At 32.5% G+C, this 72089-nt stretch overlaps 4 protein-coding genes and 1 long non-coding RNA gene across 13 annotated transcripts; 4 read left to right on the top strand and 1 right to left on the bottom strand.

Annotated features, from left to right (window-relative positions):
* Positions 1–24620: 24620 nt before the first annotated feature.
* LOC115714053 (uncharacterized) lies at positions 24621–26287 on the bottom strand. The gene is made up of 2 exons (XR_004011021.2): positions 26151–26287; positions 24621–25131 (listed from the first exon to the last, which is right to left on the bottom strand). It is a non-coding gene; the product is annotated as an uncharacterized LOC115714053 (long non-coding RNA).
* LOC115714045 (neutral ceramidase 2) lies at positions 24895–30556 on the top strand. The gene is made up of 9 exons (XM_030642570.2): positions 24895–25151; positions 25844–26052; positions 26153–26443; positions 27489–27744; positions 27849–28116; positions 28205–28330; positions 28444–28507; positions 28611–28780; positions 29774–30556. The coding sequence occupies exons 1-9, from the start codon at positions 24895–24897 to the stop codon at positions 30338–30340; spliced, it is 2208 nt and encodes a 735-aa protein (XP_030498430.2). The 3' UTR covers positions 30341–30556.
* An 8652-nt stretch (positions 30557–39208) lies between these two features.
* LOC115714059 (ubiquitin-like domain-containing protein CIP73) lies at positions 39209–46876 on the top strand. 6 transcript variants are annotated; one of them, XM_030642590.2, is made up of 19 exons: positions 39210–39507; positions 39712–39854; positions 39972–40089; positions 40584–40691; positions 40809–40927; positions 41028–41117; positions 41487–41675; positions 41752–41821; positions 41916–42070; positions 42584–42748; positions 42824–42895; positions 43371–43491; positions 43589–43738; positions 43829–43894; positions 44003–44148; positions 44263–44463; positions 44778–45359; positions 46001–46156; positions 46372–46876. In XM_030642590.2, exons 2-19 carry the CDS (start codon positions 39726–39728, stop codon positions 46438–46440), a joined length of 2706 nt encoding a protein of 901 aa, XP_030498450.2. In that variant the 5' UTR covers positions 39210–39507; positions 39712–39725; the 3' UTR covers positions 46441–46876. The 6 variants fall into 6 exon arrangements, with proteins under 6 accessions (XP_060962990.1, XP_030498450.2, XP_030498459.2 ...); XM_030642599.2 differs by having other exon boundaries at positions 43832–43894; XM_030642607.2 differs by having other exon boundaries at positions 40827–40927.
* Positions 46877–49988: 3112 nt separating this feature from the next.
* LOC115714080 (U11/U12 small nuclear ribonucleoprotein 25 kDa protein) lies at positions 49989–52683 on the top strand. 4 transcript variants are annotated; one of them, XM_030642616.2, is made up of 5 exons: positions 49989–50234; positions 51322–51620; positions 51784–51889; positions 52126–52225; positions 52332–52683. In XM_030642616.2, the coding sequence occupies exons 2-5, from the start codon at positions 51383–51385 to the stop codon at positions 52437–52439; spliced, it is 552 nt and encodes a 183-aa protein (XP_030498476.1). In that variant the 5' UTR covers positions 49989–50234; positions 51322–51382; the 3' UTR covers positions 52440–52683. The 4 variants fall into 4 exon arrangements, with proteins under 4 accessions (XP_030498476.1, XP_060962994.1, XP_030498484.1 ...); XM_061107011.1 differs by having other exon boundaries at positions 49997–50234; positions 51793–51889; XM_030642624.2 differs by having other exon boundaries at positions 49999–50234; positions 51238–51620.
* An 18382-nt stretch (positions 52684–71065) lies between these two features.
* Positions 71066–71659, top strand: LOC115724071 (uncharacterized). Its single transcript, XM_030653530.1, has one exon. The coding sequence runs from the start codon at positions 71066–71068 to the stop codon at positions 71657–71659; it is 594 nt and encodes a 197-aa protein (XP_030509390.1).
* The last annotated feature ends 430 nt before the right edge of the window (positions 71660–72089 follow it).

The raw sequence follows: 72089 nt of genomic DNA on the forward strand, positions 1-72089 counted from the left end.
AAGTTTATAAAGACAAAATTTTATAGATATATACTAAATGGTATTAATAAGATTGCCAAAAAAAACTGTAAATTATTATTAGTTTAGATACTATTTAGCATAATGTTGAATTATTAGAGAATGCAAGCTTAATTTGATTCTATATTGTTTAGTTAAATTGATAAGTACTTATTTGGATACTATTTAGTAGTAGTATATAATTTTTTATTCTTTTTTTATTTATTTTGATGTTATATTTTCTTTTTAGTATATATTAATCCTATTTTGTTTATAAGTTTTATTTGGTTAATTTATCAACAATATTATTGTATGTATTTTTTACTTTGTAGTATATAATTGAGTCTGTGTGACTGTGTTTGATACTTTGTAGTATATAATCTCATTTAAATTTTGGTAAAAAAAATGTACTATTAAGTACAAATACAAAAGTAAAGAAAAAGTTCATGTAAGATACTAATTAGTTTTTTTGAAAGATAATAATTAGTTGATCATATAGCAATAGTAAGATGTGATGTATGCTATATACTAATTAGTTTTTTGATAGATAATAATTGTTGAATTGGAAGTAAGATGTTTTTGTTACGAAAAAGAAAATAACATAAAAAGTCTTGCCTTTTGGCATGAAGTTTTTGTTGGGTTTTATGCCCTAAATAAAATACATTTCAATATAATCAGATTTACTTATTAATATAGATCAGAAATAACATTTAATGTTGCATGGTTCACATGATTTATTTCATGATTATATGTACATAATGTATGAATTCATCTGAGACCCTTTTCACAAACTTGATCCTGTTTATTGTGTTGTCAACACTTTGGAAAGTAAACATAACTATGTGAATAAAGTTTCCTAGATTTATCAGACACAGGGTTTTACTGATATGATAATCTTCAACAGAGTTTACTTGCATTTGGAGAAATGCTATGTTCTTTCCAGAGCATGGGTTAAAGTAAAGCTCAGGTTGGGTGCATGGAGTATGCATCGGAAGGGACCGATATTGAACTTTGACTTAGATTTATTAAACTTACTGTAATATCTATTTAAGTCAATATCACCTAGTTGATCCTAGATCAAATGATCTTAATCCTATTATGATTAGGCTCAATCTCAAGAGGTTATTCGTGTTCTTTGATTTTTTAGTTAAGCCTACTTTTGGGTCAGGGTGATACGTACATTTTGGGAACACGGTAGTGCAATTGAGTGGGAGCGCTAACATAAACATGGAATCTATAGCTTCTATCTGGCGAATAGTAAGTAAAGGATGATCTCCTTCGAGCTTGACCAAACGAAAATAAATGGTGGAGTACTCATTTCACATAAGCTGAAATATCATTTATACGGGGTTAAGTGTTTTAAGGATAAAATACATTGTAGGGTGTAACGGTAATCTAATCCCTTTACAACATTCATATAGAGGATCATTGATCAAATTAGGATTATAACAATGGATAACTAATGATGTGTCTATATGGTGGAACATATAGAGCATTCTATATACTGAGAGTGCAATTCTAAGTTCTATGTGTGGATTCAACGAAGAATTAATAAGTCAGTGAATTTAGGTTATAAATTCTTGATCTGCTTATTGGAAGCTCGGTTATATAGACCCATGATCCCCCCACTAGTTGAGATAATATTTCTTGTAAGACTCATATAATTGGTTTTGATTAATCAATTATAATTCTCAAATTAGACTATGTCTATTTGTGAATTTTTCACTAAGTAAGGGCGAAATTGTAAAGAAAGAGTTTTAGGGGCATATTTGTTAATTACGATACTTTGTATGGTTCAATTAATAGATATGATAAATAACAATATTATTTAATAATTATTTATAGTTATTAAATAGTTAGAATTGGCATTTAAATGGTTGAATTTGAAAATTGGCATTTTTTAGAAAATGAGATGCAGAAATGATAAAATTACAAAATTGCAAAAAGTGAGGCCCAAATCCATATTGCCTAGGCCGGCCACTTTTATAGGCTTTATCATCTGATATTTTCATTATTTTAATGCCAAATAATTCAAATCTAACCCTAGTGGAATGCTATAAATAGATAGTGAAGGCTTCAGGAAATTTACACTTAACTTTCTACTTTTTCCTTCAGAGAAAAACCTGAGCCTTCTCTCTCTATACCTAGCCGCCACTCCTTGCTCTTCTTCTTCCTTGAAATTTCGAACCACTTAGTGATTAGAGTAGTGCCCACACACAGCAAGTGATACCTCAATCATAGTGAGGAAGATCGTGAAGAAAGACATTCAACAAGAAGGAGTTTCAACACTAAAGAAGGAGAGAAAGAGATCCAGGTTCAGATCTTGATAATACTCTGTGGCAGAAAGGATACAAGGGTTAGAGATCTGAACGGAAGGAGACATTTAATTCCGCTGCACCCAATGTAAGGTTTCTCATACTTTATATGTGTTTATTTCATAATCGTTTTAGAAGTTCATATTTAGGGTGTTAATCAACATACTTGTAAGTAGATCTAAGATCCTGGTAAAATAATTTCCAACAGTTTTGAAATAGAGTTTTTGAGTTTATTTGTTGGTGTGGGAGAGTGTGCTCTTTGCAATGGTGTCAAGTAGTTGGAATATAAACGGGATGGAGGATGAAGTTCTTCATATTCAAGTGGAGGGAGAAGAAGAAGGAATCAAGATAGGGGGAGGAGTGGAAGATGATGGAATAGATGCAAGATGGTGTCTTGTAGGCAGATTTTTATCGGATCATGATATCGATTTTGAGATTATGCAAAATGTGTTGGCTTCGTTGTGGAAACCAGGTATGGGAATGTTTGTTAAAGAATTACCACCTAGTAGATATCTCTTTTAATTTTACCACAAAGTGGACATTCAAAGAGTGATCTCTCGCAGCCCATGGAAGTTTAATAGGATGCAACTAATATTGGCAAGATTGAATGAAGGGGAAGATTCTCAGAAGGTTGCTTTGGATAAGCTTTATATTTGGGTTTAGGTTTGTTGACTTCGCTTTTAGCCAAAGATAATGAGTCTTTTTGATAAGCGATAAACGATATGTCGTAATAAGAATATGTAATAAAGCAATAATAAGACACAGAAATTTTATAGAGGTCAGCCCCAAGCAGTTCGGTAATAGCCTAATCCTCGTTAGTTGTATTGACTTAAGAATAAGGAAGAAGTTTCCTTTTGTTATAGCTCTTACAATAATATTTCTGAATATATAATTCTTAGATAGCCTTAGCTTATAGTGTTCGACGTATAATTTCTCGGATACAGTTTTTCGATTCCTCCCTTGTCCAATGAACATTCCTCACTATTTATAGGGCTGGAAACTTGAGGATGAAGAGTTTCCTCTCTCGTTACAATGTGCATAAACAGAAAGATCGTGTGATCAATGCTGAATGCAAGGATCGTGGGATTGAGGCTGAATACACCGATAGTGGGATCGTGTGTATGCCAGATCCACGTAAGTTGATCACTGAGTTATAGGGATTGAGCTGGTGACTCACGATGCATTTAGTTGAATTCGCTAAGTGTTGCTCATTCTGCACGACTCGTTGAGTATTCCATTTTGGATATGCCAGCGAGGCATCCTACTCGGCATGTTGATCCGAACAGATGCTCTAAGTAGAGTGCCAAATTTGGGATAACAAGGTTTATGATCTGCAACCAGGTTGTATGTCTAAAAGTGTCCTTCAAAATGTTGCTAATGTGATGGGGTCATTTGTGGAGTCGGATCAAAAGAACTTTGTGTGGGTTTGGAGAGACTACTTCAGAGTTTAGGTAACTCTTGATATTAACAAACCGCTACGGAGAAGGCTGCGTTTGACGAAAACAGATGGGATAACATTTTGGGCAACCTTCAAATACGAAAGAGCACCAACTTTCTGCTTCATATGTGGTATTATTGGGCATTTTGAAAAGTTTTGTGCTAAGCTTTTTGAAAAACCGATTGACTAAATTGCTAAACCATATGAGGAGTTTATGCGAGCAAAGCTCCAAAACTGTAAGCAGAATATCGGAGCAAAATGGCTGAGGACAAGAGGCTGGGTTCCTGGAACGCATACCGGCGGTAGCAGCAGTGGTGGATCAGATTTGCAAGAAGAAGATACCAATATGGAAAGTGCCAATCAAGGAGTAGAGATGGGCATGACTCAAAGAGTAAATGGTGCCTACATTAAAGGAAATAGAGCAATTACAAATGATTCACTTGATATGCAAGCTGCCAAGTCTTCTCAAGAAGGAAACAATATCTCTCCTGGGATTAATAATATTAAAGAAGTGGGACATAGTCAGCTAATTTCAAAAGGTAGTATTTTAATATTGGATAATAAAAGAAAGAAGTCAACAGAGACCTTAGAGAAAAAATTTGTGGGACTGGAGGGGGAAGCTAATGGGCTTTCAAAAGACTCAGATTTGGCGGGCCTTGCTTATGGGGCTCGCCCAACATTATGAGTGTAATAGGATGGAACTGTCGTGGGCTTGGGAACCCGCGGGCTTTTCAGTTCATTCAAGAACTTGTAGTTCAAAAGCGGCCCAATGTTATTTTTCTAAGTGAAACTCTATGTGGTAAAGAAAAGTTGGAAAGGCTAGGTAATGCTATTGGTTTTGAGGGATGCTTTGTGGTTGAAGTTGATGGCAGAAGTGGGGGCATTGCTTTATTATGGAAGAATCAAGAGGAGGTTTGTATCAACAGTTACTCGAAGAATCATATTGATACTTCGGTTAATTGGGATGGTCAACATCAGTTTCGGCTAACTGGGATTTATGGAGAACCGAATAGAAGCTTGCGTGCAAATACTTGGAGAATGATAAGAACACTTAAAGATGAGAGTACTTTGTCGTGGTGTTTAATTGGTGACTTTAATAATGTGCTGGATCAAAGTGAAAAGAAGGGAGGGAATCGGTATCCGAATTGGCTTATCAATGGCTTTAGGGAAGTCGTGGGGGTTTGTCGGTTGCAAGACTTAGAATTGTATGGCCATCAATTTACATGGGAGAATGGTAGAAACACTAGTCAATGGATTGAAGCTCGGTTAGACAGAGTGATGGTTAATGGGGATTGGTTGCAACTTTTCAAATTTGCAAGATTATTTAATCATGATGTCTCTCCTTCTGACCACACTCCATTGGTGTTGGAAACTCATTTTTGGAATCATGGCACTGGTATTAGAAAGTTTAAATTTGAGAATTGGTGGATTAGTGACCCTGGCTGTGAGGCAGTCATTCAAAGCTGTTGGGCGACTAATGTGGGGGGCTCACTTCAATTCAAAATTAGTAAGTGTTGGGAAGCTCTGGCCGAGTGGGGTAAAGGTTTCAATGGCAATTTTTCTCAATAAATTAAGGGCTGTAATAGATCTCTTAAAAAGCTGAAAGGGAGACGTGATGAAGAAGGGATGAAGCAGTATAGTGAGACTAAAAAACAACTTTTCGAGATACTTCATCAAAAGGAGATTTATTGAAAGCAACGGTCCAAGCAACATTGGCTGCGAGATGGAGATCAAAATAGTAAGTTTTTTCATGCTCGAGCTAATGCCAGACGTAAAAATAATCAAATTGTTCATTTGAAAAATGATAGAGGTGTCTTGGTTGATTGGGATAATGGGTTGGATAAGGTGATTTTTGATTATTTCCATGACTTGTTTAAGGCAACTGTGGTGGATTGGAGGGAAATTTTATCATGTGTTCCTACAACGATAATAGAGGGACATAATATAAATTTACTTAAACCAATTCTTGAGGAGGAGGTTAAAGCGGCGGTTTTTCAAATGCATCCTGATAAGTCTCCAGGACTTGATGGAATGAATCCAGTATTTTACCAGAAGTATTGGCACATTGTTGGAGGGGATGTAACTCTTACTGTCTGAGAGTTCTTCACTTCGGAATCTATGCAATCTGTTATGAACAAAACAAATGTTGTATTGATCCCCAAGAAAAAGTGTCTTGATATGATGAGTGAACTTCGACCAATCTCACTTTGTAATGTGCTTGCGAAGATAATTACTAAGGTGTTGGCTAATCGTATGAAGGTACTTTTGGATGACATAATATCGGTTAACCAAAGCGCTTTTATCCCGGCTAGATTAATTACCGATAATATAATGGTATCATTTGAAGTGCTCCACTACTTGAAAAGAAAACAAAGAGGCAAGGATGGATACATGGCACTCAAATTAGACATGAGCAAGGCATATGACAGGGTCGAATGGTCATACATTTGTGATATGCTTTAAAAGATGGGGTTTGCTAAGAAATGGATTCGCATTATTTTTAATTGCCTATCATCAGTTGAGTATACGGTAGTAAGTGGTGATCATGCGATTGGTCCGATTGTTCCTTCTCGGGGACTTAGACAGGGGGATCCGATCTCTCCTTATCTTTTTCTGATATGCGCAGAAGGGTTCTCAGCTTTGATTCGTAAGTTTGAGGAAAGGAAATGGATTCATGGGTGTCGGGTGGCGAACAGAGGTCCGGTTGTGTCTCATATGCTCTTTGCGGATGATAGTTACATTTATTGTAAGGCTAATGAGGATGATGTTCACCGTATACAACAACTCTTGGAGTTATTTGAACTTGCATCGGGCCAAAAAGTTAATTTTACCAAGTCTTCAGCTTTTTTTAGTACCAATACATCAGCCCAATCTAGAAACCGTATTTGTCAGATGTTGGGTATTATGGAAGCAGCAGAAGACAGCAAGTATCTGGGCCTATCATCTACACTTTCAAGAAACAAAATAGTTGTGTTTGGATATTTGAAGGATAGAGTTCGAAAAAAGATTCAGAGTTGGGATGTGAAATTGTTATCTCGTGCTGGAAAAGAAATCCTTATTAAAGTTGTGGTATAAGCTTTGCCATCCTATGCTATGAATGTTTTTCAACTTTCTCAAGAGGTGTGTAAGGATATCGAACAAAACATGTGCAATTTTTGGTGGCACTCTAAGTCGGCTCAGAAAAATGGCATTCATTGGTTGAGTTGGAAAAACTTGAGTAAGCATAAAGGAGTTGGAGGAATGGGGTTTAGGGATCTTCGTGACTTTAATCTCGCTTTATTGGGTAAGCATGGATAGCGATTTCTCACTAATGAAGATAGTTTGGTGGGAAGAATTTTCAAAGCAAGGTATTTTCCTTTAGGAAATTTTCTTAATGCTGAATTGGGAGCGAATCCAAGCTTTATTTGGAGGAGTGTCTTTGCCTCTCAAGATTTGATTAGGAAGGGAATCCGAAGAAGAGTTGGGTCAGGTTTAAATGTAAATGTGCTTCAAGGCCCTTGGCTTATCCATGACAGCAACTCGTACATCTCTTCCATATACCCTGGTCTTACTAACATTACTGTCAACTCTCTTATGAGAGTTGGGATGAGAGAATGGGATAGGGAGATTCTGGAGGATGTATTAAATGAGAGAGATCAAGCGTTGGTTTGGAGCATACCCCTGAGTTCTGAGGTAAATCAAGATAGGTGGTACTGGTACAAAGAAAAATCGGGTTATTACACTATTAAGAGTGGTTACTACTGTTGGGTTTTATGCCCTAAATAAAACTCATTTCATATAATCAGATTTACTTATTAATAAAGATCAGAAATAACATTTTATGTTGCATGGTTCACATAATTTATTTCATGATTATATGTATATAATGTATGAATTCTTTTTAAGTCCAGAACATATGAGTTGGTTAAAGATTATAGTGTTGTCAGCACAGTGGAATATAATCCTTAATCATATGTTCAAAAGTTTATTCCCTGATTTGTCAGAACACTGGATTTAGACTGACATGGTATAATCAGCGATAGGTATTCTTACACCTTGGAAAAGTGTTATGTCCTTTCCAGGGCATTGGCAAAGTTTACCAGTATCGGATGTATGGAGTATACATCGGAAGGGACCGATATTGAACTTTGATTAGATACGTTGAAATTTACCGTAATATCTATTCAATTCAATATCACCTGTTGATCCTAGATCACATGATCGAAATCCTGATATGGTTAGGCTCAATTTCAAGAGTGTTATTCGTGTTCTTTGATTTGTTAGTTAAGCCAAGTTTTGTATCAGGGTGATACGTACATTTTGGGAACATGGTAATACAATTGAGTGGGGGAGCGCTAACATAAATATGGAATCTATAGCTTCTATTTGGCAAATAGAAGTAAAGGATGATTTCCTTCGAGCTTAACCAAACGAAGATAAATGGGGGAGATCTCATTTCACTTAGGTGAAATATCATTTATACAGGGTTAAGTGTTTTAAGGATAAAATACATTGTAGGGTGTTACGGTAATTTAATCCCTTTACAGTGTAAATCATCTATATAGAGGATCATTGATCACATTAGGGTTATAACAATGGCTAACTGATGACGTGTCTATATCGTGGAACATATAGAGCGTTTCTATATGATTGAGAGTGCAATTCCAAGTTCTACGTGTGGATTCAATGAGGAATTAATAAGTTAGGGAATTTACTTGGTAAATTCGGTTCGACTTATTGGAAGCTCGGTTATATAGACCCATGGTCCCCATACTAGTTGAGGCCATACTGCTTGTAAGACTCAGTTAATTGATTTTAATTAATCAATTATAATTCTAAAAGTTAGACTATGTCTACTTTATGAATTCTCACAGTTTAAGGATGAAATCGTAAATAAAAGGGTTTCTAGGTTTAATTATTAATTAAGAGACTTTGTATGTCTAATTAATAATTATTTTAAATGACAATATTATTTAATAATCTATTTTAGTTATTAAATAATTAGTTTTGGCATTTAAATGATTAGAATTGGAAAAGTGGCATTTTTGGAGAAATAGAAATAAAATTGAGGAAACTGCAAAATCTAAGTGAGGCCCATTTCCCTCTATGGCCGAGCACTCCCTTTGTGTTTCCCAATTATTATTTTTATTTTTTAATTGCCATGTAATTGCTAATCAAAGCCTAGCTATAATAGGAAAGTGGTGGATCACACTAAATAAGGCAGTTAATTGATTACAGAGTAATTAAGGAAACTGTTTTATTTGGAAAGTTGTGCTCTCCCTTCTCCCTATATAAAGCAACCTTTGTTCTCTTCTCTTGTATGCCTATCAGCCACGAAATTCAAGAGAGAAATAGAGAGAATTTTTGAAATCCTTGTGAGATGAGTAGTGCCCACACACATCAAGTGGTATCTCAATCATAGTATGGAAGACTATGGAATTTCTGCATCAAAGAAGGAGAAAAGAAGATCCAGGTTCAGATCTTGGTGATGCTCTGCTACAGAAAGGAATCAAGGGCTAGAGATCTGAACGGAAGGAGTCATAATATTCCGCTGCACCCACTGTAAGGTTTTCTAACTTTATATGTGTTTATTTTCATTGTTTTAGAATTCATATTAGGTTGTTAATCCAACATACTTGTTAGTAAATCTAGATCCTGGTAAAATTATTTCCAACAACTACTGCCTTCAAGAGTTAAAAGGCAGCTGGTCTTCTGATGATAACTCTAGTTTTTGGAGAGCTTTATGGCAACTCAAGCTACTGTTGGAAATTATTTTACCAGGATCTTAGATCTACTCACAAGTATGTTGTTTAAACACCCTAAATATGAACTTTCTAAAACGATAAATTAAACACATATAAAGTTAAGAAAACCTTACATTGATGCAGCGGACTTAATGTCTCCTTCCGCTCAGATCTCTAACCCTTGTATCCTTTCTGTAGCAGAGTATAATCAAGATCTGAGCCTGAATGTCCTTCTTCTTCAAGTTTGATCCTTCACAGTCTTCCAATCTATGATTGAGTTACTGCTTGCTGTGTGTGGGCACTTACTCTCTCACTAGGGTTCGAAATTGATGAAGGAGAAAAGAGAATAGGGATTTCAGCCAGGTATAGAAAGTGGGGAAGGCTCAGTTTTTCTGAAGAGAGAAATTTCTGTCAGAAAACTAATGAAAGCTTGTGTTGAAAACTTATAATTTGACTGAGCCATCACTTTCTATTTATAGGCAACTACTAGGTTTAGGTTAGGAATTATTTGGCATTAAAATAATGAAAATATTAATTTGAAAAACCTCAATTAGTGGCCGGCCATGGTGTTGTAGTGGGCCCCACTTGATTTTGCAGTTTTATCAAATTTTATTTCTATTTTCTCAAAAACGCCAATTTTCCAATTCTAACTTTTTAAATGCCAAAACTAATTATTTAATAACTAAAATAGATTATTAAATAATATTGTCATTTAATTTAATTATTAATTAGACATATAAAGTCCATTAATAAATAAATAAACCTAGAAACTCTTTTCTTTACAATTTCACCCCTGCTTAGTGAAAATTCATAAAATTAGACATAGTCTAACTTTAGAATTATAATTGATCAATCACGAATCAATTAATGAGTCTTACAAGCAAAATGTTCTCAACTAGAATGGGGACCCTGGATCTATATGCTGAGCTTCCAATAAGTGAACCAAATTTACCAAGTAAATTCCTACTTATTAATTCTTCGTTTAATCCACTCTTAGAACTTAGAATTGCACTCTCAGACTTATATAGAGCATATTATATGTTCCACGATATCAGTATGCTATCTCATTTAACAATTGTTATAATCTTATTGTGATTTAAAGATCCTCTACATAGATGATCTACATCAAGATGGGATTTCTTTACCGTTCTCACCCCTCAATGTATTTTGCTCTTAAAACACTTAGCTACCTGTAAATGGTGTTTAGTGATCTAATGATTAGTCAGTTAAACAAGAGCTCATCCATTTACTTCTATTTTCTAAGCTCGAAGGGAATCATCACTTGACTTCTATACACCAGTAGAAGCTATAGATTCCATATTTATGTTCAGCACTCCCACTCAATCATACTATCATGTTCCCAAAATATACGTATCACCCTGACCCAAAAGTAGGCTTAACTAATAAATCAAAGAACATGAATAACACTCCTGAGTTGAGCCTAAGCATATCAGGATTTAGATTCTTTTAATCTTAAGATTAACTACTGATATTGACTTGGAAAGATATATATAACGGTAAGTTTGTAATATCTTAACTTAGTTGCAATATCGGTCCAGTCCAATGTATACTCCATACATTCGAAACTAGTATACTTTACTAATGTCCTGGAAAGAACATAACACTTACTCCAAGTGTAAGTACACATCATCGCTGATTATCACATTAGTGTAAATCCAATAACACTGATGAAATAGGGATTAAGACTTTTGATTCATATGATCACAATCACATTCCACTGTGTTGACGATACTGTAATTGTGAATAAACAGATGATCTGGATTTAACTGATTCTGTGTGTAAACATAATAAACATATTAAACCATTAGCATGTTGAATTCATGCAAACATCAATGACTTCAAATTTCTTATATTGATAACTAATCAGATTGTAAAGAGTTTTATTTAGGGCATAAAACCCAACAGCTACCCCCTAAGGTTAAGAACTTTCTTTGGAGAACTTGCTCAAGGTGCCTGCCTACTCGATCTCAGTTGAGGTTAAGACATGTTCAACTGGAAACAAACTGCCCCTGGTGTCAAAATATTGCAGAAACTTCTCTACATTTGTTTGTTCCCTGTCCTATAGCTATGCCGTGCTGGAGTACAATTAATTTCGAGACAAAAGTTGAACAGTTCACTACCTTTGCTGCTTGGTTTCAGCATGGTTTGGTTACTTAGAACGCTGCAACAAAGTTGGAAGTTTCTATGATATCCTCGTCTATATGAAAGCACCGGAATGAGAAAATTTGGAATGCTAAGTCACCTACGGTTGATGAAATAGTTATGTCAGCAAAACTCACCTTCACAAACTGGAGTAATGCTAAGGAAAGATGTCTAACAACTCCCTCAGCTCAGACAGCAGGAGTTAGAACCGAGCATTGGACCCCCCTCTTTTTCCTAAGTTGAAGGTTAATGTTGATGGAGCTCTTTTTCAACAGGAAGGAAGATTTGGAGCTGGTATGGTGGCACGTACAGTTGCTGGTTTGGTGTTGGAGACTAGGCAGATTGCACACCAGGGTGTGGTTTCACCAATTGTTGCAGAAGCTTTAAGTATACAAGAGGCATTAAGTTGGATAAAAAATAAACAATGGTGTGATGTTATTTTGGAGACTGATTGCCTAAGTGTGGTTAATGATATTCATTCTAAAAAACCTATGGTTTCCACATATGGTTTGGTTATTCATGATTGTAAGGCATTGCTAATAGAATTACCCCTGGTTTCAATTTCTTTTGTAAAACGATCCGTGAATAGAGTTGCGCATGCTTTAGCACGTAATTCCATTCACATGGCTGATTGTACATTCAGTATGGCTTCTTTGCCTACTGAAATTTCATCCTTAGTTTTGGATGATTTAAGTTAATGAAGTTTTCTCTTCTTTTCAAAAAAAAAAAAAAAAGATGTGATGTATGCTTAACAAAATAAAATAAAAATTGTAGTTAGCAATTATGAGAATGTAATTTATGGCTACATATTTTAATTATTTTTAAGAAATTAAATATTCAAATACCTATTAAAGTTACTATAATAAAGGAGTAAATCATGCAATGTGATGTAATTTTAAATTAAATCATTTAGGTATAGATATAAATAGTATATATAAGTACGGTATAGTAAGTTTAATATGAGATTTTGATAATTATTTTATATAGTGTGTAGTTATGTTAAAGAGGAATTGTAATAAATGGCCTTAAATCTCACACTGATTAAAGTTACATGTTCATTTAAAAAAAATGGTAAATGGCTTTTTATAAATGTCAATACCTAAAATGCCCTTGATTATATAGATGAAGCTCAACTCTATTTTTTTCGATTTTGTTCTACTGTTTGCTTCAACGATTCCTCCATTATACAGCGATTCTCAAACAACAACAAAAATTATTATCTCATCCATTTTTTTCCAACTAGTTTCTTCAATCATTTCTCCCGGGCAATAAAACTCTCCTCTATTTTTTTGGATTCGATTTACATTGCCTTGCCAGATTTATTCACCGGAATCTTCAACCACATCCTCCCACAGTCAGCCATTCCTCCCCAAAAAAATTTCAACAACTGATTCTCCCAAATGAAAGCAGTAGTAATTTATGAACACTATACCTTAAACTAATATAGAAACAATATATCTCAAGGAAAGCGCGGTGAGAAAAATTAATATATCACCAGTATAGTAAAAAAAAATTAAAAAAAAAAACTTAATTTAATATTCCACAAGTTTTTTTCTTGTTCTTTCCTTTATGAAATACCAATGAACATAAAATCAATATACCTCAGTCAAATATAACTATACCTCATACTTAAACTAATATTTCATATGAGACAAAGACGCTAGCTAGAGTTGGTGAAGGATTATGATTGTGAGATCTTTTATCACCCTGGTAAAGCAACCGTGGTTGCTGATGCCTTGAGCAGAAAGGGACAGAGTCAGATAAATACGGTGAAACAAATCTCCCAGCAACTAGCAAATGAGATGACCCGAGCTATGATTGAGTTGGTTGTAGGGTAGTTAACTAATATTACTCTGCAATCTACTCTTTTAGAGCGAATTAAAGAAGTGCAAATGCAAGATCCAGAATTGGTAAAAACCCGAGATAGGGTTTCCGCTGGAAAGACTAGTGATTTATCATTGGATGAAACAGGAATGTTGCGATTCAGAAATCATGTTTGTGTGCATATGGATGATGGTATCAAAGGAGAGATAATGGATGAGTCTCGTACGACTGCTTATTCAGTTCATCCAGGGTCAACGAAAATGTATCAAGACCTAAAGGCCATGTTCTAGTGGCCAGGCATGAAGAATGACATTGCTGAGTATGTTGCAAGATGTCTTACCTGTCAGCAAGTTAAGGCTGAGCATCAGAAACCTGCAGGGTTACTGCAGCCATTGAACATACCAGAGTGGAAATGAGAAGATATTGCTATGGACTTCGTGGTAGGTTTGCCTAGAACCACGGGACAGTTTAACTCTGTGTGGGTTGTAGTGGACAGGCTTACAAAGTCAGCGCACTTTTTACCTGCTCGGACGAATTTCTCCATTGACCAGTATGCTGAGTTATATGTCAGAGAAATTGTTCGTCTTCATGGTGTCCCAAAGTCCATTGTTTCGGATAGAGATCTGAAGTTTACATCGAGATTCTTGGAGAGTCTCCATCTAGCTATGGTACTCAGTTAAAGTTCAACACAGCATTTCATCCTCAGACGGATGGGCAATCCGAGAGGACTATTCAGATTTTAGAAGACATGCTACGAGCATGTGTGCTTGACTTTGAAGGATCATGGGGAAAGTACTTTCCCCTGATCGAGTTCTCTTATAATAACAGCTATTAGGCAACAATCGGGATGGCCCCTTATGAGCTTTTATATGGATGAAAATTTAGATCACCTATTCACTGGGATGAAGTAGGTGAAAGAAAGTTCTTGGGTCCCGAGGTTGTTCAGAGAGCGAGTGAGGCAGTTGACAAGATTAGAGCGCGAATGCTCGCGGCTCAGAGTAGACAAAAGAGTTATGCTGATCCAAAGCGTCGGGATATTGATTTTCAAATCGGGGACAAGGTGTTTCTCCGAATATCACCGATGAAAGGTATTAAACGCTTTGGGAAGAAAGGAAAGCTTAGCCCAAGGTTCATTGGACCTTTTGAAATCCTTGAGAGGATAGGGCAAGTAGCGTACAGGTTGGCTATGCCCCAGCGCTGGCAGCTGTACATGATGTGTTCCATGTTTCAATGCTTCAGAAGTATGTCTCAGATTTGTCCAATATTCTAAGTTATGAAACATTGGAACTACAGCCAGATTTGACATATGAGGAACAACCAATGCATATGCTCGATAGAAGAGAGAAATTATTGAGAAGCAAGACAGTGACACTGGTGAAAGTATTGTGGAGGAACAGTAAAGTGGAAGAGGCAACCTGGGAACTCGAGACGGATATGCAGCAAAATATCCGGAGTTGTTCAGGTAAATTTCGGGACGAAATTTCTATAAGGAGGGGGTAATTGTAATATCCTAGAATTGAGAAGTGGATTAGCAAAACCCTAATAATTAGATAATTATGAATAATTAAGGAATTATATTATTATATAGTTCAATATATGTGAATTAATATGAATTATAACATGGTAAGACCCCGTTGGTGAGTCAGGGGCATTTTAGTAATTATGACCCGAGAAGGGTAAAATGATGAAATTAATTTAATTACGTGCTTAATAGAACTATATTATTATATAGTATGCTTGTGTTGTCTTTTCAGGTGTGTTTTAACAGGTTGGTGCGGTATAATCACAACCGGGTATTTGAGGCCAAACCGGGTTCGGGCCCGAAATGCAATTGGAATTGATTTAATTGGCATTTTTATTTATTGGTGATAATCTGAAATTTAATTGGAATTTATTATGCATGGATGCCATTTTTGCCCTTGTATGCTTATGTGAAGGTTTTTTGGCCCTAAGGGCATTTTAGTAATTTGGCCTTTATGTGTTATGAGTTGTAAAATGAGATTTTAACAAAATGAAAAAGGAAATTCTGGTCTTTATCTCTCTCAAACCTGAACCCTCTCCCTCTCTTCCTAACTTAATCTTTTTCACTTGAAATCATAAGAATTTGCTTGGAAACTAGCTTGATTATTGGGAAAATTTGTGGTGAAGCTTGGAGCTTGCTTTTGGTTCAAGTTGAGGTAGTTTCTCTACTGAATTTAATTGAAATCCTTGCTGAAAATGATTGTAGAAAAAGTATGAATTAATTGGAATGTTCTTATTTATGCATGTTTGGAAGAATTGTAGTGTTTTTGATAGATTAAAGTGTAAATTTCATGATCTTGTCGTGTTATATGTTGTGGAGCTTTGGATGGATTTTTAGGGTTGGTTTATGTTGTTCAAGTTCTGGTGTAAGGCTTTGAAGTTCTGGGTTTTGTCTTGAAGCTTTGAACTTTAAGCTTGAGTATATGTATGCTTGACTTTGTTTGTAGTTTTGATTTTCTTGAGCTTGGTGTGATGCTCAAATGAACACTAATGTTAGATTGGTTTGGTTTAAGTTAAAAGAATTGGATTTTGTACGGTTTTGGTTGAGTTTTGAGTATGGTTTGGTTGAGGTTCGAATATATGGTTAAGTAGGCATTTTTAGACCTTAAAAATGGAGTTTTTGGGTGTTCTAAACCCCGTCGTCGCGACGGGATTTTTGGCCGCCGCGACTGGGTTTGGCAGTGAGAAATTCTGTTTTTCCCAATTTTGTTTTGGCCATAACTTTTTACTCGGGACTCCGTTTGGGACGTTCTTCATATCGTTAGAAAGCTCGTTCCGAGCTCTATTTGATTATCTGTGTTTTGAATGCCATGTTTATATTTTGTGAAAGTGAAATTGGGGATTAATCCTATTTGTGAAATCCCAGATTGTGTGACTAGGATTACCGGCCCCTGATCAGGAGCACTCAGGGGTTTAGAATCTCTGTTATTGCGGGACAACAGGTAAGACAGTAGTTTGCACGTAGAGTATGCGTAGTGGCGCTTATGTTGAATATGATATATGTGAGTAATTACAACCGGGATTAGGGTTATTACCCTAATATGAGCGGTTTAATAGCCTAGGGTTATTACTCTAGTGATATATGTTGTGTAAATACTATGCCATTTCAGATATATGTATATATTGAGATTATGAATTATGCGCTTAAGGCATAATTAAACTAGACTCGGTAAGCTAGTACCTTGAGTTTAATTTTAATGCGGTCTAGGGTTATTACCCTAGAATATTACGAATCCAGTGAAAGCATGAGTTAGGGTTGACACTCTTAGTAAATGTTATCTGAGTATATAGAAATGTATCATATGAGTATTACATAGTATGCAAGTTAGGGTTATTACCCTAAGATTATATATGTTGTAGTAAATATTGAATACACGCATGTATGTTAAGAATTATGTGTATAAGACATAACTGGGTTAGACCTGGTATATATCACCACGATATACCACCGAAAGAACGTAATACATGGATTACATATATTCATGAATAGGGTTATGCGAGCAAGGCATAACCAGGTTAGGCTCAGTAACCAGAACCGAGGTAAACCCCACTAAGGCCTTATTGTATATAGACATGTGAGTGCAACACGTAGGTCTACGCCACGTAGACATAAATAGGCATGTGAGCGTAACATGCAGGTCTATATCAAATAGACAAATATTGCAGTGGCACCAATAATTATGTGTTACATATTGAGATTAAGGGTTATGCGTCAAGGCATAATCAAGTTGAACTCAATAACCAGAACCGAGATGAACTATTCTAAGGCCTTATTGTAATTAGACGTGTGAGAGCAACATGTAGGTCTACGCCACGTAGATATAAATAGATGTGTGAGCGCAACACATAGGCCTACACCACGTAGACATAAATAGGCATGTGAGTGTGACATGCAGGTCTGTGACATACAGACATATATGAATGGCATTACTGTTTAAATAGCATGATGAGCATATTATATTTGTTAAGATTTATACTGTCTTGCTGGGCTTGGCTCACGAGTGCTCTACTGTGCAGGAAAGGGTAAGGTTGTCGTTGATCAGCCATGAGTGCAGGAGCTGGACGAAGAATGTACATGTTCGGGCCACACTAGACCAAGCGGGTTGGGGTCTACCAGTGATGTATTTTGAGACTCTATTTTGTCGCTTAGGTCGGCCAAAGGAAAAGAACTTGTAATAGTGTTTTTTAAATACTTTTGGGATCCCAACTTTTGTAACTTCTAAATTATATGGTTTAAATTATTACAAGTTATTTTCCTTCTGTTTATTAATAAAGTTTAATTTTCGCGCCTATTTTTCTAGTAATCCCAATTAGGGGATTAGGGTTTCATAAGTTTATTGGGAAGCGTGCCTAATTATTTAGGGCATTACAAATATACTATTAAATGATTTTTTCCACGATATACAATATCATATAAAAACTATATTCTGCAATCATAAGCATATATACTATAGTGAAAAATTAATATACCACCCGTATTGTGGAAACAATTTATATATATATATATACTAAGAACTTAATTTAATATTCCACATTTTTTTTCTTTCCTTCATGATATACTAATGAACATAGACAATATTTCCTAGTGAAATATAACTATACCTCAAACTTAAATTAATATTCCACATTTTTTTAATTTCTATCTTTCGTTCATTATATATCATAGCACATTAAAATAATCACAATCTTAAACTAATATACTACCTCTCAGTGTTTTTTAGTATACTATTGCACATAAAAACGATATACTATTGTGCAAAACAACGATACCAAACACTTAATTATTCAAGGTTATAATTGTAATTTCATCATCAAATTTTTAAGTGAATGGACATTTTGTTAATTGTCTATAAAAAATTGTTTATAAAAAGGGACATTTATTAACTTAATTGTTAGATTTATGGCCATTTTGCATCTTCGCCCTATGTTAAATTTCCTTAAATTAAAAGAAAAAGCCCATTACCAAACCCTACCTTAATGAGATAAAAACAAAATTAAAAACCCTACCTAAAACTATTCAACCTCTCTCTCTCTCTCTCTCTCTCTCTCTCTCTCTCTCTCTCTCTCTCTCTCTCTCTCTCTCTCTCTCTCTCTCTCTCTCTCTCTCTCTCTCTCTCTCTCTCTCTCTCTCTCTCTCTCTCTCTCCCTTCCCCTTCTTCTCCATTCGTGTAGCACCCCGAGCTCAGGCCATCACCGGCATTAATAGTCTAAATGGACCCTAAAACCTCAAAACCACTTCGAGCCGCCTTAGCTCTCTCTCTCTCTCTCTCTCTCTCTCTCTCTCTCTCTCTCTCTCTCTCTCTCTCTCTCTCTCTCTCTCTCTCTCTCTCTCTCTCTCTCTAACTATCGATCCCTCTCCAATCTCTTTGGTTCTCAACGCAACCACGGTCAGACCACATTGTTGGCCTAAACGGACCGTTGGCGGAGCTTGTGAAAGCCAAAGCTTGCGACTGTGGTGGAGCTCGTGAAAGCCAAAGCTCGTCAAAGCCATTTTTTGTGACTCCGATTGATCCATCCCAGGGTCCCGACGAGCCAAACGAAGCTCATTTTTTTTTGTTTTCCCTCGTTGAAAAGTCCTAGATCAGTGGCTCCCATCTCCGAGTGTTATTGTGAAACTGAGACCGCCACCATACACAGTGGTGCTCCGGTGAGGGTCTCAGCCAGAAGCTATTAATATTCTGAAATTAAGTTTTTGTGTTTGGACTCTACCGATAATTTCTATGTGCTATGAGATTTTTTGTTGTTGTTGTTGAGTTTGATTATTTGAGTTTGTTGTTGAGATTTTTTCTATGTACAATTTAATTATTTGAGTTTGATATGTTGTGATTTTTTTTTTCATTTTCATATTGTTCTGATTAAATCATGAGCAAAATATTCTTGCTTATTATTCTTAGTATTATTATTGAAATTTTATATAAAAAAAAAATTATAGAGATATAATAAAAAAACTGAGCAACTAATATTAAACAAAAAAAATATTATAATTATAATTTTAATATAAATAATATACATGTAATATTATATATAAAAAATTAAATATACAGTATTTAAGTTTTTTAATTTCTTAATTACTAAACCTATTTTTAACAATTAATTTTGTTTTTCAAAAATACCTATTTTAGTGTCAGTTTAAAACAGACATTTATATCAATTAGTTTCGGTTTTAAACTGACACTAAAAGAAAAAATATATATGTATATTTTAAAATGTCAGTTTTAAAACGACACTAAAACTCATTCGTCTCTGTTTATAACCGACACTTAAACTCTGACTTTTTGTAACTGTGGAATAGGTGTCGGTTCTTTGAACTGACACTAAAGGTATAAATGTTAGTTTAAAACTGACACCAAAAATACAGTTTGTAGTAGTGGGTATGGTGGTAACTTAATTTTGGGGTGAATTAAGATTGATAAATGAGATAAAGAGAAGATGGATTGTGAGAATAATGATTTGTGTTGATGAGAATGAAATGGAAGTGGAGGGTGTTGAAAATATTTTACCAGGATCTAGATTTACTAACAAGTATGTTTCATTAACATCCTAACATGAATTTCTAAAACAATGAAATTAAACACATATAAAGTTTAGGAAACCTTACATTGGGTGCAGCGGAATAATATGTCTCCTTCCACTCAGATCTCTAACCCTTGTATCCTTTCTGTCGTAGAGTATCACCAAGATCTGAGTCTGAATGTCCTTCTCTTCAGTTTGGATTCTTCACAATCTTCCAGACTATAATTGAGATACCACTTGATGTGTATGGGCACTACTCTATCACTCAAGGTTTCGAAAATTGAAGAAGAAAAGAGGGAGAGAGAGGTTCTGCTATATTCTATAGGATAGGAGGCTCAATATTTCTGAAGGCAAAATTTCTGATTTTCAATCTCTTGTTAAGTGTGAGCCATCACTATCTATTTATAGGTAACCACTAGGTTTAGGTTAATAATTACTTGGCATTAAAATAATGAAAATAATAATTGGAAAAAGCCTCATCAAGTGGCCGACCATAGTGTTAATGGGCCCCACTTGATATTTTACAATTTTGACAATTTTTATTTCTATTTTCTCAAAAACGCTAATTTTCCAATTCTAACCATTTAAATGCCAAAACTAATTATTTAATAACTAAAATAAATAATTAAATAATATTGTCATTTAATATAATTATTAATTAGACATAATAAAGTCTTCCAATTAATAAATAAAACCTAGAATCTCTTTTCTTTACAATTTTGCCCTTGCTCAGTGAAAATTCATAAACTAGACATAGTCTAATTTTAGAATTCTAATTGATTAATTAAAATCAATTATCTGAGTCTTACAAGAAGTATGGTCTCAACTAGAATGAGGACCATGTGCCTATATTACTGAGTTTCCAATAAGCTGAACTAGAATTTACCAAGTAAATTCACTAACTTATTAATTCCTTGTTGCATCCACTCTTAGAACTTGGAATTGCACTCTCAGTCATATAGAACGCTCTATATGTTCCACCATATACATACGCTATCACATTTAACCATCGTTATAATCTCAATAATCAAAGATCCTCTATAGAGATGATTTACACCGAGTAGGGACAAATTTACCGTTTCACCCCTCAATGTATTTTGATCCTTAAAACACTAAACTACCTGTAAATGATATTTTAGTGAACTAAAATATAATCACTGAAACAAACTCTTCCATTTACATCTATTTAGCCAAGCTCGAAGGAAATCATCATTTAACTTCTAAATACCTATAGAAGCTATAGATTCCATATTTATGTTTAGTGTTCCCACTCAATCATACTATCATGTTTTCAAAATGTACGTATCACCCTGACCCAAAAGTAGGCTTAACTAACAAATCAAAGAACATGAATAACACTCTTGAGATTGAGCTTAAGCATATCAGGATTAAGATCTTTTTTTTATTATTATCTAAGATCAACTAGTGATATTGACTTGGAAAGATACAACGGTAAGTATTATAATATCTTAACCAAGATCAATATCGGTCCAGTCCAATGTATACTCCATACATTCGAAGCTAGTATACTTTGCCAATGTTCTGGAAAGAACATAACACTTATGCAAAGTGTAGGTACACTTCATCGCTGATTATCACATCAGTATAAATCCAATGCACTGATGAAACAGGGACTTTGTCTTTCGAATCATATAATCAAAATCACATTCCACTGTGTTGACATCACTGTAATTGTGAATGACTATATGTTCTAGACTTAACAGATTTTGTACATATATTAAACCATAAACATGAAAACTACATGTTAACATAAATCACTTCTAGTCTCTTATTGATAACAAATCAGATTATATTGTAATGGGTTTTACTTAAGGCATAAAATCCCAACAGAGGGGTTTGGTTGAAATCGGGAGAGATGTCAGTGTTTGGGTTTTTGATTTTTCTAGGCAGCTAGAAAAACACGAAGAAGAAGAGGAAAGAGAAAATGGAAAGGAAATAAAAAAGAAAAAGAAAAGATAAAAAAATTAATTTTTTTTATGATTTTTAAATAATATATTTTATTTTTTAAAATTATTTTAATTGAAATATAATTTGGACCAATAAAATTTCAACATGTGGTACTTTTAAATGATTAACGACTCAGTTAAAAAAATGACTAATGGACTTACGAAAAATGTTACCTTGATGATTCACTACTACAATTTGGGCTTTTAGTGACATTATTTAGTGACACACATAAATGTGCGCGTCACTAATGAGTTAGGAGTGATTTTTAGTGACATGCAGAAGTTGACTTTAAACATTCAGTGTTAGTCACCTGTAATGTGTGTCACTAAAAATATGAAGTGTCACTAAAAGATCAAATCTAAATTTTTATAATTTTTATTAATTTGAAAAATATTGGCATATAGTGACACACCAAGCGTGACTAGGTTAATGTGTCCCCACCCACTTGGTGCGTCACTATATCATGTCACTATATCATAATTTTTTTTTTTTAAAAAAAAATACAACAATAATTTTACTTTTAATAATAAAAAAATATATATTATACAGCTGGTTCGGTTATTGCATTTATTAAACAATATTGGAAAAAGAAAAAGATTAATTGTTATACTAAAAATCAGCTAGTATCCTCAATTAATTAAAAAAATCCTATTTCTTTTTTTTTTTTAACACCAAAACCCTATTTCTTTATCTCTTCAACTTCACATTTAGGGTTTCATATTTCTATCACTTAGCCTAAACAACCCAGCCAAACATGCCTCTTCTTCTTCTCCCTCTCTTTGCTTTTGAAATCTGATGACCTCCTGTGCGCGAACCACCTCCAAGATGACGAAGCAACGACCACCATCCCTACCCTCCCAAGGCCCATCGACGCCGGACGACACACGGACTGAAACCCCAAGTGATATTCTGCCTCACCGGACTTCATCACCCACTGACATCGCCCAAATAGTCCAACGACGGGCTTCTTTGCCATCTCCTCTGACATCCTTCGGAAGATCCATATTGGTAACAGGCGATAGCCCAAAAGACCTTTGATCTGCTACTTCCATTTTCTTTGCAGGTGTTTGAGGTTCTCTTTGTGCAATTGGACTTGCGATGTCGAGTTTGGAGTTTGCATCTTGCTTCGCTGGGTTAGATATGGGGTTCGGGCTTCGCTGCTGGCTGGCCGGCTTGGTGGGGATCGCAGATTCGATCGAACATAGGCTGGGCTGGGCTGGGCTTGGATTTGATTTGATTTTGTTCAGATTTATTAGGTTTTGGTTTAATCTTCATCTTTGTTTTTTGTTATCTATTCTCAGATTTGCTTTAGAATTTTTTATCTATGTACATTGTTTGGCATTAGTGTTCAAACCCATTTGATTGATTTTTAGAGAACATTATCACAATTCACCATTGAAGTTTTGGTTTTTAACTTTTTTTTTGTCATGAAATTAACCTGCAAAAAGAGAAGCAATTGAAGTTTTAGATTTTAAATTTTTTTATGCCTCTCGTAACTAATCTGCCAAAGGAAAAAAATAGAAATATTTTTTATTTCAATACAAGATATTCAGTTTATGTTTTATTCTAAATAATATTCCTATTTAAGATTTAGTATATAATTGTTGCATTAATAAGTTAATTAAAATTATTTATAATATATAAAATTTAAATTAAAAAAATTAAATATTATTTTTTTAGAATAACATTTCAGATAGTGGCCCTTGTTGTGGGTCCCTATATCTCCAAAAATAACAATAAGGTATATAAAAAAAAAATATAGTGACACTTTTTGTGTGTTGCTGTTACTTTTTTAGTCTGACAAAATCTGACTTTAAATGCTTATAGTGACACGCAGAGATTGACTATAAAAGGGTTCAGTGACACGCGTGAAGTGTCACTAAAAACAGTCTTTCCAGTCACCCTCGTTAGTGACGCGCGGTGAAGTGTCACTAAATAGATTTAGAGTTACTCAATGTGAGTCACTAAATCTCAATTTTCTAATAGTGATTATTGCCGCTATTTTTCGACGTTAAGAACTTATCTGTATCAAATTGAACTTTTTGAAGACCTTTGCCGTAAATTTTCCTAAAAAAAAGTTGCTACATAACATTTAAGTGGCATTTAGAAGTAATTGATAATTATTAAGTAGCAAAATTATTATAATAATTACACTATTTTAAAACATAAAATGCCTTTAAATTTCAAGTACTAATTACGTATGAATTTTTTTATTTTTTATATTTAATAAATAAGGTTGCAATTACATAGATAATAACATTATGACTTGTTTGGAAGTATGTAATTATAAAGTAGTGTAATACTACTTAGATTAAAAATACAAGGTATATTAGAATTTTAGATGTTACGTAGTATTCAATATGAATTTTGATTTTTATATTTGATAAATGAGTAAATAATTATATAAAAAATAACATTTTATCTAGTAATTACTCCCTATTACAATCAATTTTAATTATAGAGTGATTTTCCAAACACAGTCTTACTTACTTTAAACTTCAAAATTATACCAAACACTGAATTCTTAATAATGTTTTGTTTGGATGCTATTTGGCGGTTAAACGTACAAAATATTCAAAATAAAGGACAAGAAAAAAACCTCGTCAATCACTCACTTTCGGAGCAACCAAGTGAAGATGCTCTTGTGCCAAATCAAACTAAAGACAATCACAGCACCAAAGGTAGCTATAACCCATGGAATATTATGTTTGATTTGTGGAAAGAAGAATCCTAAAATTCCCAGAATTACACACACAGATAATATATATATATATATATATATATATATATATATATACTTCATTATGTAACAATATACGTACTCAATTTTGAAAACAAAGGCATCATGAGGGGACTGAAAATACATTACCATTACCACTACTCTTCTGTTTTATCACTAGTGATAATTTGGTGTGTGAATATTAATAATCTGATGATTAGGGTGAGTAATGGGGAATACTTGATTGGAGTTGGGAGCTACGACATGACTGGTCCTGCAGCTGGGGTCAACATGATGGGCTATGCTAACATTTACCAAACCACTGCTGGTGTCCATTTTCGACTACGTGCCAGGACTTTCATAGTGGCCGATGAGGATTCACAGGGTCCCAGGTTTGCTTTTGTTAATCTTGACTCTGGAATGGCTTCACAACTCGTCACCATTAAACTACTGGAAAGGATCAAATCAAGGTATAGAATATAGATGTTAGATAGAGAGATAACTTACTTTGGTTATGTGAATGTGATATAATATATATAGAGAGAGAAATTACAATTAGCACCCTCTTATATGTCAATATCGCTATTGGTCGAAGTAAGTATTAAGTCTCACATAGTTTAATATAATAACTTTTAAAGAATATAGCTATCCATTCGCAAAGCGACATATCTAAGCATTGCGCACTACCTGCGCTTAATAAGAATACTTATATATATATATATATATATATATATGAAAATTTAAGTTAGACACGGCAATATGACTTGAAATGTGTACAAAATAAAATGGATTTGGTTTAGGTCATTTTCGGTTGACATGACTGACCTATTTATTAATCGAATCATTTTCGGGTCGACTCGTCTAACTCGTACAACAATAACCTATATAAGAGTATAAACTCTTAAATTTATTATATTCATTACATGTGAACATGTTAAATTTGTTATAACATATTATATAAATAGGTTAATCAAGTCAGGTTAGATCAATTCACTTATAAAGGGGTTGGGTTTAGATTTTAATTTCTGATAAGATTAATGAATGTGTCAACTTTGAGTTTACTATTTACTTGTCATACTTTAAGCCTGACACGGCACGAACACGAACACAACCTATGAACATAAATTACCACCCTGACATATTTGATGAGGTTGTTGAACAGGTACGGAAATTTATACAGAGAAGAAAATGTGGCAATTAGTGGTATTCACACACACTCAGGACCCGGGGGTTATTTGCAGTATCTGGTTTACTCTGTTACATCTCTTGGTTTTGTACAACAATCATTTGATGCTATTGTAAATGCAATTGAGCAGAGCCTAATTCAGGCTCATGAAAACCTTAAACCAGGTTCAATTTTCATCAACCAAGGTGATAATTCTTTTTTTTTTTTTATAGAACATATATATATATATATATATATAACAGGACAGGGTGATTCTAACATTTAAATATTATTATACACTTACAGGGGATGTAGAAAAGGGAGGAATAAACAGGAGCCCAAGTGCTTATCTGCTAAACCCAGAGGAGGAAAGAGGTCGATACAAAAGCAACGTTGATAGCTTAATGACACTTTTGAAATTTGTGGACAGCGCAAGCGGTAAGAGCCTTGGAAGCTTCAACTGGTTTCCCACGCATGGAACCTCAATGACCAAAAACAACAGGCTTATCAGTGGTGACAATAAGGGCGCTGCAGCAAGGTTCTTTGAGGACTGGTTTGCTGATTCAACTACTAATAAATCATTATCAACAACCCCAAGTAATTCTTCCCCCCCTTTTTTTTTATAAAATATATCTTCCCTTCTTGTTTAACTTAACTTTCATAGGTTTTTTTTTTTTTTTAATTAAAAAACTCCTTCGAGGGATGTTTAAATTGAAAATGAAGTCATTTTTTAATTTAAAAATTCTTTTTGAAGAAATTAGAATTTGTTGCTTTTTTTCAAAAAGACTTTTCACATGTTATTTTTAAGATTAAAATAATTTACATAATTTTTAATTTATTTACAATTCATTTTTTAATAATATGGAAACACTTTCAAAAATATTTTTTATTAAATTTTTTTTTATATAATAGTTATTCAAAAAGTAAAAATAAGTCAAAGCTCATATTTATTTTATACTTCTAACTACAAGAGCATCTCCATTGGTAAAAAATTAAGAGATGCTTGCTTAGGTAGATAGATGAAGTGACAAAATATTGAGATGTTATACTATTAGAAGAAAAAAATACTATTATAAAAATATGTGTGAATGCTCTACAGTAGCATTGATGCTATCAATATTTTTTTAATAAAAAATTAAAACTAAAAAATTATTGTTGCTATAAAATTAAATAATAATGTGTGAGATGATAATTATAATATTTTTAAAAGTGATATACTATTAGAGTGATTTTAGAAGTAAGAGTGTCAAAAATAATAAAAAATAATATTTATAGTTGTCATAAGTAACACATCATTCTAAAATATTTTTTTTTTATTTTATTTTCTTTCTCATTTATATAAGATTTGATACATTTTTTTTTATAAAAAGTACTCCATAGTTGACAATTGCAAAATTTATCCCCATGATCTTTTATATCATATTTTAAATATTAAATTAATAAAGTTTCTGGTTAAAAATAACTTTTTTTCTTTGGAAAAAAAAAAAAGAAAATGTATGTTTTCAATAGACAACTTCTATTGGAGATGTGTTGAAGCTTAGACAAACTATATAATGACCTTTTTTTTTTTTCCTTGGGTGCCAAATTCTATAAATTGTTGTTTGTTTGATTAAGTTTTCTATGGCTCTGCTCTGCATATAAGATATTGGTAAGATAGTTGAGAAAGCGCATCGAATTAAAGCCACTGGAGGAAGGCTATGCGGTGAAACGACAAGCAAAGGGTTTAAGGTGAGAAAAAACGACGGGTCACTATTCGTGGGAGCTTTTTGCCAATCCAATGTAGGAGATGTCACACCAAATGTGTTGGGAGCATTTTGCACTGACACTGGAAAACCTTGTGATTTTAATCACTCCTCTTGTAATGGCGATAACCAAATTTGCTTGGGCCGTGGACCCGGGTACACATTTTTTAATGTCAACTCTAATTATAATGTACATAGTATAACAACATATCTATTTATAATGAGTGGGAATTTCTTCTTTGGTTTTCCATGGTTAACAGGTATCCAGATGAAATACTGAGCACCAAGATCATTGGCGAGAGACAGTTTCAAAAGGCTGTTGATCTATTTACTTCGGCTACAGAACAAGTGAGTGGGAAGATCGATTATCGTCATGTGTATCTTAATTTCACTAATATTGAAGTTGAGTTAGATAACAGCAACAACAACAACGTAGTCCATACCTGTCCTGCTGCTCTTGGACCAGGTTTTGCTGCTGGAACTACTGATGGACCTGGTTTCGCTGGCTTTCAGCAAGGTGATAAAGAGGTCAGTCATCATACATATTATATTTATATAATTATAATTATAATCTTAATCTCTTCATATTACTTTTTTTTTCTTCTGAAAATTACAGATAAGTGAGAAGTGGAGAAAAGAAAGGGACATATTGAAAAAACCAAGCCAATATCAAGTGGATTGTCAGCACCCTAAGCCAATTTTGCTCGACACTGGTGAAATGTTTGACCCTTATGCATGGGCGGTAAGACTCTACATATAGCAAAGATAATTAACATTAGAAAATTATAGAGTTGATATCAATAATTTAATATATTAATGGTATGGTTATATATATACATAAAAATATGCATGCAGCCTGCGATTATTCCAATTCAAATGCTAAGGTTGGGAAATCTGATCATACTTGCTGTTCCAGGAGGTTGGGTTTCTTAATTATAAAATAAGAGCATGATGAATTTCTTGCCGTTAATTAATCTTTTTTCTTTAATTATTTCTGAGTTACTGGAATTAATAAATTGCAGAGTTTACTACAATGGCCGGGCGACGGCTAAGAGAAGCAGTTAAGGAGACACTTATAAGCTATGGTAGAGGTGAATTTGAAGACGACACACGTGTTGTTATAGCTGGTTTATCGAACACTTATTCACAATACATTGCTACTTTTGAAGAATACACACAACAACGATATGAGGTAATAATTATAGTAAAACTTATCATATATATATACATATAAAATATTTGCGGCTCGTTTGGTGGGCGTCCTATTATACTAAATAACAAAATATAGTATTGTATTAATTATTTCTACTATAAATTTTAATACAATATGAATTTTATTATTTAAAGATCATAATTTGTATTAGCTTGTATTATAATATTTAAAAATGATCCAGGGTTTGGATCACAGGTCAAGTCCAGATTTGAGGTTTGTGTCAAGGTCTAAGTTCGAGTTCAAGTTTGGGTCTGGGTCCAAGTCTAGAGTCAACAGTTTGGGTCTAGATCCAAGGTCGGGATCTATGGGTCTTGGTTCAGGTCTAAGGTTGGAGCGAGGTCCTAATTCAGATTTGGGTTCGGGACTGTGGCCAAGATCCAACACCGGGGCCGAGGTCCGAGACTAGGTTTGGGTATAGAGTCTGGAGTTTGAGTTCAGGGTCCTAGTCCAGGGCCAGGGTGAGGTCCTCATCCGCGTTTGGATTCGGGACTAGGACCGAGATCCGAGACTGTGGTTGAGATTCGAGATCGGGTTCAGATCCGGAGTCTAGGCACCGACGGAGGGAGAACCTAAACATATTAGGGGGACAAATTGTAAGATAATTAATTTAAGAGGGGCTAATCAATGTATTTAATTTTCTTAACAAATTTTATACATGTAAATTTTTCTTTGGGAGGCTACAATTAACCTCTGTAACCTTCTAATTAAGTGGCTTGGTGCCTAAGTCTAGGTCTGGGGTATTGGTTCAGGTTCTGAGGTCAAGGTTAAGGTCTGGGTCTATATTTGGGGGTCGAGGTCAGAGTTGGGTTTATGATAAATATTATATAATTTTACACCACCTATTAATAAAGTCAATACCAAATATATATAGTATGGTATTAAATAATACAATACTTATAATACAATGTATTAAACGAGTATATGACTCATTGTTATATATACACAATCATCCTCAAATTAATTTACTTTCAGGCTTCTTCAACTCTCTATGGTCCTCATACATTGTCAGCATATCTCCAAGAGTTTAAGAAATTAGCGAAAGCAATGGCAACTGGAGAAACAATCAGCAAGGGTCCCTCTCCACCTGATCTTTCCACTATCCAACGTAGAGCCCAGATAGGACCATTTGGGGATTCACCACCCTCAGGAGTGAAGTTTGGTGATATGAAAGAGGACATAAAAGTACCAAAGAGAGGGTTCTTTAAGAGAGGGGATCATGAGAACAGACCCTATGCAACATTTTGGAGTGCCAACCCAAGCTATGATCTCTTGACAGAAGGAACTTTTGCTGTTGTAGAGACTCTTATTCAAGGACAGGGGTGGATTCCAGCTTATGATGATGATGATTTCAGCTTGTTCTTTAAATACAAATTGGATGAAAGTGGTTTGTACAGCTTAGCTAATATAGAATGGGATATTCCAGATGATGTTATGCTTGGTGTGTACAGACTAAGGCACTTTGGCTCGTCAAGGAAAGAAAAGGACTCCCCTATCGTATATTTTACCGGCGCATCTAGTGCATTTGCAGTACTATCATAAGTATGAAACCACAATAATATATTCTCTTTGATTTGCAAGATCTCATCTCACCCTCATTGGCCAGCTAATAACAATTACCAATGTGTTGTTGAGTTGATCCATAGTACTGCAAACCATAATATTTATGTTCTATATTGTGCAGAAGTATAACCTATATTTATTAATCAACAATGTATATATATATATATATATATCTATAATCATAACTCTATAAAAGAGAATATGTGTTTTGGCTTTCCAAAGTAAATTACAAAAAAATTACTGATTTTCTTTGTTAATTACTATTATATTCTTTTATTTAATGGTAAGAATAGTTATAATTTTTTCAAATATAATTTGATTATATAATTAGATAACAATAGACATAGATTAGAGAGTTCCATTTTATTTTTTTATCATTATTAGTAATTTTTTTAACAATATCATTTGTTATATATATATATATACACTAGGTGAATGTTACGTGCCGAGCCACGTAAATATTAGTTTTATTTAAGATTTAGGTTTCTTGGTTTTTTTTTTAGATTTTAGTAACTAAAGGTATGATTATATGAATGATTTGTTTTATTAAAGTAATCTTTGTGTTATTGTACTTGATTAGTAAAACATACTTGTGTATATAAAATTATGATATGTGCATTGGTATTAATAATAAAAAGTACGTTAATTGTAATATTTACATAGGGATTATTTCACAAAAACATTAAAACAACAAAAAAATTACAAAAAATATGGTTTCACGGATTTTTAAACATTTTACGATTTTTTTGATTTTATTTACAGAAAATACGGTCTTTTTATGTTGTAATCTTGTTAATTTGTTGTTGATTTTTTGTTATCAGTATGCTATTTTTTGTTGTTATTTTCATGTTACTTTTATATAATTTTCTTGTTGATTTTATGTTATTTTCGTATTATTTTTTGAAAACCCGTAAAAATGTAAAAAAAATATTCTTTGAACGTAAAAATATAACTATTTTACAAAAAATTGTGTCTTAAGTAATTATTCCTAAAAATCATAATGTAGCTATCCTTATGTGAAAAAATAATTTATGATAAGTCATAACAATATATGACTTTAACATTTATTATTCCAATTTTCATGTAAATATATTCAAACTTGTTCTCTGTATAAGTAATACTATTTTTGTAACTAAAGAATATATAAAAAAAAAGTGGATGATCATAAACTTACGTACTATTTTTACTTAATGTTAATTACATAGTGAATAGTGATTAGCTTATCCTCTTTGAATTAAAGATGATTGAGGTCTAGTTACTAAAAAATTTAAAAATAAGGAAAATTTTGTAGTTATCATACATTCATTAATATGAGTAGTTTGTTCAGTTATGTGTCAATGTTACAGTACAAGAAAGATACATTTTCTTCTGTGATGTTTTTACAATTTGTTCATATTTTAGACCACTTGTGTTCAAGTTTGACTCAAGCTACTTGGGATGGAGCAAAATAGTTGGTGGAGAACACATATGTAAAATGTTAGTAAGATCTTGATGTGCGTTTCTTATTTTCTTCGTGTTGTGAGACTCAAATTATAGATTGTGTCAATCATATTGTGCATGTTAATTTGGAGCCATCAGTATGTAAGATCTCTCCAAGGTAATGTTTGTAATTCGTAATTATTAATAAATTTTGGAAAGAAAGAATGAAAAAAGCAAGAAAAAATGGGAACAAGAGCTTTATTTATTTTATCAATATAAAGGAATGGTGACAATTCTTCTCCTCATATAAGAGTAATAATTTACAAAAACAACTCCACTTCATCACCAAATCTGAGTTCCATAACTTTTGAAATCTTTAACATTATCAACTTATAAATTCACCCAGTTTCTAATCGTGTACCTGGTACAAAACGCATATATTCTTTCTTATCATTATACTTTTGTTGCTTTCGAGCTCAAACAATTGCTAAAGATATTGAATTCTAAAGATGGTTTGTTTTATCCATTTCTATAGGGTTGTGAACTCTTATGAATTAGATTATAACATCACATATGAAACACACAATGAACCTTGAATTTGTCCAGCAATTTATACCTTAGTCTTCTTGTGAAGTGACTGTGCAACAAAGTCTTCTTGAATTAATTTGTTCTTTTCCTTAGTCTTCTGTCTATTTCCTTGTATCTACTTGTCCGATCTCAAATAGCTGAGCAATTTTGAATATATGAGACTTGGGTATCTAATAAAAAAAACTTACATGAGAAAAGCAAATACCTCATTAATAGCTAGGTGTTCTGTTCCATTTAGCTTTATGTGATATCAATAAGCCTGAAATAGCCCCCACTTTGATGGCAGATGCAAGATTGAACTTCTTGACCAATAAAAGCTATAGAGATTATATGTCACTTCAACAAGAAGTCTAGAGGTTCATAATTCCAATATGAGAAGGAAGAAAAAAGAGTAGCATAATATATAGTCATTGCTCAAAATAAGTCATACTAGATGCATTAATCCATATAGATACTAACCCAATAAAGTAAACCATTTACTTAATTTATTGATTATATTCCATCCCCAAATTGAGTATTCTTAGTAGAATTCCATCATCAGAATTAATCATACATTGTTGGGTTGTATAAAAGTTTCAATGGGAAAAAAAAAAAAAGAAAATTAGTTCAATTGAAAGAGAAGAACCTACTCTTACTTATGATTTCAAACATAGTTTGGAACAAAATTTCATCTCCAATTGAACCCTTTTCTTCTCTTTCTTTTGCATTTTTCCACCTAGAGAAGTAGGCTAAGCAACTTCTCAATTTCTCTATGTCATCGAGTAACAGTTGTATTTTATTGGACAAAAAAATCTATATGCCTAAAGTGTATGAAAGCATAATAGTAACCACAATATTAGAACATTAATTGCAGATACAACAAACAATGCATATACATCACTCACTATATAACATTGCAATTACTATAATAAGAGAGTGGAATCTGACATGGGCTTTGCAATGACTACATCATTTCGGGATACAATATAGTACAGTGGTTCATCACTTGCAGCCCACTACCCGCCAACATAGCTGTTACCCATAGTCACATGACTTTTTTTTAGAGCTATTCAGATGAATATTAATTTAAATCCAATGTGACATAACTTTTCTATGACAAACATTTTAACCTGAGAAAGGAGCATGAGTAAGAGAAACTTATGAATAGTAAAAATGTATTGATATAAGGAGTTTAGATGAAACAATAAGTATACATATAAACAATGGAAGACTTGTTATGAAGAAAAAAATTTACAAGTTATGTACTTATATTTCAACAAACTAATGAAAACTGAATATGGTGATTGAGCAAGGTAAAATAACTAAAGCACTAAATTCAGTAATAGTTTGGTCAAACTGGCCACCACGATCTGATCTGCACTGCAGTAGAATAAACTATTAGGAAAATATCTATTATTGATAATTATACGGCTAATGAAATAAAGATTGTTTCCACAAAATTTCTCCAACCAAATAATAGAGAGAAAGAAAAAGCTTCATCCAATAGCAGAACAACAATATATGAAACTACTGATAGGAAAGATTACGTCTAGAAATTACCCTAAATTCAAACAATACTAAAATAGTGGCAAAAACTTTCTTTGAGTCATTTCATCAAACATATAATATGCATAATTATAAATATGAAATTATCAGATCAATGTATGCTACTTAAATCCCTCAAATATCATTCAACCTCCTTACAGAAAAAAAATAATAATAATAAAAAATTATCATTCAATCAACTTTTGAATTAAAGAAGAAAAAAGATGAATGGTTAAGAATAATATGAGTACATGCCAAAGACTCGTGTAATTGTAAATAAAAAAAATCTTGTATAATAATTTGTGAAAAAAGAAAAAAATCAAATCCAAAACTGAACTAAGAAAACTTAACTGAACATATTAAAAAAGAAAACAAAGTGAAAAAGAAAATAAACTTAGAAAAATAATTTAACAGGAGGTATTTAAGAGTAATCAATAAAAATCCCCTTCAAATTGTCAAGGGATTATTGATACGAACCTGCACCAACCAGAATGATGAGCTTCCCCGGGCCTTCATCTCCAATCGAAGCATCTAGAACCTAATAGTATTAGGTATATTCCTCCCGTACTTCTTTTCTTTTAATTTGAATTGCGACCCAGCGACATATGTAATCAAAAGTTGTTGGTAAAATTAGAATTGTTGGAATATTATTTTATTTATTATTGAAACTTAATTAAGTTCTCTCACCTAAAAACAACTGAATGATCGCCTTTCTGGGTTTGGAGCAGTCGACAGTTTGGGTTTCTTATTCTACTTAGTCATCATCGACGATAATACTGAACGAATTTCCGAGTTTGTAGATAGTCGAAATAACGATGTATCAGTTCAAATATTGTTGGGGATTTGTTTTATTTTTATTTTATTATTTTATTACATATAAATAATATTTTATTATTTTATTAAATATAAATAAAAAGTCACCCATGAATTTCTCATAAACATTCAGTTATATAGGCACACTTTATATAGAATAGATATATATATACATATATAAATATACATTATTTCATCTATGATAATAAAAATTTAAGATTGAATTATTTAAATCTCTACTGTCTAATATAAAATAGAATAGGAAAAAATAATTTTTATAAAGTAGGTTACATAATATATACTTTTTTTTTTATTATTTATTTGAAATTTTAGTCCCATTTTTTTATATATATATTTAATAAGTGATGAATAGTATTAATATTTTAAAATTATTATTTTGTAATTGTGATTATTTCTATTTTCTAAAAATTAATAATTTTATGAACTAATTTATGCAATTTTTCCTACAACATTTTGTAATATAATTTAAACTTTTACATATAAAAGTTAAATTATTGCCTTTTTTTTGGAAATATTGGTAGAGTTAATGTATATTCAAAGTTCATTAATTATATATGTTTTTCTTCTTCTTCTTCTTTCTTTAAGAAAATCATTTATAAGTGATGAATGTACGTAATATTTTTAAATTAATATTTTATAATTTTGATTTTTTTAATTAATAATTAGATGAAATATTTATGTATTTTTCTTGCAATAATATACATATAGTTTAAACTTTAACATATAAAAATTAAATTAAGTTATCGTTATTTTTATTTTAATCTTAATTTTTTTATGAAGATTTATTTTAATTTTATGTACAATTTGAAGTATTTTGCCTAATTTAATATTCTTAGTTTTATTTAAGTATATTTGTTCAGTTCTATTATTTTAACAAATGTTAAGTATACTATTTTTATTTTTTTCTTAGACTATATAAAAGTATATATTGTTTTATAAGCAAGTACATTATCATCAGAGCTATTTTATGATCAAGTATCGAGATAACTTATTTTTTTCCATTTACAACTTAAAAAGAGCAAAACATCCAACACTTAATCAAATTTGTATAGCAGTATATTTAATCTTTTCGCTTAATAATTTGTTAACTCATTAGCTTAATAACTAAACCTATATAAAAATAATATAAACTCTTCTATATTGAAATGTGAATGTAGCTAACTGTAAATATGTATAATTATTTTTTAAAAAATATTTATTTAATTATTATAACAAGTAATATGTCTCATTTCAAAATAGTTATTTTTTAAAAAATAATTAAAAATACCTCACGTGCGTAGCACGAGTTCTCTCACTAATACTAATAATAAAGTTGATTATATATAGAAAATGTTTAGGCCAACCAGAAAATAAATGTTTCAACTTGATAAATAGTAATATTACCTTAAGATCAAAACACCATATAACAAAACAACATTAATACAAGCTGAAAAAAAAATTATTCACTAAAACTAGAGAATGACTATTAATTTAAAACGACATTGAAAATTTTACCGACGTTGTTTTGCGTTGAAATGTAACAAAATAAAATGGAGTAAGTTACATGAATTGAGCATGATTTAGAAAGCCAACACCAAAACTAAGCTCATTAGGCTTAACAAGCAAATAATGTGTTTTAGTTCTATATAGAGATAAGCAAAGCTGATGGTTCAATACATTTAAATGTACTTCTGTGTCGTTAAACAGAAAACGACTTGTAGTTTAGAAGGACAGTAAAGAAGATATATTTACTTAAGTTTCTATTTGTAGTATAACACTATGTTTGGTAAGAGGGAAGGAAATTAGGAAGGAGTGAGAATTTAAGAAAGATGGAGAGTATGGAGAAGATAACAAGTCTATTTTTGTTGTTTTATATATTAGAAGTAAAATTGAAATGATAAAAAAATACTTAATTATTAAAATTACTATATTATCCTCTTCAAATAAATTATTTATTCTTTATAAAAGGTATTTAAGACATTTAATATACTTTATTTTATAATTTTTTTTTTCACTTTTGGAAGGATTGAATTTTATACATTAGGAGGGAGAAGGTATCCTTCCATCTTTTTTGTCCTTCCCTCTTTTCTCTCTATTAAATACATGATTTACACTCTACATTTGATAGGGGAGAGAAAGAGGGAAGGAGAGAGATAACAGAAGTAATAAATTCTCTTCTTTGGCAAGAAGGAATAGGGAAGGGAGATGATTAATGGAGGGAGACCCTTTCCTTTCAAATACTCAATTTCTAATCCCTCAAAAAATGGGAAAATTGAAGAAACAGACAAAAAAAAAATCATACAAAATGACTTTCCTACTCTTCAAAATAAAATATATAATTATATTTAAAATAATAAAATAGTAATTTTAATATTTATTTTACTCTGTTCATAAAAATCGTCAAACCGTAATTTAAATTTGGACCGCGACAATCTGAACTGCTGTACACTATAATCGTCGAGATTGTTTTTTGTGATATGGTTAATCTAGACTGCTCATCACTTAATGGTTCGATAGTGATTCATAATAAATAACTAAGAAGACTAAAGATTGAACTTTTTGTGTGTCAAATTTTTTATTGCATGAATTTTGAATTTTTATATTATGTTTTGACTTTATATTTTTATTTATATAGACCTATTTTTTATCATGTTAAATATATACTTAAAAAAAGTAAATTTTTTATAAAAATAGTAGAAATACTTATAAAATGATTAATTATAAATTTCGTTTAAACTGTAATTACGAACCAAACCAATCTGTTCTTAATGATTTGGTTTAATAAATTCATTACTCTTGTTTAGTTTTCAATATTCAAAAATCTTTATACTGATCTAATTCAACAAAATATAAAAAGTAGGACCAAATCAATTAGTGAACACCCCTTCCATCCTTCTCAGTGAACACCCCTTCCATCCTTCCTAACTTTACCCTCCTTCCAACTTTACTTTTAGAGGGTGTTTGGAATAGGTTAATGTTAGCAAGGGAATAGTAATATTAAACATTACCTTGTTTGTTTGGAAGGTTTAATCTTAAAATGTCATTCCTTTGGTAATATAAATACCCTTGAGGAGGGTAATGTTAATACATTAAAAAAGGGTGGGATTAGTTATTCCCTTCTATTATATTAATTTGAGGGGGCGTTTGGTATGAGGTGTTCAAAATAATTTGATTATAGGGAATATTATGAAGGAGAATATGATTATAGGGAAATGTGCAAAATATTACGATAGGGTAATATGTAATTATATTACGTTAATTAAATTACACTTTTTTGGTTATACGAAATCTTATATATATTATTTTGAATAATATTAAAATACAAAATATTTTTTATGAGAATGGTGTACATAAATGACATAACGAATAAAAATAAATAACATAATGATATATAGAAATATATTTATTAATTAATAAACATTAAATTTTATTATATTTTTTATTAATTAAAATGAACATTTCTATATATTTTATCACTATGTTATTTTTTGTTTGTTCGATATGTTATTTATGTACACCATCCGCATAAAATCTTTGTATAATAAATATATATATGTTATTGCTAATAATATAAAATAACTCAGTTAAAAAAAACTAATCTCACAGACTAAATTTATATATCATAATATTTTATTTATAATAACTGATAATATTATTGGTATTTAAATTTATTTATTAATTCAAAAATATTATTCAAATTAATATGATGGAAGGTAATAATTCAATCCTACCTTTTTTTAAGGTATGAACATTACCCTCCTCAAGGGTAGTTATATTACTAGGGGAATAACATTCCAAGGCTAAACCCTCCAAACAAACAAGGTAATGTTTCATATTACCATTCCCTTACTAGGATTAACCTATTCCAAACAGCCCCTGAATAACATTTTTAAATTAATAAATAAATTTAAATACCATTAATATTATAATTTATTATAAATAAAATATTACGATATACATATATATTTAGTCTGTAAAATTAATTTTTTTATAACTGAATTATTTTTATGTTATTAGCAATAATATATATATGCATTATACATAAATTTTATGAGAATGGTGTACATAAATGACATAACGAATAAAAATAAATAACATAATGATATATAGAAATATTTATTTTAATTAATAAAAAATACAATAAAATTTATTATTTTCTAATTAATAATGGGGTGTATTTATAAGTTTAAGGGGTGCAAATATCAGTCCCCTTTATTTTTATGTATAATTAACATTCTATAAATACAATAAAAAAATATTTTAATTTTAATTTTTTAAAATAATATATAAGATTCCTATACTCAACCAAACAGTATAATTTAATTAACGGGAATATGATTACATATTAGCCTACACAACCAAACACAATTTACACATTTCTCTATAATCATATTCTCCTTTATAATATTCGCCCTTAACAAACAACACCAAGGAGAGTAATTTTTCTCTCCATTCCTTCTACTCTCCATCCTTCCTACCAAATATAGCCTTATTCTCTCCTTCCACCCAAAATTCCATCCTTCCAAACATAGTGTAAAACAGTACTGGTAGTAGGGCATCAGATTTGTAGATCAGACGATTGAAAAAAGAAAATATCGTATTCGACTTTCAAATCTTAGGAGTTAAGGCAAAACACCAGACAATCTAGATTCTTCTGGAACTATCTAGGCTTGTCATCGTGGTCCAACCCCCTTAAAACCATAAAAGAAAAGAAAAGAAAAAACTCCTTCTTCACTAAGCGCTTTTCTTCAATAATCCTGCTTTGCTTCTTATCGCTTCCTATATTGGCTACTTAACTTCAGGTGAGTTTAATTTTTATTTGTTTAACAATTGTGTGGATCATTTCAATCATTCATTTTGGTACTTGAGATCGATACTTGAATATTTAATTTATCATTTGGTATAAGGGTTGTTAAGTATGTTTTACGTGATGATTTCAAAATCAAAAGCTTTGATTTATTTGGGAAACCCTAGAAAACTTAGTGTGTTTTATTTATGTATATTAGGAAATCGTAAAGTAATGGCGGATCAGTACTCCGGTGAAGGCTCCAGTATTAGCAATACTGCTATGGATAGTTCAGATTCTATTGTGGAAATCAGTATCAAGACACTTGACTCGCAGATTTACAATTTTCGAGTGGATAAAAATGTAAGTTTTACTAGAAGAAGAAGATTATGATGATGTTGTTGATGATACTATACAGTTATGTATCTTGTTTTATTTTACTTTACCACCAACTAACTGCTTCAGGATTTGGAATTTCAGATGCTTGTTATGTCGTTTAAGGAGAAAATAGCTAATGAAACTGGCGTTCCAGTTGGTCAGCAGCGGCTGATTTTTAGGGGAAAGGTCTTAAAAGATGAGCATCTTCTTTCTGAGTACCGTATCCTAACATATAAGGTGTTTATGTGTAATATTTGTACTTGCGAGTTTTTATTCAAAGTAGTAGACCAGGATGTATCATTAGGGTCCAGGGGGATGCAAAATGGGTTCTGCACATTGTTTAAATACATTTTCTAGGTGAAGAGGCATGTTATATTGCGAAGTAGCTGGTAAAAACTTTGAAGAAATAGTAGTGTAAGCTGGTGTGCTGTTAAATTTACAATTTTCTAGGTCTGTAGAAAAACTTAATTAGCACGGAGATGAATTGTTACTTAGGCGTGCTTGGAATTTGAATATTATAAATTGGTGTATTTGAGAGAACTCCGGCACCTACTTACTTTCCATTCAGTTTTATCTTTTAGGTTGGTTTGGTGTATTGTGTTGTTGTTTCATGTAAACTATCCTTATTTGGTTTGATGTATCCTGTCTTGCTTTATATATATGTCTTCCGCATTTGCTTGTTTATTGAAAAATGTGATCCTTAACTAGTCATAGATGTGGAAAATGGTCATACACTTCATCTAGTTGAAAGGCAGCCAACACAGTCCCAAGATTCCTCCGGTACAAGTTCTGGTGAAACTAATGGAGATAATAATAATCAAGGTACTGAATCTGAGACTTGTTTCCATTGTAGCATATCAGGACTTTAGTCTATTGCAGGAAACAGTGCTTATTGTCTGGTTGTTAGTTACACTTTTTCGTGTTTTCATGATTTACCAGCAAATGATGCCAATACAGGTGTTTCTCGTAACCGTGTGGGACAAATTTCACACAGTGTAGTTCTTGGGACATTTAATGTTGGGGATCAAGGTGAAGGGATGGTTCCTGACCTTAGTCGGGTGGGTGTATTTATTGTTCAGCATCTAATATTTAATTTTTATTCAAAGGATTTTTCATTCGGTCCTAGGAGCTCAGTATTCAATGTTGCTGTTCCTTTAGGTAATTGGGGCAGTTCTGAATTCTATTGGTGTTGGAAACCAGAACCAGGCTATGGCCAATGTTGCTGGCACTGCACAGTCTAATAGTATGGTGAGCATAAATGTTCTTAATAAAATTCATGATTATGGGTGTCTGATGCTGTTAATTTGTGATGTGTTCTTTTTCAAAAAAAAAAAAAAAAAGAAAATCAGTGTATTGTTATGATATATTTATTTCTTTTCTTTCTCCCTATATCCAATTTGCAATTTATGTTTTTTACCTCTGTCCATATTAGTCTTATTATTATTATTATAAAATCTTTCAGCATTGTCATATCTTCTTCTTGAAGAAATGTTTGTAAATGTGGCAGTATAGACAAAGTAATTGAGTCCTTGAATGGATTTGATGAGTTTAACAAAATAGTGCAAATGTCTCACATATGCGGTACTTATGCTCCATTGTTTCTTTTGTTATCTACAGTCAAATAATCCTGGTACTGCTCAAGGAAATGGATCAGAAGGGATTCATGTCAATGTTGGTGGTCAGAACCAAGCAGGAAACCAACCGCCGCCTGGGCAGGCATTTTCGACTCATCCATTTCAATCTATGCCTCAAGTTCTGCAAATCCCTATTGCTACTGCATCAGTGCCCATTCCTTCACTAAACACGGTATTATTCTTGTTGATATTTAGCTGTGTAATGCATTTTAACTGTGACTACTACTCACATCTCCTTTTCTTCTCAGCCAATTCCAGGCTCCTTGACTACTCTTTCGGAGTTTATGAATCGCATGGAGCAGACTTTGTCGCAAACTGGTGATTAATCTAGAACAACTATTATTATATTCTTCTCATACTAAAAATAAAATAAAAAAATAATAGCACGAAATGACTTTTCATGTAAATGTAGGTTACCAGCCAAACTCATCTCCAATCAGTACTGGAGATCTACCAAGGGTCGACTTACCTTCCAATGCCCAGGGTTTACATACACCAGAAGCATTGGGCATTGTTCTACGTCAAGCAGAACGGCTGTTGAGCACTCATGCAGTTGCTGCATTATCTGTAATAAGCATTTTGCATTACATTTTTCAAATTTTGATTTAAATCCAACTTGATTTTAGTTCATTTTTAATTATTATGACTTGTATAAAAGTAAGGAAATACCCACGGGGGCTCAAATGGTTAGGCATGTGGTTTGCTCCCACAACTTTTGAGGTTATATCCTCTCCTTGTACCTACACATAACAATTGCTATAGTTTCCTAGTCTCCAAATATTGTAGGGTTAGGTGAGGATCCTAGTTTCAAAAAATTATATATAGTATGGGTGATTTCGTCATGCTTCTTTTTCATTAAGAACAGTGTCTAACGCCACTCATTTGCTAAAACGGAGATCATACCCATTTATGTTGTTTCTGATTTCTGTTATTGTAATTTGCTGCAACCTTGTAGCATATTAATATCTAATGCCACTTAATCTTTTGTCTCATTTGCTAAAATGTAGATTGCATTATATGCTACATACCCATTTAGTTTGTTTCTGATTTGTGTTGTTGTAATTTGCTGCAACCTTGTAGCATATTGCAGGGCGCTTGGAGCAGGAGAGAGAATCTACTGTTCCTACTGTGAGGGGTCAAATCCAGACAGAGTCTATGCGAGTGGGAGTTGTAATGCAACATTTAGGCACTCTTCTTCTTGAGCTTGGTCGTACTGTTTTGACTTTGCGGATGGGGCAGACTCCTGTATGGGCTTATAACTTCTTCCTGTTTTTTATATCTGAGTAATAGTTATTTAATTTGATGTTTTCTATCATGCAGGCAGAATCTATTGTAAATGCTGGACCTGCTGTTTATATTTCTCCATCAGGACCTAACCCTATAATGGTTCAGGTTTGTTAATGCTTGCCTGTAGTGAGAGTGGGTTACCATCTTCCTTTTGTCTTTTTAGGTCATGCTAAAGATTCAGAATTGTATTCTTTGTTTTTCCCTCGCTTACACCATCTCTTGATGACATAGTAAAAACAGATTTCTTTGGCGTATTGTAAAGTGAATAATTGATAATAGTGGTGTCGGATAGTGTCCAGATTAAGAAGCACTTGTGAGTTGGATGTTGTTCATAAAAGTCCTCTGGTTTTAGATATTTAGAATCAGTTGTGAAGTGGAGAATTAAGATATATGTTGGCATCTATGCTTTTCTATTGCTTGGGTTTGCCAGCTTGACATTGTTCTTATGATTTAGATTGTTTCCACACCCATAGTTTCAACAAATGGACAATTTTTTGTGTGAGAAACCAGTTCTGGTTGTTATTATTAGCTCTTCACCTTCTAAAAAATGAAACATGATTGTTCTATTTTTATACTGCAGCCTTTTCCCCTTCAAACAAGCTCTCTCTTCAGCGGGTTTGCCCCTCAATTGAATCCCATGACCTTAGGTTCTGCTGGCATTGGTAATGCCCCGAGAAATGTTAACATTCATATACATGCTGGTAAGACAAAATTTGATTGCCCATCATGTAGACCCAGTTCTGTAATCTTTTAGTGCTTGTGATGAGATTTTCTTGGTTCTGCCAATTGTTTCTGCAGTTGGTACACGGGGTGCAAATGGAGATGGGCTGCAGGGAGATCGCCGCAGTGGAACTGTTTCTGTTGATTCAGGTGCATCACGTGTGATACCTGTAAGAAATATAATTGCTGCTGCTGTCCCTCCACGCTCCTCTGGTGCTGCATTGCCTGGTGTTGTATTTCCTGCCACTGTTTTTTCTCCTTCAAGTGCATCTGCTTCACAGCAAGCTACTAACACTGATTCACTGTCCTCTCTTTTAGCAGAAGTAAATTCGCAAATTAGAAATTTGGTTGGTAACATGCAAGGAGATAACCTGGTTCAGTCAGGTAGCTGAACTTCATAGCTCATATTGCTAACTAGAATAAAATAATATTCACTTGGAGAAAAAGAAAAAGAAAAACGTATGGTCCCTGGCTGATTATTTTCGCCTTCAGGTCAAGAAGATCCAAATAATCAGAATTCACATATTCCCTCTGGTAGTCGTGATGCAGAGAATGAGCATTCTGATTCACCAGCAGTTAATGTAGATGGAGAATCCAATGTCTCGTTGCCTGGGTGTATACCAGAACAAGCCCGTGAGGTACACTTTGCATGCTGGATCGAAACCTTCATTTATTTGATTTCATTTGAGGCGTATTTTGGGTTTGGACTAGCCATAACCCTAACCTGAGAACAATCAAATTGGTATTTTCAGGATGCAGGTGTTGTTTCTGATTTAAAAGAGGATTTGACACACGTCGATACAGAACATCAGAGTTCTGCAAGTGGACGAAGAATGGAGAAGAATGTAGAAGTTCATAAAGAAAATTGTCCAAGGGACATTGAGAAGGCAGATGGGAATGATGCTTCTAAAGTTGTTCCTCTTGGATTAGGACTTGGAGGTTTGGAACGCAAGGTAAATAAATCCTTCTTTATTTGTAATTGTAATTGTAATTGGCCATATAATATAAGTGGAACTAAATCATTTATTTTCTTTTTCTTTTTTATATTGTGCTACACATAATTGCTGGTGTACTAAACTTATAGAGCTAGCTTTGTTAAAGTATGTGTTGTACTTGGCTGCTACAATAGTTTGCTTTGCTAATTTCATGGGTAAACTGTTTTAGATTATCCTATTTAGATCTTCATATTGAATATCTGCTGTCATTAAGCTACAATTAGATTGCTTAGTTTATTCTTTTTTTTTTGTTTTTTAAATGAATAAATCAGAGACGTGCCCGCACTCAGCCACTAAAATCACTGGCCCAAAGTGTAGACAGTGGCACAACTAGTACTTCTGCTAATCAAAGTCAACAAATGAGAACCGACCAACAGGTCTCAGGACATCCTTCCTCTGTGGTTCAGCTGGCCAGAGATGGTGAACCTTTGGGCGGCGTAGGTTCTGCTGGCCAAGATGATCTTGCTACTGTTATGTCTCAGGTTCTGCAAAGTCCTGCTCTGAATGGTATGCTGTCTGGCGTTTCTGAGCAAACTGGTGTGGGGTCTCCAGATGCCTTGAGGAATATGTTGCAGCAGTTCACACAAAGCCCACAAATGAGAAATGTAGTAAATCAAATTGCTCAGCAGGTTGACGGTCAGGATGTTGGGAACATGTTTACAGGACTGGGAGGCCAAGGTGGTGGACTTGATTTTTCAAGGATGTTTCAACAGATGATGCCCATTGTGTCTCGAGCCCTTGGAAGTACAGGGTCTACTGCTCCACAACCAGTCTCTGTTGCGGAGCCCCAAGCATTGCCACAGTACAATCAAAGGAATTTAAGCGGAAATGAAAACAATGACCAGTATTTGCAGGTTTGTATGCTACTTCAAGTCTTATTAGAAGTTTCTAGCGTGGGTATCTTATTCTGCTTTCTGAATGTTATACTTCATTAGTCTGATTCTGAAATTATCTTCTACAAGTACAAACTTGGAGTCTTCTTTTTTTGTCACTAGTGTTATCTAGGAATTTTGACAAGTATTTCTCTTTCGTTTTTAATTTTGAAATTTTGAGTTAAATATGAATGAACTGAAATTACGAATCAAAGAACAAAGAATTTGAAGTATGATTCCAAAGAAAATAAAAATGAAACAAATGGAAGAAGAAAAGTGGTATGGATTTACAAAATTACGTGGAAAATAGGATACAATTGGAGGATTGAACCCTAGACCATTCTCACACCCAAGTACAAAATGTGTAATATAGTTTTCGGTATTGATCATCAGTTTTTTGTACACTCAAATTAATGGCAGTGCACTTTCGATGTTACGTTCACAGAAGTAAAATATGTCAAGGCATCTGGATCTCGTTTAAGAGTTTCATATTGGCAATAATTTTTCTGCTTCAAAATTCTATTACAGGCTCTTTATTTGTGTCATTATCTGTATTTGTGAGTACTTTTTCTTTTATTAAGAGTAAACTGTTATTTTACCTTCATTTATCTACTTTGTTTTAGGATGACCTTCAATCAGTGACTGAAAAGATTGAAAACATGAGTGAACCGGAAGACATTTTTCATTCACTAGTTGAAAACTCACTTAGGTTATCTGGAGTTGAAAATGGCCCTGAAGGACTTGTTGATGAGCTGTGCAGCAACGAGAGCCTTGTTAAAGTAAGTAGCCTTTGATTTTGGTTGAATATTTTGAATAGTGATAAGTGTGTATAGTGACTATCCGAATGTTTCGGATCAGTAATGATTTTAACTATCCGAGTCGGATCAGATCAGAGTCGGATCAGATCCGACCCGCCCCATTGACATTCCTAGTATAGTCCATGTTTATTCTATGGTGATAATTGAACTTTTTGCTGTGATTTTAACTTGTGCAGGAATATCTAGAGTTATTACGAGACGAAATCGGTCAGCGGTTTCAGAGTGATTTGGAGGACAAGTGCTAGCGTTTGTTTGGCTTGAAGGATTTGAGTTAGATTTGCCCATTTGGATATTTGCTTTGTGGGATAACTCGAAATCTGTTTTACAAGTAGATACTCCCAGTTGAAGGATTTAAAAGAAACTCTTGATACTTTTTGTACAAAATAGGATTAGGGCTTGATGTGCTCTAAGTTATTTAAGCAGGCCATCCATGTTTTGGGTTGTATTGTGATTCATTTTCAGAAACTAGTAATCAATTATATTTGGTCATAATCTATATAAGGCTAAATACTTTCTGGAAGACAACAGGTTTGCCTCTCTTTTTTAACTGCATGTGGAACGATGTGCATATCTACTTAAATTGCAAGTTCAATTGTTTGGACTTATTGGAGTCTACAAAAAAACTTGATGTTTAATTTTACTGGAGAAGAAATTCTTTATCCATTTATTAATTTATTGTTTCGTTTTTGTCTTAATAACATTATCGATGACTTGATATAAGATAATAAAGGCATTTGGTTGGTTGGAAAATGGTGGAATGAGAATAGAATAACTTAGTTGGCGTTTGGTTGGGAGGAATGAAAACATAGGAATAAGAAAGGAATAGAATAAATTTTAAAATGCATTAAAAAAAATTGATAAAAAAGTTATTAAATTTTTTTTCATCATATATTCGAAAGATTTTTCTTTCTATTTCAAAATAGAATTGTCATTCTACTAAAATGGTAGAAAGACCATTTCAACCCTTTAATATGTAACCAAACAAAAGAATGGAATTGAGATTGTTTCTTTTCTATTCCATTCCATTTCATTACCTCCAACCAAACAACCTCCATTCTATAATAATTTATTGTTTGGTTCGAATATTAGAATAACAGAATATGAAACTAAAATATTTTTTTTTTCATGAGAAATTATAAAATTTTTGTTTTATAAATGGAAGAAATTATAAACAACATCCATACAATAAAAGCTAAAGCAAGTTCAGAACTTAAGCAATCAAATTTAATTTTAAGAGCATTTTCAATCGACACACTAAATTTGGTCTTACATTAAAACTAAATTTAGTGTTAAAAACTCTTTCCACTCTAACTATAACACTAAAAATTAAATTAAAAAAATATTCATTATTATTATATTAATTTTTTAATAAATATAAATAATATATACAAATAAAAAAAGTATGTTTAATCTTATGTAAGATAAAATAATAATATAAAGTAGTGTAAAATGTTTTTTGTAGTTCTCTACATGACATATATATGCCGTATACTTTGATGTATACATCAAATTTAATGTCAAAATAGTGCTATATTGGAGGAGAGATTGGACTGTATATATTTGGTGTTACTTTGCAGATGCTCTAATGCCTACAAAAGCTTAAGCAAGCTTAGAACTGGGAACACTACCAACTCTTTACAACACTAACAATTAGCTTATCTTTCAAGGATGAAAAATGGGAGAAAAAAAACTTTTGAAGAGAAAAATGGAGAGAATTAAAAATCAAGGTTGTTTGGTATTAGAGAAATGAAAGAAAAGTGGAGAGAAAAATATATTGGGACCCACCCAAAAAGTTTCCTCCCACACTTGGAGAGAAAACTAGAGAGACATTGTGTTAGAATTTTAAATTATTAAAACAACCTTGTAATTTTTAATTTTAGTTTCCCTATAATATTAAATATTATGCTTTTATATAAATATTATTTTTTTATTTTGAATTTTTCAATATTGTATTTTTACTTTCTTAAAAAAAATCCAAGTTATCACTTTTTATTTTTAATTTCACAATTTTAACCTCAAAAATTGTCATACATATTACATCCATTTATTTTCAAACTTATTTATGTTAAATTATGATAAAAAAAAAATATAAATAATTATGTAATTTTTTATAAAAAAAGAATGTGGAAAATATATAATTTTAAATATGAGTAATACATACTTTTTATGAAAAATAAAATAAATAGTATGAGTAATACATAAATATAAAAATAAAAATTGATTACATGTAAATATTAATATAAGGGTAAAAATGTTAAGAATATTTTCTTTCCTCTCAATTTTAACTCACATACCAAACAAAGGAAATAAAATAACTTTCTTTCCTCTCTTTTATTTCCTTTATTTTTCTTTCCCTCATATATTTCCTATCCTTCCTATTTTCTTTCCACCCTGCCAAACATAAGGTAAAAAAAAGATCACAAAATTTGTGGACAAAATATTAAATAAGAATCACATCAACAATAATATATCAAAACTTTGTAATTTAAATATAAGAAGAAAAAAAAATGACAAACTTAACATACTTAAAGCCAAAGTATGTATCAGTGACACTAAATGGAGCTTGAACATTAAGGTAGTGGTTGAGAAGAAGCTCAGCGTAACATCGAGGGGCTGGAGTGATGAGATCTGTGCAAGTCGTATTATTTAAATTACAAAACTTTATAGTAGCGTTTTGTTAGAGATAATGAAATAGAATAGAATAGAATAGAAAAGAAATAATTTTCATTTCATTCTTTTGTTTAGTTACATTTTAATATATTGGAATATTATTCTAACATAATACTCTTTCTACCATTTTGGTATAATGACTCTAAGAAAAGACCATTCTAATGTTAGATTAAAAAAATAATAATATTTTATTATTAATTTTTTATACGTTTTTAAATTTTATTTTATTATATTCTTATTTTAATTCGTATTTTTATTTTATTTTTATATTTTTATTTTTTCCAATTAAATATCACCTAAAAGGAGTAAAAAGGTTGATAAAATAATGTAAGGGTATGTTTAGAATGAGGGAAATATTTATGGAGAGAGAAGAAAGGAGAGACGTGGTGGGAGAGACAAATTCTATTTGTTTGGCATTAAGGATTGTGGGAGGGAGAGACAAATTCTATATGGCCCCACCAGTTTAAATCCCTCCACAAATAGAAGGATTTTCACTGAGCATTGGGTACTAGTAGTGTGTAGCACAATTTATAGGTGACGTTCTATGATTGATTATTGATTAACGATATTTTCTAAAAGTTATTGTCTTAAGTTTTATGAGACCTGATACTTAACTACACTAACAGTAGTATAATACTGAGGAGGATACTAAACATAAATAATCTCTTTTAGCATTTCTTTTTATCTCCTTTCTAATTCATTTCAAAATTACAAATACAACATAATAAAAAATCATTAGAAAATATTTAAATGAATAATAATGTAATTTTTATAAGTATATAGTAACGAGATAATTTAAAAAAAAAAAATACAAAAACAACAAAAAAGTATAAAAATACGATCTGTACGGAATTTTTAATATTTTTGTGATTTTTTAAATTTCATTTACATAAAATATGATCTTTAGGTATATTTTTGTGTTATATTCTTATTATTTTATTGTTTTTTTTTGGAAGAATATTATTTTATTGTTGATTTGTTGTTATTTGTATATTATATTGTCTCTTACTTTATTGTTATTTTGATATTATTTTTTTTTTGGTTACTTTTATATTATTTTTTTGTATTTTTATAAAATACCGTAAAAAATAAATAAAAAATTAATTACAAAAATTAATATTTTCTGGAAGTAGGAAAATCTATCCCTTCACCTCTCTACCTTTGTAAACAGTTTGGAGGGATTACATTCTGCAACTCTCCATCCTTCGTATTTTCCATCCATCCATAAAAATAGAGAAGAAAAAAAAACACACACACACGCACATTCTCTCCTCTGTTCTCTTCGCCCCGCTCGCGATTGAAGAAATTTTCTTCCACTATATTGGTATTGGCGGTCAATCACTTCCAATCAGCCACCGCACTCTACACCGTAAATGCCTCTTTCTCTCATGTATAGTTTATATACGGTATTATTGGGATTTACTGGAATTTATATGTTACATACAGTATAGGGTCATTGGGGTTTGATTTCTGAATATGTCTTTGATGTTTCTTAATATGGGAAATTACGTCTAAGGTTAATATTATGTTGTTGTAGTAGTTGACATATATGGTGTTTGATAAAATGACTGTGTGAATATTATTGGTTTATATGTTTTAATTAAATATATTGTTACTATACTTCTTTTATTCCTTCTCGCCTTTCATTTCTTAGTGATACATGCCTTTGGTTAATCATGTTATCATACAGAATGAACTTTGATTTATCTCTTTTTGTGACTAATTCCCAGTTTTGTTCAAGTTTCGGAGGGCTGTTATAATTCATTCGTTGGTAGATGCTAGATTTCTAAGCCATTCTTTTAGGATATTTTGCCTTCGATAATTTTTCTGTTGGATAAAATTGTGTTTAAATATATTTTAGGATTGCCTTACATTCACCTAATTATGTGTATTGCATGCCCAATACTTATTTAGTTTGGTTGTCATGTTAGTTGAATTGAAATTTTTATATTACTTACATGCTCCATCCATGCTCTCTTAGGTGATTTGGTACAGTTTTTACTCTAATTTACTACTAATTCCCTTAATCTCAACTCCTCTCAACTAAAACCCACCAAGTGAACCATAAGTTTAATCATTTCCCTAAGAGCCCCTTTTGCTTCTAAGGTTGCGTTTGGTTGGAGGTAATGAAATTGAATAGAACGGAAAGGAATTAATTTTCACTTCATTTCTTTGTTTGGTTGAATTTTAAAGCACTGGAATTTTATTCTAATGGAATGACTTTTCTATAGTGGAATTACTATTCCATTTTGAAATAGAAGGAAAAACCATTGAGAAAAATTACAATAGTTTTTTTATCAATTTTCATTTTATGTGTTTTAAATTTTATTTTATTCCTATTCTCATTCTCATTCCTATTCTTATTTTTTTAGTCCTCCCAACCTAACGCAATCTAATTTTCAACTGGACTTTGTTGACCCCTTTTTTCACAATTAACTCCCAAGTAAGAATTTCAGGCAAGTGAGAGTTGGAGATCCTACAATCCAAGTTGGGTTGCTTCTTTCACCACTGAATCTGATGGAGTTAGAATCGAGTGCAAAGGAAGAAGAAAATGTGATAATTGAAAGTTACAATAGTCAAAGTATGAAGACGGCAAGGTTGATGTCATCACTAACACTGGCTGCTCTTCTGGAAGATCCAATTCTGGCTGATGTCTCCAATAACCCGACTTTATTGGAAGTAGATACCCTCATAAGCCTCGAGTTGGGTAGTGCCATGCGGATCACCATCCTCAAGCTTGATGACACTTCTTTTGGTACTTTATTTCTGTCATATCCAGTTTTTCTTCAACTAGATATTTTCTAGGAAAACATGTAATGAAGAACATCTGTTCAAAGCTAATAATAATACTAGTAGGCTCGGCTCATTTAACTGATAATGGAATCATTTGTATGTATATATTTTTTATTTTTGGCAAGATGTGGCAGTGATGAATTCTGCTACTGTCAAGGATCTTAAGCTTGCAATCAAGCAAAATGTAAATGAGGTGGAGCAATCCAATATGGGACATCGTCATATTTCATGGTTAGTTTTGTAAATTTACTAGTTTTTCCTCTCTTGTTAGTTGATGCTAGTAAACAATTGTTTTTGAAGGGATAATTGCCATTTCTTTAATTGTACTTCTGTGGTTTTTCTTTTTTGCTGGAACAAAATTCACTTCTATCGTTTTTCTTTACTTTGTTGTTTTTGTACTGTTGTCGTTATTTATCGTGTTTTGTTTAAAATGGTTAGGATTAATCGTCATTAATTTGAACATGTAGGAAGCATGTATGGGGGAATTCTTGCCTATCATACCAGAACGAGAAGCTACTAGATGACAAGGCCAAACTTCAAGATTTTGGCATACGGAACAACTCAAAGGTTTCTTATCTATGTATCCTTTATTTTTTATATGGCCTTCCGTTTTCTAGAAGAATTTGCTTTGTTTCGAAAGGGAAAAGATTGAAACATTTTTTAATATCTGCAGGTACAGTTTGTCCCTTACGTAGTGTCAAAGAATACGCGACGACATTCAAAGAGAAAGAAACACCGTTTCTTTCATGGCCTTAACAAGCGTGCTATCGGTAAATCCTAGTGTTGAATGTTCAGTATATTTCTATTATGGAAAACTTGTGATACCCCTGCAATGGTAGTTTGATTTTTTTGTATATGTATGTGTTATTGTTTGATGAGACTGCTATTGCTTATAAATCTTGTCCAAATGTTTGTCATGTGTAGTTAGTTTAGTGATACTTTGAATAGTTGAGAATTGAGGTGCCAGGTGATTGAAGAATGTTGTCATTGTCTATACTATAAAATACCCAACTAGCTTTAGAAGATTTATTGGTCTTTTATTGTGAAGCACTATTCTGAAGAGTAAGCTGGACTTGAGTATTGTGGTTAGGCGGGTTTCTGTTGACCGAACCTCACTCATCTCGGGTCGTCTTTAAGCATTCCTCTATGAATTTTAGAAGAAATTTAATCAAATCCATAAGAAATTTTAAGATAATAAACATGCTCTTAGTTTTTGGTTGCCAATGTTTCGTTTGTTTGTGCTTCTTTTGAAAACTATAGAGCAGCAATCAACCAACATAAATATAATGAGCATTTTTGCCTTTCTGTAGCTGTTTCCATGGTTTCATTTCACTAGAAATTGGTGAGTTGTAAATGTAAACCGCGTTACTTTCCTTCTTTCTCTTTGATTTGTGGCTGTGGGGCCAACCTAAAGGTCCTAAACTAGTATGCAAGTAGCCGCATCTTTAACATGCCATGTGGCTTCTTAATCAAACCATTATTTGTTTTATTTTTTATGTATATAGATAGTGATCTAAAGAGAATCACTAAAAGTTCTCACTGGTCTTTAGTATTTTCTTCGGTGTTATATTGTTATTGGTGTAATTAAATATCGGGTCTCATATAAATTAAAGAATAGCTTTTAGAGAATATCGTTAACCAATCATGCGGTGCCACTGGTGCCCAAAATGGTCTAATTTAAAACAGCCCTACTTTCTAGATATAAATTTATATATATATATATATATATATATATATATATATATGAGCATTGCTATTAGGCACCAGTAGTGCCTAGCACCTTCTCGACATGTCGCGTTGCGATTGGCTGGCGATACTCTTTAAAAGTTATTATATTAAACTATATGGGACTCGATACTTAGTTGGACTAATAGCGATATTGACACATAAGAGCGTGTTAGGCACTACTGGTGCCCTTTAGCATTTTTCATATATATATATATAAATATATCATATATGTGTATTTCAATGATTAGCAATTTAGCACATGCATGAAACTTGTAGTTTACTGTTTACTCCAACTACGTGGAGGAACAGGAACATGGGTACTGGTTATTTTATCAGGATTATACTATTGTAGGCATATGTGTTTTGATTCGATACCAGATCATTAGGTCAACAAAACAGTAAAAAAGAACACCTTCTCAATTGTGTATTGATTATTGAAAATATTGATAAATTCGAATCTACATTTAAAATTGGTATTAAGTCAAAACATAGCTACTAGTATATTATTTTATTTGCTATTTTGCATGATTATTCCAAGTTTAAAATTTCACTTACCTTAATCCAAACTATTCATATCCTTTTCTACAGCTGGACCATTTGATCCAAACTGAGAAAAGTAGTTGCAATTGCAAATTAGTCAAAAGTTTAGAACTCCTGTCTGTATGTGTAAAACTTCCACTATTTTGTAAGTAGATTCTGATGGTTCCCCTTTTAAAATCGTTAAAGCTTAATTAGTTTTGGTACCTCTTTATGTTTCTCATATTCCATTTTAAAGCAAATACTAATGGGGTAGTTACTTTCTCATATGATAGAAATAGAATTCCCCTACATTCTTAAAAGTTAGGCTTTTGTTGTAAATTCTTTTTTTTTTATTCTTCTAAAAAAATGATGGGCCAAAGCATCTGGCCCCCTAAAAGTTCAAAGAATAAATTTTATTTAAATCAGTGAACTCAAAAGATAGAAGGCCAAACAACTTGCATCTCGAGTAGGGGTGGGCATCATCCAATCCAATCCAATTGAACCGAACCGATCCAATCCAATCCAATTACAAAAAGTTGGATATCCAATTATAATTGGATTGGATTGGATGCTAAAAGTTGGATTCTAATTGGATTGGATCGGTTATTGGATGTCAATCTCAAAATCCAATTAAAAACCGATCCAATCTAATTACATTTATATATATTAAAAATTATTTATATAATAAGAAATATTGAAAAATATAATAAATATTTATTATATTTTTATTAGATTTTTTTTTTTGTTTGTTAAATTTGTAACACTTGATTGTTTAGTGTATTTATTTTTATGATGTTTTGTTCTATTTTATTACTTAGAAATATTATTATTTTATTTATTTAAATCTTTTAGCTACAATACACTTGTAAGAATAGTATATTTATGAAGTATTAAACTTAAATAAAAAGTGATACTTAGTTTTTTACGTATTTTTCTTTATATTTTTAAGTTAATATTGAAATTTAGGTGTGTAATTGGATATCCAATTATAAAACCGATCCAATCCAATTAGTAATTGGATTGGATTGGATTGGATTTTGAGGTCTAATTGGATTGGATCGGATGATAATTTTCCAAATCCAATTACTAATTGGATTGGATCGGATGAGAAAAAAAAGGTTGGATTGGATCGGATGCCCACCCCTAATCTCGAGGCACATGCGGACTTATGTTGAGACCAGGGAGGGCTAAAGCCTACCCTGAAATTTCAAAATATGCTATATAAAATTGTTGCTAATGTACGCTTACAATAGTTAGGTAGCACAGTTAGTTAAGAACCATAAGGTACTATTATTTGTAAAAAAAATTATATTTTTACGCTTATAGATTTTTTTTTTTACATTTTTATGGTTTTTTTATAGAAACAACACGAAAACAACAAGAAAACTACTTAAAAATAACATGAAAATAATATCAAAATAACAACAAAAAATAACATACAGATAACAAAAAATCAACAATAAATTAACAAGAGTACAACATAAAAAGAGCGTATTTTCTGTAAATAAAATCAAAAAAATTGTAAGAATGTTTAAAATTTCGTAAAATTGTATTTTTGTAATCTTTTTGTTATTTTTGTGTATTTGTGAAATAATCCCTTAATTTTATATGACAGATTATGGTTTGAATCCACTCGTTCTTTTTTCTAAAATAAAAAAAAAAAACCTACAAAGTATAAGTTCTTAAAATTGGACTTGTGACCACTAGCAAGAGAAGAAATTGCTATACCAATACAACTTGGCCACAACTTGTCATAAATTGTTATGGGTTTTATTTAGCCCACCCTTACATCACATCCTGGGTCTACCACTGTCTCAAGGAATAGCAGAAACGGTATTAAAAGAATTTTCTTAAGCTTGGTTCAACTGTGCTAGAGAAGAGGAAACCAAGGCGTTAACACCAGCCACCGTCGATGTGAGGCCTTTATGATAGGCTTTGTTCCTAGCTGTCCAAAGTTCAAGACAAACACAACTAGCAAAAATATTGAAAAACACAAGGATTGGGGAAGAAGAAACCTGTAAGAAGTTTAGATTCAGAGTCCAAGTTAACAAGGGGTGAGCAACGGTCGGTTTTTTACACAAAAAAAAAATCCAAAATTCAGTTTTCGGTTTTTATGGTTCTAATCCGAAAACCGACTGACCATTATAAAAATGTAAAAAAATTGACCGTTTTAATCCACAGTTTAAATCGACCAAACCGAATTTAATTTTTTTTTTTAAAAAAATAAGTTTTTAAATTTTTTATAATTATTTGAAAACTAAAAAATTAGAATATTGTATCAAATATTATATAATTTAAAAATAAAACTTTCTTAGTTAAATAAATAATGTAAAATAAATTTTTTTAAAATTTGTTCAAATTATTTGTGCTATTACTAATATAGTAATGAGTTATATTAAAAAACTCGTATTATTTTATGAATGTGTGTATATAATAGGTAAATGCATCAAATTATAATAAAATAAAGCAATGAATAATTGAGACTTTAAATAAAAAAGATATAAGTAAAATTAGTTTAATAAAATTGTATATTAAATATGTACAAAACTAATATATATTATATATAATATACATGTTCGGTCGGTTCTCGGTTTAATCGGTCGGTTTGCCATTGACACTAAAACCGACCATGTTAAGGCGGTTTTAACCGAAGGCAGTTTTTTCGGTTTTTGGTTTCTTCGATGTCGATTTTTTCAGTGTTCAGACGGTCAGTGTACTCGGTTTGGTCGGTTTCTTGGATTTTTTGCTCACCCCTATTAACAAGTCCAACAGACGGTCAAAATCCAAGTCTTCACTATGTAAACCCCACTGACTGGAGAACCAAACACCTCTGGCCAAGAAACACTGAGACAAAGATACTGAAACGAATCAACACCTGCATTGAGCAATCTTGGCAATTATCTACTTAAACGACTTCCAAACAGCAAAATATCTCTATCCAACTTTCACAAAAAGAACTCATGAAATTCTTGAACTTGTAATCTCCAAAGTTTCTGCCAAATAGGATCACAAGTTCCTAGCATCTTTCCAAAAAATTTCATCTCGATGAAAGGACGAGAGTCTTTGAACAAAGTAAATTGACTCGACAAAACTTGGAATGAACCAAGCCTGAAGCTTATTCGAGTCCCAATCACCCAATACTGAGGTAAGATAAGGAGTAACATAAGAAGAAAAGTTGAAAGGTAATGGATTCAAGGCAACTATGTAGTATTCGAAATCCAACCATGGAATCCAAGGAGACTTAAGTATGTCAATGGAACAGCCACTACCCCATTACCCACCAAGTAGCAAGACTCGTTCCTCAAATGATCTCGAGTATAAAAAATTCCTCTTGCCCCAAAAGAAGCAGCACCAAGAGAAGTGAGAGACAAGAAAGTATTTGAGCCATGAAGGTATTTTGCCAAAAAGGTTTGACACGAAATTGCATCATCTCCCGATGCAGGCCTCCTACCGAGTTTATAGATCAATGATAGTATCACCTCTCCCAACTAGCTAACGAGTGCCATCATTCCACGAATCACGTCCCCATAAGATGCTTTTCCCAAGAAAACAAGCTCACTTTGTTTCTTCCATTTCTAACACAGAACTATTATGATAGTAGAATGTTTTCATAACCTTAGAAACCAAAAAATCCTAATAGTTTTATAGGTGAGTTGCTTGTTTGGCCATGAGAGATTGATTGATTAAAAACATGTCCTGAAATCTCATACTACCATCAGATTTCTGCCAACAAAGTTCGGACCAAGTGCATTAGTGCATCTTACGATGCTTATGTTGGATTATAGTTTTACTAGGATCTAAATCTACTACCATGTATGTTGTTTAACATCCTAAATATGAATTTATAAAACAATGGAATTTAAACACATATAAAGTTTAAGAAACCTTACATTGGTTGCAGCGAAATTAAATGACTCCTTGCGCTCAAATCTCTAACCCTTGTATCCTTTCTGTAGCAGAGTATCACCAAGATTTGAGCCCGATTCTCCTTCAGTTGATTTGGATTCTTCATAGTCTTACACACTATGATTGAGTACCAACTTGTTATGTGTGGGCATGTACTCTATCACTATAGCTCGAATTTTAATGGTGAAGAAAGACTAAGAATTTCGAATTAGAGAAGAGAAAAGAAGAAGAAGAAATCTCAAACTCTCTAGTTGTGAAAACTAGGTCAAGAGTCATTAGTTTGATTATCAGACCTTACTCTTCTTTTTATACTAATTTTACTAGGGTTAAGGTTGATTTATTTGAAATAAAAAATGATAAAAATAGAGAAAAAAAAAAGCACTAGTGGCCGACCATGAAGTCGGCCCAACACTAGTTGGATTTTCGCCATTTTTTTCAACTATTTATCTATTTTTCACAAATACCACTTTTTGCACTTTCAACCCTATAAATGCCAAAACTATTTATTTAATAATTAAAATTAATTATCAATTAAAATTGTCATTTAAGATATTTATTAATTAGACTTAATAAAGTCTCTTAATTAACAAATAAACCCTAAAATTCTATTTCTTCACAATCAAGTCATAACTTAGTGAAAATTCATAAATAAGACATAGTCTAATTTTAGAATTATAATTGATTAATTAAAATCAATTAACTGAGTCTTACAAGTAGTATTGTCTCAACAAGTGTGGGGATCATAGGCCTATATAACCGAGCTTCCAATAAGCAGATCTAGAATTTACCAAGTAAATTTCCTAACTTATTAATCCCTCATTAAACCACTATAGAACTTAGAATTGCACTCTCAGTTATATAGAACGATCTATATGTTCCATGATATAGATACGCTATAAGCATTTAACCATCGTTCTAATCCCAATAATCAAAGATCCTCTACAGATGATTTACACCGAGTGGGGACAAATTTACCGTTTCACCCGTCAATGTATTTTATCCTTAAAACACTTAGCGTCCTATAAATGATATTTCAGTAAACTAATATAATTACTGAAACAAGAGCTCTTCCATTTATCTCTATTAAGCCAAGCTCGAAGGAAATCATCATTTCACTTCTATGTCCAGATAAAAGCTATAGATTCCATATCTATGTCTAGCGCTCCCACTCAATTGTACTATCATGTTCCCAAAAAGTACGTATCACCCGGACCAAAAGGTAGGCTTAACTAACAAATCAAAGAACACAAATAACACTCTTGAGATCGAACCTAACCATGTCAGGATTAAGATCTTTTGATCTAAGATCAACCAGTGATATTGACTTAGAAAGATACAACGGTAAGATTATAATATCTTTACCAAGATCAATATCGGTCCCAGTCCAATGTATACTCTATACATCCAAAACTAGCATATTTTGCCAATATTTTGGAAAGAACATAACACTTATCCAAGGTGTAAGTATACTTTATCGTAGACTATCACATTAGTGTAAATCCAGTGCACTGATGAATCAAGGGACATTATCTTTTGAAGCTTATAATCACAATTACCTTCCACTGTGTTGACAACACTGTAATTGTGAATAACTATATATTCTGGATTTAACAGATTTTGTACACATTAAACCATAAACATGAAAACTACATGTAAACATAAATGACTTCTAATCTTTAATTGATAACAAATCAGATTGTATTGAAGTAGGTTTTATTTAGGGTATAAAATCCAAACAAACTCCCACTTGCACTAACATAAAACAAGTAGTGCATTTCAATCAATCTATTGTCTTGATATCCAAATCAAGTGTAGTGTATTTGACTAAACCCAAATTACTAGAGCTGTAAGTCTGTGGTAAGCTACTGCTCTCTCCACCATTACTTCCTTTGTGTTCATAAAACATTATGCAACATCATATTCTATATGCATTACTCCTCTAGGGATACTGAATTCTTTACTTTTTATTAAGTGCATCTGAATAAACAGAAGACATATCTCTAATTCTATCCAAAATTGGAATAGAGTTAAGAACTTTCTTCAGTTTGAATAACTTTCCAGTGCTTTTCGAAAACAACAAAGTTATGTAGCTTCAGTGATGGAACTTAATTTATTATAGATGGGTTTTTACATCCTTCTAAAATAATTCCTCCACCCTTAGAGTAACCACCATCTCGAATAGGTTATGAGTTGGTGTAGATATAAGGATTCTAATATACACCCCTATCATCTTACATATAGGTTACTTTCAGAGATTTTTCTTGACTGTCTCCTAATGTTCCTTGTTTGATTACATCTTAGATGGCTCTCACTCAATAGTAGGAGTCTGGTTAAATTCATACATAGAAGTACATTTAACCTCTTACTATTGTTTCTCAGGGATATCTTGTTGTGACATATTATCTTAGTCTGAAACTATAAGTTTCTTCTAGACTAAGTCATCAACATAGCAATTTAGTATTAACATTAATGTACAATACTTGCTTGAGATTAAGTAATTATTAGAGATACCAAAAAATATTTCATGAGGATTAGGGATTTTGCCGAAGTCATTCGAATAAACTTTGCAAAAGTTCCTATCTTATCCTCATAATTCTGATAAGTTATTTCTATCCATATGAATGGTTAGATTTACTTTCTCAGTTAAATTCTAAAGTTTATATCATGATCATAACATAGTAATCTATCACTATTTTCATCCAAATAAAGATGGGCTTAGAATTTTAATATTCTCCCACTCAAATAAGGTACTGTGATACTATGTCCAAGAACTTTTTTAGTATCATTTTCTATCACAACAGTAACATATTAATTGGAACAAAAAAATAAGATCAAGAATAAGTTTTAATAATTTGCTAATTTATTCATTATATTACATCCATGTCTTAATCAAAATATGTGTGTCATAGAGATTCTGTGGTGTATTGAGTATAGTCTAGAGTTCAAATGAACTACATATATCAATAGCTTCATCCACCCCTAAGTGTTATAGAGATCATGTGGAGTTATGAATATAGTCTAGAGTTCAATAGATATAAAAGATCGTTGAACTGCATATATTACTTCTTAACTTCTTCCACCCCTATCAGATCAAAAGATCTTTTAATTAAATAAAATCTTAGTAATTGCTTAAGAAGTAACAATTATTCATAAACATTGAATTTTAAATTCTAAGTATTTATGTGGTATTATCTCTTTGCAGAGAACAATATACCATAGATTTTGTATCAATAATAAAACGCAAACACATACAAAACATGATAAATATATAAATATAATTGGTATTGGCATACACAAGTTAAAGAAAAATGAAGCTTAATTTCATAAAAGCAATTCATAACAAAATATCTTAAAGAGAAAATTTTATTAATAATCTCAAAATTGTCATAATGAATTGTGTGCAAAATTATGAAATGGAGAATAAAATCCCAAACCAATAATTGAAACTAAATTGTTCATAAACTGAAATAATTAAATCAAAAATTATAAGTATATTTCGAGCTTCATCTTCACTTGGACAATCTCCACCCTTCTGTCCAACCATCTGACTTAACTCGCTAGGATAGCAATCCAAGTTTAACTAGCTGGAGCTGAAATAAGAAGAAAATAAACTTGGTTATTAGATCCAGAATTAATAACCCAAGGGGATAATAATTCTCTAAAACACATGAGTTTATAGCATAAATAGAAATACCTTATTTCTTTGCCAAAAACTTAGGACATTGGGGTTTCCAGTGGCCCTTTTTGTTGCAATAGAAGTACTTTCCTTTTTGCTTTGCATTTTGATTAGCAGCCTTTTTCTTATTAGCCATTTTAACAACTTTAAGAGGCTTCTTGCTATTCTTCCAATTTTTCTTTTTGCTGGGTTCCGAAGCAGAGGCAATGTTTGCCTCAGCCTTGGTCGTACCATTAGCAGTGCAAGAACTAGGAGCTTTAGTTCCTCCTTTTTGTGGTCCTCTAATCAAATTTTCAAATGTCTGAAGGTTGTTGATCAACTCGTGGAAGGAAAACTCCAACTTGTTCATGACATAATTTGATGTAAAAGGCAGAAAAGCTGGAGTCAAACTATTCAAAATCAAACTCACTTGAGTTGTCTGATCTATAATAGCTCCATGATTCTCATCCTCTTGGAAGTAACTAGTCATTTGGAGCAGGTGATCACGCACATTCTGATGAGGTTTCATCTGTGCATTGATAAAATTCATGGTTGCCTCAAAGCGAGCTTGAATTGACGCCATCCCAAACAGTTCAGTCAACTGTTTCATGATATCTGCAGTCGTGAGAGTGTTAGCAAATCTTGTTTTCAAGGTGTCGACCATGCTAGACAGCATAAAGTATCGGACTTTGTTGTTAGCATTCTGCGAACGCTCGAACTTTTCCTTGGCTGCCTTGGTCGCATTCTCACCTGGCTGCTTAGGAGCCTCTTCAGTCAATACAAACAGGGCATTTTCACCGATGAGAGCAATATTAATGTTCCCTTTCCATTTGACAAAGTTAGCTCCATAGAGCTTGTTGTCAGTCAACAGTGACACCATGGGGTTGTTCATAGTCATATTGGGTACTACAAGCATCAATAAATAGAAATCAAGTAAGGTTTAACACAAAATCATACACATTCAGAAATTCTTAGCAATTAGCAAGTAGGAATGACTAGTGAAAATACTAAAACATACAATCCTAAATAATTTCTAAGGTTTCCAACAAACTGATACCAGTGTCCCGTTTAGGCGAGAGTCAAAGATATCATCCATTGAATAGAGTAGTCAGCTCATCTAAAATGACAAATATTCTAGCAACCTTTTATTTGATCAAGATGAGAATCTAGCGTTGTCCCGTTTAGGCAGGAGTCAAGGTCATACTATCTTATGAGCTTCCACCATTGTTTCATACTTTTGTAAGTCTTACTCCTAGCAGCCACCATTAGGGTGATCGTTACTAAGAATAAAATACTTACAAATAATACATATCTTTCAAGATTCTACGGCGTTAAATTGCTAATGAACACTCAGATCTCTAACCCTTGTATCCTTTCTGTAGCAGAGTATCACCAAGATCTGAGCCCGATTCTCCTTTTGTTGATTTGGATTCTTCACAGTCTTACACACTATGATTGAGTACCAACTTGTTATGTGTGGGCATGTACTCTATCACTATAGCCCAAATTTTAATGGTGAAGAAAGACTAAGAGTTTCGAATTAGAGAAGAGAAAAGAAGAAGAAGAAGTCTCAAACTCTCTAGTTGTGAAAACTAGGTAAAGAGTCATTAGTTGGCTTAAGAGACCTTACTCTTCTTTTTATACTAATTCTACTAGGGTTAGTGTTGATTTATTTGGAATAAAAAATGATAAAAATAGAGCAAAAATAGGCACTAGTGGCCGACCATGAAGTGGGCCCAACACTAGTTAGATTTTTGCCATTTTTTTCAACTATTTATCTATTTTTCACAAATACCACTTTTTGCACTTTCAACCCTATAAATGCCAAAACTATTTATTTAATAATTAAAATTAATTATCAAATAAAATTGTCATTTAACATATTTATTAATTAGACTTAATAAAGTCTCTTAATTAACAAATAAACCCTAAAATTCTATTTCTTCACAATCAAGTCATAACTTAGTGAAAATTCATAAATAAGACATAGTCTAATTTTAGAATTATAATTGATTAATTAAAATCAATTAACTGAGTCTTACAAGTAGTATTGTCTCAACAAGTGTGGGGATCATAGGCCTATATAACCGAGCTTCCAATAAGCAGATCTAGAATTTACCAAGTAAATTTCCTAACTTATTAATCCCTCATTAAACCACTATAGAACTTAGAATTGCACTCTCAGTTATATAGAACGATCTATATGTTCCATGATATAGATACGCTATAAGCATTTAACCATCGTTCTAATCCCAATAATCAAAGATCCTCTACAGATGATTTACACCGAGTGGGGACAAATTTACCGTTTCACCCGTCAATGTATTTTATCCTTAAAACACTTAGCGTCCTATAAATGATATTTCAGTAAACTAATATAATTACTGAAACAAGAGCTCTTCCATTTATCTCTATTAAGCCAAGCTCGAAGGAAATCATCATTTCACTTCTATGTCCAGATAAAAGCTATAGATTCCATATCTATGTCTAGCGCTCCCACTCAATTGTACTATCATGTTCCCAAAAAGTACGTATCACCCGGACCAAAAGGTAGGCTTAACTAACAAATCAAAGAACACAAATAACACTCTTGAGATCGAACCTAACCATGTCAGGATTAAGATCTTTTGATCTAAGATCAACCAGTGATATTGACTTAGAAAGATACAACGGTAAGATTATAATATCTTTACCAAGATCAATATCGGTCCCAGTCCAATGTATACTCTATACATCCAAAACTAGCATATTTTGCCAATATTTTGGAAAGAACATAACACTTATCCAAGGTGTAAGTATACTTTATTGCTAACTATCACATCAGTGTAAATCCAATGCACTGATGAATCAAGGGACATTATCTTTTGAAGCTTATAATCACAATTACCTTCCACTGTGTTGACAACACTGTAATTGTGAATAACTATATATTTTGGATTTAACAGATTTTGTACACATTAAACCATAAACATGAAAACTACATGTAAACATAAATAACTTCTAATCTTTTATTGATAACAAACCAGATTGTATTGAACTGGGTTTTATTTAGGGCATAAAATCCCAACAACTTATTATCCCCACTCTACCAAAATCGGGCACACATACTAAGAATTTTATTCATAATACTAATGGATAACTGAAATAGATTTATAGCATAAGTCAGGATAACTTGTATCTCATACTTCAAAAGCACTTCATGACCACCTGACAAAAAGAGATTAGACTTACAACCAAAAAATTTATCCCAAATTTTATCTTTAATTGATTGAAATAGCCCACTCTTACTCTTACTCGCAAAGCAATGTAAACCCAAATATTTATCATGGCAATGAACTAAGGGGACTCCCAAAGTACAGGCGAAGAGTATCAAAAAGTGACCCAAACATATGAGGTGAAAAAAAGCACAAGTTGGCCCGAGGAGTTTTGTAAAGTAAAAGAAATTCCTTGAAATTAGATTTCCAAAGTAGTTTCCAATAAAAAGAAATTATCATTAGCGAAGAGGAGAATGAAAATCATAGGACAATGCCGACCGTATACCACACTGGAGATGCTATTCAATCAGATTTATTGCTTTATAATTGAAGTAAACCCCTCCATACAAATAAGAAAAAGGAAAGGGGAAAGTGTTTCCCCTTACATAAGACCACAAGAAGGAATAGTGTTGCGAATGATGTCCCTATTAACATTGACAACATATGACACCTTGGTAATACATCTCATAATCAAAATAGCCCAACCCGAATGGAATCCCATTCTCTCCATCATTCCACTGAGAAAAGCCTAATCAACTCTATCATAGACTTTAGTCATGTCAGTCTTATAAGCTAATAAACCTTTTTGACATTTCTTATGCCTCCTAATAGAATTTAGACATTTAAAACCAATCATAGCATTATCATAAATAAGGTGACCATGAATAAAAGCACTTTGTTCTTCCAAAATACTATTATTCATCACTTCATGGAGCATATTTGTAATCATCTTAGCAATAATCTTATAAAGCACATAACATAGAATAATGGGCCTGAAATCATTAGCTCGAGTAGGATTCTTCACCTTGGGAATCAAAGTAATAATAGTTTCATTAATATAATTAAATGTACAAGTTCATCAATCAAGCCAAGACAAGCTTGACACACATCATGACCAATAATATTTCAGAATTATTGATAAAATCCAGTTCCTATACCATCTTTTCCCATACATTTGCTCAGGTGCATTTGGAATAAAACAACATGCACATCAGCTTCAGTAAAAGGCCGCATCAACATTATTCAACTCATTTGTGACCTGGATAGGAACCGATTTCAACACATGATTCATAGTATCCATAGAAGGCCATCGAGACATAAAAAAAATCTCAAAATACCGTAAAAAAGTAGCAATACCTCAAAGTTCCTCTATCCATTGCATATTATCATCAAAGATGCATGCAATAAGATTCTTCTTTTTGCAATGAGAAGCACTTTGATGAAATAAAGAAGATTTTTTGCCACCATACTTAAGCCATGAATTCTTAGCTCTCAAGGCCCAATACTTCTCATCCTTATACATCAAAACATCAATTCTTTTTCGTTTGTTAATGATTCGGCCATGAGTGAATATCAAGATTTTTATTTAAGCAAGGCAACTCTTTTTTTTTCTTTAATTGTACCATGTATTCGCTTATACACCTTACCATTCCACCCTTAAACACACTGGACACTTCTTTAATTAATTTTCTCTTAAATGCCACCAATACTACCACCCGTTAAGGAATTCCAGTGAGAAGTGAAAATATCACAACATTTATCTTCATCCACCCAAGTCGTTTCAAAATAAAATCGAACCTTGAATTGTGGCTTCTCACAAGTTTCATTAGCAAGCATAAAAAGCGGGCTATGATCTGAACACCAAAGTTTTAAATGAGAAATAAAGGAATTAGAAAACAAAGATTGCCAATTGGAGTTGCAAATCATTCTATCCAACCTCTCTTAAGTGAAAGTACCATCCTTGTGCTTATTACACCATGTAAACCAAGCACCCTCAAACCCTATATCAATAAGACCAGTTTTAGAGAGGGCCCTATGAAAACCATCTATAAGACCTCGAGCCCACAGAGGACCCCCACACTTCTCATGCAAATAGAGAATTCATTCAAATCATCACCTCTCATCCATGGTGCTGAAAAACCACAGTCAATCTCTCCATCAAAAACCAAAATTGAGAATGCAAACAAACAGTCGGTTGCCCATACAAACCAATATATACCCACCAAACATCACCATGAGACCGCACCATAACATCAATGTGAATTTTAGAATAACCCTTTAAGACAACTTTAAGATTATCAATCTAAAACAAACATAAATCCCATCTATGACCCACCTTCTCAACCCTAACTTTCTTACAAAACCCATACAAACACGCATTAATTCTAAAGATGAGTGAGAGATGTGAGTTTCAAAAAGAAAAACAATATTAAGAAAAAGCTATTTAACGTAGGATTTTAAAATTTTGAACGTTCGATCATTCCCCAATCCATGAACATTCCAAGATAAGAAATTTATAATGTGCGGTGGCCCAGCTCCACAAGACCACCAACCCTACACCATCATCAAATTCAGTCGAGTACAAGTCACCACACCCACTGGAACCTCATGTGAACATTCAGGAGCCATTGTAAGAGCTAAATAGGATTAAGTAGCTCCTTAGCCTTTTAGCTTTTGGACTTCACCTGTAAAGCACCACTTTTGTCATTGAAAGAAACCTTGAGTTTACCTTTTTTATTAGCCATTTTAGAAGAGTCACGCCTAAGAGATCCAACATCAGACTGTAAAGACATATTCGGTCCATAATGCTTAGCCAACCTCAAACCATTAGCACCAAAAGGACCATCTTGCGTGGGAGATACGTGAATAGTAACTTATTACACCTAGGCCCCATTCAAAATACCAACATCGGAATGTAGAGGACTAGAAGGCACCATATGAGAGACCCCACCATTAACCCCATCAACGGGCACCTCATCAATCATCTTAGAAGTAGAGCCTTCCCCATTACTATCTATCCTAATATTTGATACACAAGGTGTATCTAAATTCTTATTATCAAATACTAAATTATTTGAATTAAAAGTTTACTCAAATCTTGGGATTGAACAGTTATTTTGGATTTTGATACATTACAAGATAACTTTATATTAGAATATTCCAAGCGATTCTCTTTTTCCATATTTTCTTTGTTAAAGATTCGAGAGATTGGGTGCCATTTCGATAGCGCATTGATGTCAATACACTTTCCTTTATTAGAAGATACCCCCATCACAGTTGCAGCAGAAGAAGAATCGCGCCCTCTAAATCCCTTTCTGACCACACCCCTCTCGACCACATCACCAGAGATCGACGAAGAACCACCCATATCCTTACCTCGAGATTCTTAAAAACCAGCCTGGTGATTTTATCCAAAAATAGAGCATGAATCCAATCACCATACTTTAATTGTTCCTCTCCACCAACATCCTTTGGCTTAAATAATCCTTCTTTCATGGGGCGCCCTAGAGTATCACAGAAATATTATAGTTTCGACAACCTCTCATAACGTAAAGGAAAGAAGATAATTGTTTTATCCAGTGCCAAACGTCGTTCGATCACACATGGCAAAGGGTTTTTGCCTAATTCAAATCTATATACTTTGGACATGGACCTGTACCAAGAAATCATCCAGATCAAACACCATCGTTTTTTTATATGAATACTCATCTGGTTCCTTTAGATCCAACAAACAATTCTGAAAAATCCAAGGCCTTCCTTCCAAAACACGTTTCTGATTCGTAACCAGGTCAAATTGAAAAAATGTTTTCTTACCACGAGACTCTACTGTAAATACCTAATATCTTCAAAAAAAATCTTCACACCATAAGCTAAATTGTCTTAACCCATCGAAGGAGTAGTACTTACCCATTAAGAAAATTGATAACTCTAGGAGGATTATCCGAGATCACCATATCAACCAACACCCTTACAAACTTTACCATTAACCTCTCAACAATATTAACCATAATTGGTTTTTCTAATTGTACTAACTAAAGCACTAAGGCATTTATAAACCTAATATTGGAGACCCAAATTATGTAATCTAATCCAAATAAATATTGAATAAATTAGTTTAAGAGAATATGAATCAATAGACCAAGGCCTCAAAATCATTGGTTTGCGATCAAAATGCACTACTTCAGATTCTAAAACATTCCTAGTAGTCTCATCTCTGAAATTAAAAATTGTAAAATTAGAATTCATAAGCACAATCTTCTCAGTACTAAGATGCCCCCATATTCTTTTTAACAAAGCCCTCAAATACAACAAAAGTTGGGTTAGCCCTTAACACAACACAAACAATAACAATCTACCTATATGATGTTTCCTCATCTACCTCATCTGAATCAATTTGGGCAATAGGCTTACCTTCTCTAACTAAAAGCTTTCCATAGTGCAACTTTCTCCTCGTATTGACACCCTAGTTCTCTCTCAATTTTGCCTAGGTCCCCTGAGACCATTCTTGGAACCCATCTCGTTCACTCATGAGACATTTATATACATACGTATATTAGGGGTGTTCACGATGTGGGTGGTGTGTGATTTTTGACTATTTTTTCAAATCAATCCACACATGCGGTTTTTTTAATTTTCTAAACTACACCCACATCGCAAAACTAAAAAATTGCACAAATTGCACTGCAAAAAATGATGCAGTGTGGTGCGATTTTTACAGTTTCTGTAGTTTGGACTACCACAAATAATTAAACTATCACAAATACCACAAAGCTTGAGCAACACTTATCAAAAATACCATAAGACTTAAAAAATAAATATGAAAAAAATTTAAGTTTTAACAATACAATAATTAGTGAGTTTTGGGCTGGACCTTCACATATTGGACCTAAATAAATATAAAAATTGGAATTTTTATAATGTGCAGTGTGGTGTAATTTAAACCGCATATTAACAATTCAAACTCGCAAATTGCACCGCACTGCGCGGTTTAAGAAAAATTCAAACTGCGACAGCACTGCAAATAATTTCAAACCATATTTTTTTTTACAGTGCGGGCAGTTTGAGCAGTTTGATGAACAACCCAAAAATTATATATATAAATATATATTTATACTCTTGTACCCATGAATCGGTATAGAAAAATTTAAGTTCTTATGCTTAATTTTGTTATTTAATTAAAAAAAAATCTCATTTTTACATTATGCGGGCTAAGGTTGTTTTGTCGGCTGAGAAAAATTTTAAAAAAAGTTATTCAGCCGAAAAAGAGATAAAAAAAAATATATGGGATTTCTTCATTTTTATATTTAAAAGTATTTTTTTTGTATTTATACAGAAATACACAGAGCAACCTAAGTCGTGACCAAAATCCACATTGCAACCCACGGAACAACCACAAGAGCAATCTAAATTGTAAAAATAATAATAAAAAAAATGTTAATAAATATAGTATATAGGATGATTCTCCAAAATATATTGAATTTGAGTTAGATATATTTTATATATATATATATTGATATAATGTTAAAAATAAATATTTTTTAGTATTTTTTATTTAAGTAACTAAATTTAGTATAGATATTTAAAATTTCCTTTTATTATTTATCATTAAATCAAAATCTAATAGTTTAAGATTTTTAAAATTAATATATATACTTCATTTTTGAATCTGTGAATTATTGAGTTGAAGACAGAAATTTTAATTAATATAAAATCAATTGAAGTACTCCTACTCTTATTCATTCCTTAATTAATAACTCACTTTCATGTGAACTTTTACCTTTTTTTTTTTTTATCTATATTCAATAACAATCAAGTCTTATTGAACTTGCCTTGAAATTGAAAACCTCATGGCTCGATTCTGGTGGAAAACTTCTTCTAGTAAAGGACGGGGCATTATCTGGATGTCATGGGACCGGATGGCAGTTCACAAGCTTGATGGAGGCATGGGTTTCCAAAATCTTCATGACTTTAACATTGCTATGTCGCGAAACAAGGTTGGAGATTAATGTGCAGCACCGACACACTTGCTGGTAAAGGTTTTAAAGCCAAGTATTTTCAGAAATCAGACTTTCTCTCTGCTGAGTTGGGTGTAACCCAAATTTTGTTTAGCGAAGTATCTGGAGTTCTCAAAGCTTAGTCCGTTTGGGGGCTAGAAGAACAGTTAGTACAAGTGACAGTGTGAGTATTTTACAACATTCTTGGTTGCCTAGTTCGCAGAACCCTTATGTGTCAACTAATCATCCTGGCTTAGAAGATCAGCTCACTCTTTCACGTTGACAGCCGAGCTTGGGATACAAATCTTGTCCTTGACTTGTTCAACAACCATGAAGCTGCCTTAATTTTGGGAATTCCCCTCAGTCCAAATGCTACCAGCGACACATGGTCCTGGGTAGGAGAAAGGTCAAGTGTGTTCTCTGTTAAAAGTGCTTATAATCTTCTTCAAGATCAGAAGAATACACATGTGAATAAGAGCACATCTAATTTCTGGCATTGTATATGGCATATGCAAATCCCTCCAAAGGCTAGGAATTTTCTATGGAGAGCTTCCTCTAATTGTCTTCCTACATGTCTAAACCTCACTACGAAGCACGTGGAGATCTCTATTCTGTGTCATGTGTGTCGTTTCAAGCTGAATCCACAAGTCACGATTTTATTTCTTGTCCAATTGCCCTTGCTTGTTGGCGTAGACTCGGGGTTACTTTTGTTTTTGATCCTGGTGGGAGTTTTCGCAGCTGGTTGGAACTGCTCTTCCAATCACTTTCAGAGGAGATTGTGTGTAGTGTTTCCATGACTTGTTGGGCAATATGGAAGGCAAGAAATAAAATTATTTGGAAGAAGAAAAGCTCATCTGTTACGGAAATAATTGCATATGTAAACAAAACTCTTAATCAATGGAAAAAAGCTCAAGATAAAATCACTTTCAATTCCTTGTGTCTTGAAAACAAGGGTGATGGCGCTGAGCTATGGTCTAAACCTGAAGAAAACTCAATCAAGATAAATGTCGATGCAACGACCTTCGAACAAGAGAACAAGTGTGGCTTTGACATTGTTATTCGTAATCATCTTGGCAATCTTATAACAGCTCTCTCTGGCTGTTATGGAGGTAATTTTACAGCTGAAGTCATTGAAGTCATGGCAATCAAAGAGGCCCTCAGTTGAGTTAAAGGCAAACATTTGGAACGGGTAGTAATTGAGACCGATAGCTTGGTATCGGTACAAGCTTTACGCAGTCAGCAAACAATGTTCTCAACATTTGGCTTGCTAGTTGGGGATTGCAAAGCTCTACTTTCTACATTACATAATGTCCAATTACTTTTTATTAAACGATCAGCAAATTGGGTGGCACACTACATTGTTAGGAACTCTCGTTTTAACACTAGTTGTAGCATAGCATTTCTATTTTTCATGGTTCAGAAGACTTAGAAAATCTTATGTATTCAGAATGTTAATTATTTCAATGAAATTAATATTTCATTTCAAAAAAAAAAAATTTTAATGAACTATTAAACTATAATAAATATTTCTCAATTTCATATCTTCCTTTATTTACTTACTAGGGAACTAAGCCGCGCTTCGCGCGGGTTCGACC

This window comes from Cannabis sativa, chromosome X (assembly GCF_029168945.1).
Source record: "Cannabis sativa cultivar Pink pepper isolate KNU-18-1 chromosome X, ASM2916894v1, whole genome shotgun sequence".
Classification (NCBI taxonomy): Eukaryota; Viridiplantae; Streptophyta; class Magnoliopsida; order Rosales; family Cannabaceae; genus Cannabis; species Cannabis sativa.

Excerpts from the sequence above, each read along its gene's own strand:
- LOC115714045 (XM_030642570.2), top strand. The coding sequence starts at position 24,895 with ATGATTAGGGTGAGTAATGGGGAATACTTGATTGGAGTTGGGAGCTAC. Across the intron at positions 26,444-27,488 it reads ATCATTATCAACAACCCCAA|ATATTGGTAAGATAGTTGAG; the intron begins GTAATTCTTCCC and ends TCTGCATATAAG. Across the intron at positions 28,508-28,610 it reads CATACTTGCTGTTCCAGGAG|AGTTTACTACAATGGCCGGG; the intron begins GTTGGGTTTCTT and ends AATAAATTGCAG.
- LOC115714059 (XM_061107006.1), top strand. The coding sequence starts at position 39,726 with ATGGCGGATCAGTACTCCGGTGAAGGCTCCAGTATTAGCAATACTGCT. Across the intron at positions 41,118-41,486 it reads CTGCACAGTCTAATAGTATG|TCAAATAATCCTGGTACTGC; the intron begins GTGAGCATAAAT and ends TGTTATCTACAG. Across the intron at positions 41,822-41,915 it reads GCAGACTTTGTCGCAAACTG|GTTACCAGCCAAACTCATCT; the intron begins GTGATTAATCTA and ends ATGTAAATGTAG.
- LOC115714080 (XM_030642616.2), top strand. The coding sequence starts at position 51,383 with ATGGAGTTAGAATCGAGTGCAAAGGAAGAAGAAAATGTGATAATTGAA. Across the intron at positions 51,890-52,125 it reads GGACATCGTCATATTTCATG|GAAGCATGTATGGGGGAATT; the intron begins GTTAGTTTTGTA and ends TTGAACATGTAG. Across the intron at positions 52,226-52,331 it reads GCATACGGAACAACTCAAAG|GTACAGTTTGTCCCTTACGT; the intron begins GTTTCTTATCTA and ends TAATATCTGCAG.
- LOC115724071 (XM_030653530.1), top strand. The coding sequence starts at position 71,066 with ATGTCTAAACCTCACTACGAAGCACGTGGAGATCTCTATTCTGTGTCA.